The sequence below is a fragment of the Parasteatoda tepidariorum genome, chromosome 8 (genome assembly GCF_043381705.1).
Source record: "Parasteatoda tepidariorum isolate YZ-2023 chromosome 8, CAS_Ptep_4.0, whole genome shotgun sequence".
NCBI classification, from domain to species: Eukaryota; Metazoa; Arthropoda; class Arachnida; order Araneae; family Theridiidae; genus Parasteatoda; species Parasteatoda tepidariorum.
In genome coordinates, this window is record NC_092211.1 from 13,955,405 (window position 1) to 14,007,749 (window position 52,345).

Consider the following 52,345-nt stretch of genomic DNA (forward strand, 5'->3'; position numbering starts at 1 on the left):
GATACTTCCAATTTGTTTACGTTTAAGTGTTTGTATTGAATGCATTGAATTTTTTTATATTTCGCGTTTATTTATGCATTGAATTTTCACGCTTTAAAATGCGGAATATTAGTGATATTTGATAATTTATTTTATTTTGCTAATATGTTTCTTATTTAGCTAATGTTTTGATTTTTTCACCATGTACAATCTAAATAGCTAATATACTTTTTGACAATAAGAACATTGATAGAATTCTTCTACATAAGTACAATACTATGTCTTTGATGATAAAATACTGTGTCTTTGATGATAATATACTATGTCTTTGTGCTAGAGCATTGTGTTCATTGGCGAGCGAGCGCAGCGAGGCATGGTTCACGGCGTGAACTACATAGGATTGTGTAGCAATTCTCGGGGGTTGGCGAGCGTAAGCGAGCAGGGGGCGGAGCCTCCTAGTTAAAAGAATATCGTTATAACAAATTTAGGGAGTTAACATTTGTACTTCGAAATTTTTTCTTACCAAACGGACGGATAATAATATTTAAAATTAAAAGAATATCGTCATAACAAATTTAGTGAGTTAACATTTGTACTTCGAAATTATTTCTTACCAAACGGACGGTAAATAATATTTAAAATTAAAAGAATATCGTTATGACAAATTTAGTGAATTAACATTTGTACTTCGAAATTTTTTCTTACCAAACGGACGGTAAATAATATTTAAAATTAAAAGAATATCGTTATAACAAATTTAGTGAGTTAACATTTGTACTTCGAAATTTTTTCTTACCAAACGGAAGGATGTATTTTAAATATAATTTTTGCACTCATGCATATCTCGTTAACCATAATTCACAATGTAATTTGCACCAAAATATAAGAATTGTAAAACGATTAATAAGATCAGACACCGATTCAAATAACTTATTTTAAAATGAAACGTTGAATTACGTTATTCTAATAATAATAATTTTTAAAAAAATCCTCATAAACTCTTAATTTAGAAATCAAACAAAATCAAAAACGTAATAATAACTGCACAGGTAATTTTAACCTTTAATTTAGGGAAACAAAAATATTTAGGTTTCAACATCATTAGGTTTTTATAAGAAATTTGAAACTTGCGTAAGAAATTAGTAAGAAATTTATAACTTAGTCAGATATACTGTTCCAATACACCAAGTCTCAAAATTATAGGCAAATTGGATTTGGCAAAAGGACGCCTCATCGCAATATCAATATTCCCTATACAACATATCCATAGAAAAAATTTAGAATCATTTAATTCTGTACAACCAGAAGGCGTGGTCTAGTGGTAGAACGCGATGATGTAGTTCGAAAGGTCCGAGTTTTACCTTGATAACACTTTTATTAAATTGTGTCTTCAGCTGTAGAACCCTAAATGATCGTTTGATAGAACACCGACTTTATAAATAAAATTCATTATTTATGATGAATATATTACTCAAAAAAGACACTTGATAATATCGAAATTTTCATGTTTTTATCAATTCTGTTCTAAAATTTTAAGTTTTATGTTAGACAATTTACTTCTCAATGGTTTGGAGCAGCATATTAGTTGAAAATTTGTTTTGGTGCTTGAGTCAATGAATAAAATAATCTGAATTGTAAATTTCCTTTAAATGATTAAAAAAGAAAAAAAAATCTGCTATAAAAGTTTAAAGCGATTGTCAGATAAATATAATTCTTAATTGTTGAATTTTGCTTTCTTTTATTTTAGAGAAATAATAAAAAAATTAACTTTATCAATAATTAAAAAATTAAACATTTATAATTAATAACTCATAACTAATAATATGTTTAAAAAATTATAAATTTATAATTGATAATCAGTAATTAATAATCAGTAATTAATAAATTATTAAATTAAAAACTGTATAAAAATATTAAAAAAATAATTTACAGGATTCAAAAATCGTAATTGGTTAAATGAAGTCTGAATTTTCAAAATTCATGCCATAATTTCACACAACCCATGTGGAACACCTAGTATGCACCACTGTTTTAGAATACCCAAATCAGGTCAGTCTGGAAAGTTTAATGCTTTTAAATCCTCTCTGCATTCTCCAGTAATCAAACAGGTTTAGATATTTAATGTTAAGCCTTCCTCAGTAATGATCTTTTTTATTTTGATGGCGCTTTATGCTTTTCGCGATGAAATTCCCCAATGTGCATTCTTAATGACCTCATTTTTATCAAGTATTCTAAAATATATACTAAGAGCAATCATTACGGAACACTACTATGTCAATCTCATGAGCCTAATCTCATGAACCTACTATCTCATGAATCTAAATTTTGTAACCTGCGATGGTTTAGAGGATAGAGCACATGCCTTCTAATGAGTAGACCAGGTTTAACTCTCGATGACTGGTCGATTCACGCACTTCTCCCGATTTGCATCGACCATAGTAAAAATATTCCCAAATGTACCCATCTAATGGGTTGAAATCTCCTTGTCATCGGTCTAACCGTTGGTGGTTTCAGGGATTTTCATCTAACACAAATGTAGGTCAGCTCTGTTAAAATGTCTCCCATTTTTGTAATGCTAACCTAAGAGTTTCCATGTCTCTCAAGTTCAAAATTAAAGGGCAAGGTAAATGAAATACAAATTCAGCTATTCTGCGCCGGCAATAAATGCAGCAAAGTATATACTTGGTATTTTTCATACTCTTTAAATAAATACAACACAATATAAACCTTCATATATTTATTTTAAGTGCCAAGAACAGTATTTACTGAAGTACATAAATAACTCATATCATGCCAATTTTAATTTTCTTTTTCAATAGTTCAAAAATGTTATGTTATTTCTTTTAGAAATCAGGGTCACCGGGACAGACGGGTCGATCACAGCAATCAGGATATTTTCCTTGTCCTTCTACTCTCCTGCATTTGGATTCAGGAGAATGTTGAAATTCTCCACAGCTAAAAAAAAAAATACTTGATTATTAGATAAATAATATCCGAAATAAATCTTTCCGAAAGCATAAAAATAATATTTATTTAAACCAAAATATTTTCCTCTTATGAAATATTTTTATTGATGTATATAACTTTTTATTATAATTTTTGTACCATGATTTTTGATTCTAATTTTATTTATTATATACAATATTTTACTGTGTATTCATTCATTTTTCTGTCCCCTAAATTGGAATAACTTTTCCAGTGCTTCATAATATGACTTTTTTAACGCTTTGATCGTTTCTGAAATCTGACAATGGATAAGACAATAATGTTTTTAAGAAGAATTTTTGTTTAATTACTTGATTTTAATTTATTTATATCGCTAATTCTAGATTTTTAATAGTTAAGGAATTGAGCTGTCTATGTGAAGGACTGGGATTCGATTCCCTGTCCTACACTTTCAGATTATTGATTACCAACTTATTGAGTCGGAGTGAATACAAAATGCTATTAAGATAAGGTTCTTTTTTTCTATTCCTTTAATTTTCATTTACATAGTTTCATACATTCACACAGAAATGTTATAGCGTCTATCGAAAACAGAATTTCGTCATTAAAAATCATTACATGAATAACAAACTAAATTATTTAAATTATTACTTAATTTTGACAGGTACTGCTTCACAGAAATATAAAGTTCAACTTCCTTTTTTATGTACAAAGAAAAATTTAAAATTTTATTAAGAATTCTTTAAGCATAGTCTTAAAATTACTGCTTTTCAAAACAAGCAGTACTTACCAAAGACCTTTTTTACAGATAAAAAACTAATAAATCATTTATTTAAAAGGAATTTTTAAAACTTAATTCAAAAATTAAAAATTTATAATTAAAAATTAATGTTTACCTAATTATTAAAACGTTCAACTAATAATTAATTATTTCTTGAAATTTATTATTGTAGCAATTCAATAAAATTATAACTAGCAATTCAGTTAAGGAAAATTATATTTAATTATTTAGGGATTAAATAATATAATTAATAATTGAAGAAGTCGGAACGCTTATAATAAGTACTTAGGGCAAATTATAGAAAATTACTAATTAATTTTTACAATGGAAAAAATCAATGAAATAATTTCTGCTGATTATAATTAATGCTTCATTAGTTCGGAAGAATCATATTAAATGGCTACTTATTTTTTTAAAATTATAATTAGTAAATATTTGAAGTTTATTAAAAAAATAATTTTAAACTTACCCAACTGAAATTATTGCATCTTTTCCTACGCAAGTACTAAGTCCACACCCATTCTTTTCTTCCATTGGAAATTTTTCCTGCTTCTTGTAAGTTTTTCCTCCATACTCTCATGTTTCTGAAATTATGTCAAAAAGAAGTTTTTCTTTGAAAAAAAAAATAAAGTATTACTTCAAGTCAACTATTAAAATATTTAGACTTGTAGGCGTTAATTTAACTGTGCAATGTGTTTTTGTTATTTATTAATTTATTTATTTATGCATACATGTTCTTTTTCACTAGCATAGGGCTTCTTTCATAGCTTTCCATCTCATTTAGATATTTTGCCTCTTTCCTTGTCTTTCCTATTGTTTTCAATTGGTTTACAATAGTCCTGTGCCAAGTAGTTAGGCCTTCCTCTTTTTCTATTGCCCTCAGGGCTCCGATCGAAATCTTGCTTTACTTTAAATTTTTCAGGTTTATTAATTTTAAAGAGCAAACGTCGGTGACGGAGACAGTTAAGCTTTCGGGATATATATTTTTTCTTTTTATGATTTTAACTCCGTTAGTCGAAATATAAATTTGAAACAGAAACTATTTACAGATAATCCCATGAATAGAAGATTTAATCATTATTTTTGAAAATTATCTATTGAATATTACAAAATAATAATAACTTTATGTACCAAATTAGCAGGCGTTAATCAAAAACGGTCATTTGAATGAATCAATAATGTATCTAATTTTTTTCAAATAAAGAAATAATAATGAAATTAAATCTTAATTAATTAAAAAGGACTCTTTTAAGATTCTTAAATAAGATCATAAGTTATCAAATACAGTAGAATCAAAAGGTTTTTTTTTCGATTCAGAATGGTTAAATTTGATTTGAAAAATTATTTAAATTTATTTTGGGTACAAACTACTTTTTTAAAAAAAAGAAAAAATGCGGAAGTGTAGATCGAATTACCAAACTTATGAAACAATATTTATCTATTTAAGTTAAAACAGACGTCGAGATTTTTCTTTGAATAAAACTTATTTGGAATGCACATAAGAGTAAGCATTTACACAAATGTAAATTCATAAAAAAATTATTACCTTCTTCTGCAGTTACCAAAACAAGTGCCAATCCAACAAAAACTAAAAGTGTGGTACAACGGAACATTGTTGATCGATTTAAATATTTTAAGATATTTCTGAAATAGATACAAATATGTTTTTTCATACAATTCAATACAATTGCTTTTGAGCTTTGAATTTGAGTAACAATGAGGACTTGATGTTTATTTACTTCATTTGTAGGGGGAAAAAAACAATGTTAAATTTGAATTTAGAATGCTTTTGAAAGGTGGGAAAGAAATTGATAATTTTAAATAAAAAAAAGTTATTAGTATCAAGGTTAATCCAACAAAAACTAAAAGTGTGGTACAACGGAACATTGTTGATCGATTTAATTATTTTAAGATATTTCTGAAATAGATACAAATATGTTTTTTCATACAATTCAATACAATTGCTTTTGAGCATTGAATTTGAGTAACAATGAGGAGTTGATGTTTATTTACTTCATTTGCAGGGAAAAAAAAGAAAAACAACGTTAAATATGAATTTAGAATGTTTTCGGAAGGTGGGAAAGTAAAGTAAATAAATAAGAAAAAAGTTTGTGGTAAGACAATCACCCTATAAAGGTAATTACCGTATTACCATCACCATATAAAGGTAATTCTCCGGATTAAAAAAAGAAAAAAGAATATTTAAAGAAAATTACTATCGAGGAAGAGAAAAATTCTTAAGGTGAATAAAAAAATAATTAAAAAAATGGAAAACTTCAAAGCAAAATGACCAAAAAGAGAAAAGACAAGTGTATGAACAACTTACATAACAAAACAGTTTTATTAACAAAAAAAAATTACATAAATAAATAAACCAAAACCCTTGATTCATTCCAATGGAGATGATAAAAATGCATCAGATGAGGATTGTTTATATTGCAGTGATATATTTTATAACTAAACAAAAAAAAAAGATTGATTCAATACACAAAGTATTTTTTCTAGGGCCCACGGAAGTTTAGTTGAGTGGAGGGCGAAGATAATTTCTTCGTATGTGAATTTCGCACATAATATTCCTAAATTGTCTAATAAAATTAAATAATCTGCTACTTTTTCACTGAAGTTCTAGTCTTTCTAAATAATCGATAAAGTAAACATATGCAACTGGACGGGTGACTCTACTTTTTTCATTTATAAGGAAGTACTACATTAATAAAATTTTGAAGACTAATATATATTTTATTTTATAACTGTTATTGAACAATTTTTTGGGTTTATGACTATTAATATTCAACTTTGTAGCCCTTAAATTTTGAACCTAATCCAAAAGACAAGGAAACACCTAGATCAAGTGTTGGGAGAAATTTGCCTTCTTGGAGGACACTTTTTAAAGGATCCAACTCGCATTTGCGTTATATAGAGAGGAAGACCGTGAGAACCTCCCATGGTTAGCCTGACGACAAAAGGACTCTAACCCATGATCCGTTTACCACTGTGGTCGGTGCAAACCGAATGCGGATCCGTTTCGAGCAGCCATCGCGGGAGATTCGAACCCGGTTCACGTTATTTGAAGGCGAACGCTCTAACCCCTGAGTCATCGTGACTCAAGAAAAATTTGTTGTAAGCAACTAAACAATGAATGTGTTGATTAAATCTAGCAGTTTCTGCGTCGAACAGCTTAGCTCTCACAGGTCTTCACATCTTAGATAGCCGGGCCATCTTAGATAGCCATCTTAGATAGCCCCATTTTACGGAAACAGGAACGAATACCAGAAAAGGGAAATAAACATAATTAAACAAATATTAAAACATCAGTTAAACTTTAAGACCGAATCCACTTTTGTTCATAATTTAAACTTTAGACAAATCTAAAATAGAGTAAAAAGCTGATTTCTATACATGAAATTAAAATAAATCTATTTTAAAAAAAAATAAGAAAAAAGATAAGAAAAAGCATTATAAAACTTACTAAACTTTTCTTCAAAATATCCTTTCAGAAGTACCCAAAAAGAAAAAATACCATATTTCTATAAAAAGCACTCAATTTTTATGTTTAATTTTTATGTTCGCTTCTTGTACCATAAAAACCAATTCAATTTTATTCAAATGAATCGTTAAATATAATGTTAGATGCATGAACAAATACATATCATTAGGAACATACTCATAAAATAGTGTTTCAAATATGGCATTGCTTATAATCTTTGCATCGAACAAAAAAAATTCTTAATTACATCTTAAATAAGTTTTTTAAGCTTTTTATAGCTATTTAATGACTGCCAGTATCAAAATGAAGCAATTTTTGATTCGAATTACCTTATTTTGAGAACCAATGCTAAATGTCAAAAAGTTTCTGGCAAATAGAAAAATTTTTGAACTGTTCTAATAAAATGTGAATAACTATTGTAGATTTCTGTTTAAAATTCCAATGCGTGTCATCGGAGAACTTTTTATTCTAGACCAATAACCCTTAAGCAACAGAGTTATTTAATGGTATAAAAGATTAAAAAATTCTTTACAAGTACGTTACAGCAGTCAAGAAGGGTTTGGTTTTATGAATCTTGAGTAGCACTATACAGGCAGATGAGAGATAACGAAGGTAAAAAAAATTTTAATTTTACATCGAGGAAAAAATATGTCAAAAACTACCGGAATGTGACAAAATTTATCGTGTTTGCTTCTTAATTAACGAAAACTTTTGTTTTTCGCAAAACTCTATTGGATATAAAGCTTCTAAGCCATGACCCCGAGTTTGTATAGGGCGCTCTCTGTTAGATCCCACTGTGCGGCTCTTAATAGTCTATAATTTATCGGCTAGGTTTGGTAGTTGAGTATGTTATATAAACATATCTGATTAAGTTACAAAATAAGTGCTTAATATTAAGAGAACATATAGCCCATTATGTGTATTTTGAATATGAGCTATTACAAAAATAATATTCATATTAAAATTAGTCTATCTTTTACGCAAGCTAATTCGACTGAAATTCTGCTGTTCAGCTTTGTTTTCAAGTATGTTATAACAATAATTGAGGCCAAATTTAAAAATTATAGGTAATTATAAATTCAAAATCAAAATGAGACTTTATAGGCCTATTTAATATATTAAGAATATGTGCTATATTCTTCTATTTGAAGGGGAATATTGATATTGCAATTTCGTAGCTACATAAAATACATTGCGTCTATATTTTTCTTGGATTTCCTGGTGTTTATGGTTCAGAATTACAAGGCTACAGAATTTCAAAAAAAAAAAAGCTGCTTAACACCAACAATAAAATAAAATAAAATATGTACTTAGCCTTTTTAATATTAATTCAATAAATACAACACAAAATAATACATATCAAATTTATGTTATTAATCATGCTTTAATTTTAAGCATATACAGCATATTTATTGAGCTACATAAATGGCTAGCATCAAAGAAATTTACAAATTTTTTCATTAACATATTATTAACGTAACGTTGCATAATTAAAGCAAACCAGACAACTATAGAATTGTAATTTGACTATATTGCGTGTTTGTGCTTGAAAACTAATAGCATTTTAATACGTTTGTGAATTAAACTACATGCATGTTAATGTAAAATTAGAGTTCTATATATTAGAGTTCTGTATTAAAAATTATTTATTTATTTTTTTAGTAATCTGGATCTCCAGGGCAGACTGGTCGCTCACAGCAATCAGGATATTTTCCCTGTCCTTGTACTCTCCTGCATTTAGATTCAGGGAGAAGTTGAAATGTTCCGCACCTGAAAATAAATTTAAAAAAACTTTAATAGCTAAAAATATATCAAAATTAATCTTTTCGAAAAAAATTTTTAAAAAATAGTTCAAGATATAAATTGAGCTATATTAAGATATATTTTTTACGCCCTCACCATTTCATTGAGTCCAAGAACGGATGACACACTTTTCTTTTGAAATAAGATTTTTATTTAATTTTATTATAATTAATTTTATTATAATTTTAATTAACTTTAATTAACTTTAATTGATTATAATAAATTTCATCATAATGTTAATTAAGTTTTACTAATTTTAATAATTTATAATTTTAATGTATTTATATTTATTTGATTTATTTTATTATTTCCTATTTTGCTTATCGATTTTATTTATTTGATTGTTTTATGATATAAACTGAAATGGCTTCCACCTTTTTTTACGTCATAATTTTTTACTCTCTTAATATTTCTTACATAAAACAAAAAGAGAAAATTACCTTTTGCAGTAGGATATTTATTTAATATAATTTTTTATTTGTTTTATTTCTACTTCAAATTTTTAATTTTATTTATATGATTATTTTATCCCTTAAATAGTAGTAACTTTATTTGGTTTTATAATTATGATTTTTAACTCCCTCACTATTTCTCAAGCAAAGCAAAAGGTGAAGAAATTAATTTTTGAAATATGTTTTTATTTATTTATTTTTTATTAAAATTTTATTTCTTACAATTTTATTTAATATTCATTTTTAAAGTATATTTATTTGATTTTCTTTCTCGTTTACCAGTGTAACATTTCCATTTTTTTTTAATATATATCTATATAATTTAAAACGCTCTGATACTTTCTGAAAATTAAAAATTGAAGGAGACAACTATGTTCTGAGACATTTCCTTTATTTATTAATTTGATTTCAATTTATTTATTTTGTTGACACACGATTTTTGTTGACACACGATTTTTGTTGACTCCGAGGTTTAGACACTGAGTTGTCATTGTGAATAACTGGGGAAGAATAAGATGAATAATTATCCCCAGAAAACACTTGAATCACACTAAACTTTAAATCGAAGCGTACGAGCTTGTCGAGGAAGTAAATGTGGCGTGCGCGTAATGCTGACCGCATTGCCTGAAATCATGTCACTGGTCACAAATTTTAGAATCTTAAACTCTATGATCTCCCTGACTCAAAATGGACTGTTGCGAGAATGCTTTAATTTCGTATTTATTTAATTTTTATTAATGTAATTTTATTCATTTACGCTGACTACATTATTATCGGGCCTTTAAAAAACGTTGTTTAGACATTGAAAATCGTAACCTAAATAACAAACTTAAATATTGTAGCTGCTGCATTTTTTTTCTATTTAGCAAATAATGTTTTCTCGGAAATGTAAAGCCCAACTTCCTTTTAATAATTTGAAAATCTGCCTTAAAAATTCCTTAACAAAATATTGTAAAATTACTGATTTTTAACTCTCAACTTACTGAACTCCCATTCAATTACTAAAAACTTATGAGTCATTTGCTTTGAGCAATTTATTAAAAATATTAAAAATTTATAAGTAATTAATTATTAAAAGTTTATAATTAGTAATGATTAGTTATTAAAGTTTATTAAATAATTAATAAAGTTTTAAAATTATGTATAATTTGTAAAAATTGTAAGCTATTTTTAAATAACATTATTTGGTGTAAGCTATGTTTATTAACATTATTACTAATAATTATTTAGTGGGTAAAAATTACAGTAAATAAATGACAAAGCTGAAATTGTTATAATAAATTATTGATTGGTATAAAATATAATAAATAATGACTTAGACTTTACAATGAAAGCGAATAATTAGTTTTTATAATAAATTTATGTTAAAAATTTATTAGTTAAGATGAATTACAAAAAAATTCCTAATTTCTCTATTTTATAATTAATTATTAGTCTAGTTTAACTTATAATGAGTTTTTGAAAATTATAAATTATTTAATATTTTAGGGATATTATAACAAATAATTAGTTAATTATAATCGCATTATATTTAATTAATTTTTTAGAACTTATAATTAGTAATGATTAGTTGCTAATATTCATCAAAGTGTTAAGATTATATATAATATGTGAAAATTGTAAGTCATTGATTTATAACAATAATAATTATTTAGTGAGTAAAAATTACAATAAGTAGCTGATAAAGAAAAGTGCTGTAATAAATTATTAATTTGTATAAAACATAATAAATAAAAACTTAAATTTTACAATGAAGGTTAATAATTAGTTTTAAAAATTTATAATGATTAATGATTAAAAAAAGTCTTAATTACTACATTTTAAAATTAGTTACAATTACTGTTTAATTTATAACTGCATTTTGAAAATTATAATTAATAATTTGTTATTTTTGGCCAATTATAATAAATAATTAGTTGATTATAATGGCATTATAATTTAATGACTTATTGCAGTTATTAAAAATTATTATTTTAAACTTACCCTTTGCCAGCTATTGAACCTTTTCCTAGGCAAGTACTTATTCCACATCCATCTTCTATTTCCATTGGAAATGATTCCCCCTTTTTGTATGTTTTTCCTGCATATTCACACGTCTCTAAAATAATAAAAATAAAAGATGTTTTTTTTTTTTTAACAAAAACGAATATAAATAACAATGCCGTTTAATTCTAACAAACTGTTAAATTGCTTAGACTCTAATTTTACTACAAAATGTGTTTTTTTATGCATATATTTATCCATTTATTTATTTATTTATTACATGAAATATATCTATTTATTAGTTAGATAATAAATATGAATAATCGAGTCTGAACTTGATTGTTATCGCACAGGTCATTGCTCACTGCCAAAATTTACTTCTTAACGCTGGTGATCCCAGGGATGCTACGCTGACCATGGGAAAAATATCTAATCCTTAACGTTAACTAACATGGTAAATTTCAGCATAAAATGCTGTGTTCTGGTACCTCAGGAATGGAAAAATAGGCAAAATTATATTTAAAAAGTTAACTTCGTTTAAATTACATGATAAGTCACGAAAACGTAACAGATATTCAGTTTCTACCGTTTGGTAGAAAAATGTAAATAAAGATTTTTATTAACACTTCGGTGAGTCAAAATAGAGAATTTTAGTACTCTCTAATAATTAGCTGTATCGTTGATTAAGAATTAATAATAAATGGATAATTTCTTAAATAAATTGTAACCATAGAACCATAGTTGTAAGACTTTTCTTATTAAGATGCTAGTTAAGTCATTTTCATTGATATTAACAAAAATAAAGAAAGAAAAAGCAAGCTATTGAACTTTTCAAGACTTTTCAAATTTAGATGCTAATTTAGTCATTCCCATTGATGTTAACAAAAATAAGGAAAAAAAGAGCAAGCTATAGAACTTTTCTAATTTAGATGCTAATTAAGTCATTCCCATTGATATTAACAAAAATAAAGAAAAAAAGAGCAAAGCTATTGAACTTTTCAAGTTGAGATGCTAATTAAGTCATTCCCATTGATATTAACAAAATAAAGAAAAATCAAGACTTCAAATTTAGATGCTAATTAAGTCTTTCCCATTAGAATTAACAAAACTTAGGAGCACAGTGCGCAAGGGGATGGTCTGTTGAATCAAAATCACTCTTCTCACTACCGAGACTGGGGGGCTGTATGGTGCTATGGAAATAAAATATGGGCATTTTCAAGAAGGTAGTTTTAGATATTTCTAGTTTTCATGAAACCCAACCCTTTTCACGAGAAAATTTGAGTTTGTGATTTGAAGAAATGGTATGTCTACCCAACCTAAAGCAATGTGAAACGGTTTGCGAATGGAATCCTCATGCAACTGTTTGAAGTGAATTAATTACAATACTACCATAATATCAAACAACATGTAAGTCTGGTGTCTGGAGTAGTTCTTCTAGTAGTAGATCGGTACTTCGCTCTCTAATCCGAATCAAAATCCGTTCTAAGTGTTTACTCTACACATCTACTTGAAATATAATTACCCTATAATCAAAATTATTGACAGTGCTCCTGAAAGAATGGTGAGAGGAGTTCTGTTGACTTCATAGAAGTTTCAGGCATATTTACTGTCAGCTGACGGATCTAGAAGGGGCTATATGCTAAGTATTGAAATATTTACTGTGAGAGCCGACCACCAGGAAATAAGTCTCCATGTGTGCTGAATATTGGGGCAATTGGAATATATCCTTGGAATAATAAGTTGGAATATATCCTTGTTTTATCAGGAAAAATTTTCAATGTGATGATTTGTTCTTTAAATGGTCAGAACTGTGATCACACAACTCTCATTTCACTACCTACGATATCATATCAGCCGATTATTTTTGACAACAACAGTTCACATGGACGAAGAATGATCACTCGGACGTGATTTCTATTTGAAACGTTTTGTTTCAATTTTTGAGCAATATTATATGGCTGTCCGCTATAACAAATTCGTTATAATTTCGAATAATTGAGGGCTGGTCTTCAGCATGGTTCGCTGGTGCAGAACAGGTTAATCTGATAGGTGAAGATACTATATTCATCAAGTGTAATGCTGGTTTAAAACTTACCATGCTTAAGGCTCTTTGTCCAAGTACTCGCGTATATCATCAAATAATGGCTAAAAAACAGCCTAGCTTTCCAAGGTTCTATCTTCTTAACGATCATGGTAAATTGCGAAATTTTGAACATGACCAGGTGACGTGGCAGAACCTGTGCTGATAGACCTTTGTCCAAACAACTACACCACAATAAAAAAAAAACTCTTAACCATGATATATTTGAGATAATTTTTGTTGAGTATTGTTATCGACTGCGATGTTGGAACTCGTGATCCCAACTCTCCACTATCGGTATAAGGGACACCTTTGCCGCATACGCCACTGAGGATATTTTACATCAGCACTGTGGTCAGTGCTAGCTGGATGCAAAATTCGTATCCCCCAGCCATCGCTGTGATTCGAACCTGCTAACCTTAATGTGAGGTAAGTGCTCTATCCCCTGAGCCACCACATTGCAGCACATAAGATTTGATAAGATTGAGATTCATTGCAGCACATAAGATTTACACTCGCTTAGTGGCGACAAAGTTAGTCCTACCATTCTGAATAGCTTCGATTGTCGATTTGAAACATGAAAATCTAATAGAATATCAAATCTATCACTTGAAAGTCATTTTGGTATTAGATTTGGTTTTCTCACGTCACCAAAAGTTTTCTGGGGGAACTGCATGCTACGAGTTCTGTGTTAATTTTCTCTTATTTATCTCTTTCTATTTGGAATTGAATCGAAATTCTTTAACAGAAGGTGTTGTTGTAGTTATTGTTGCTTATCCTCTCTGTCTGTCGGAGTCAGACAAGATCCCCGAGTTCGTTGACTGAAAGGAAGTCGAAGACTAGGAGAGGATTAAAAGAAAAGAATAACTGTAGACCTTCCGTTAAGGAATTTCTCTGATAAAACATCAAGGATGGTGTCAGTTAGGTTCCCTTGAGGATTTGTTTATTTGGTTTCAAGGCCGTTTGTCATAATCTAAACTAAAAGCTAAAAATTATCAACAAATAATCAAAAATTTTAAAATCGAGGACATAGTCATTACTTCATTCAGGTTAGAGAAATATGTTATCATTAAATGTTGAAAAAATATTATTTGTTCCAAAATAATGATACTCAACAAAATATAGGCAATTGAATATATCACTATATAGTCTAATGCTCTTAATTAAAAAATAATAATGAAATCAAACCCTTAATTAATTGAAATAAAATTAAAAGATTCATTAAAATTTATATAAGTTATCAAATAAACTCAAAATCAAATGTTTTTCATTTCAAAACGATTAAATTTGTTTTGAAAAGTTTATTGAAATTTTATACTTGGTAAAAATTGTTTTCAAAAACAAGTTACTTATTTGCCAAAGTATAAATATAATAGTAACACCAATGAGAAAAACTAATTATCCATATTGTTAACTAGAATATATGACCACAGTTTTCTGCTATTAAAGATTAATTGGAATATAAAATTTAGCAAAAAAAATTTTAAAAAAGTAATTACCTTCTTCTGCGGCTACCAATACAAGCGCCAATCCAACAAAAACTAAAATTGCTGTACAACGGAACATTGTTGAAAGATTTATTTAGAGATTTTTCTGAAATAGATATGAATATGTTATTTCACGCAGTATTTGCATGCATAAAATATGAGAGAAAAAAAGAACTTCGTTTATTTGCTTCAAATAAAAAAAACAATAAATATTAAATACGATTAGCATATCCCCACGCAAATTTAAAAAATTTAAGACAATTCCCAAAAGATTGTAATAAAAATAATAGTTTTAACAAGATATCAAAATTTTCAGACATGAAGATAAATTTGATATATAAAACAAGTATCATCATTACATAGGGAATCATTGTTTCATATATCCTTCATGCAGTGCAAAAACAAATCAGAGTTTAATATATCTTCTCTACATATTAAATCATTGTTTACAATATCGTTTACATAACTCATTAATATTGTTTACATAAGTATTTAAGTTGTTTTATCCTATGCATATAGTGAATAATTTGTACTATTAATCATTGAAACAATGTAATATTTAATTAGCCTGACACAGATGTGCTGTTTAGTTATAATTAAGTTGCTACAAGCCTTTTGATAATGCCGCTGATGACGCCATTATCTGATGTTAAGGCTCATTGCTCATATTTCAAAAATAGTACAAAATGCTGAAAAAACAAAATTAATATTGATGATCCAATTCATTTTAGTTACAACCAAGCATATTTTTACCATATTTTAATTAAAGGTAAAACTAAAAATCTTAAAAAACGTATAATTTTGAGTATTGTGGCAAAAAATCCTGCATCACAAAAGCCTTGAAAAAAATACCATCTTACAAATCGATATGTAACGCAACAGTTGAACTCAAATAACAGAAAAACTTAAATGAAATCATTTCAATAACAAGCAATTATTTTAATAATTTCACTAGTAAGCACCCTTTAAATTAATTGTCTCGTAATACTCCAGGAATTTTACATGTACATTACACTAACAGGAAACCACGAAAGTTAGCGAACGACGGAATTCTCAACAGTGGCGTGATTCAATTTATTACAAAACAGACATGTCTGAAATATTTTTGAGGTTTCCTTAATGAGCTGAATTAATAATAAAAATAATTTATTTAATAATCATTATGATGGTTTTAAAAAGTTTTAAATTTTTTTAAATGTTTTATACTTAAATTTTCAAGATTTCAAATTTTAAATATTTTTATTCCGAGAACCGGATTTCTTTTGCGGACTGTAACTATAAAATTCACCTACTGTTTGGCTATCACGAAATCTCCTCTAGACATCAACCTCAAGTGGAGTTACAGTAGCTACGAATGTAATTCAATTTGAAGATGTGGGGTTAATCGTTTTATAATAAGTTATTTAGGTAGGGAGAGTTACGTCTTTTCTTCAATTATTAATCGATTCCATAGCAACAGACAACCTTACACTTTCAGTCGAAAGGAGTTCTCATAATACTTGGACAGTAACATACAATATATTTAATTTAAAACTTGTTCATGAAGTGTTATTTAAAAAATCTCTTTTATTTTGTATTATATATGTTCAATATTATACAGTAACGATATAATCGTAACTATGTCTGGCAAGTAGGAGAGCAACGAAGTTTTTGACTGCTGATAAAATTGAGATTCGTAAAATTAAACTTAGAACACTACTTAAACGTTTTGAGTTAAAAAAAATCTTTACAGAAAGTTTAAATATATTAATTATACATTAGGTAAAGCATTTTGGGGGAAACCATTTGAAAAAAAATTATCTCAATAAACGAATATAAAAGAAATATCTTTGAAAAAAATGAATAAATAAAATATGTTAGAAGACTTACTACGGTACTTTCCAAGTATGTATTCTACATAAATTGCAAAGAGTATCATCCTTTTATAAATCATCCTAAATTTTATGTTCAGATTTATGTGTTTTTAACATCACAAAATCTATTTAGTTTTATTTAAATTAATCTTAAATGTGATGTTGAAATGCAATCCAATCATGAATTACGTACTCATAAAATAATAAAAGTTTATTGACATTGATCTTCTTGGCAGTTGATTTTAAACAAAAAAAAAATCTAAAGCAATGAATAAACTTTCTTTGCTGACAGATACAATATCCGAATTTTAAGTATATAAATAAACTATAAAATTTAATTTTTCTATGGAATAAACTATGGAAAATCAAAATGATAAGTAAACGCTATTTTCTGTCAGATAAAATTTCTTAATTTAAATTTAAAATTGTATACTTAGGTGTCTTGTCAAATATAGATTCAATTGCAGAAGACAAAATTGGAAGACATATGTCGGTAGGATAAACTTGATTAACAAATTAAAATTGATTACTATTAAAAATGAAAATTTCAAATACCAAAAAATCAAAAAAAATTTCAAGAAAACATTTAGTTAATGAGCATACAATGGGCAGAAATTAAATATAAGTGGTCATCTGAAAACTTGGATGGTCAACTGAAACTGAAGTGGTCAACTGAAACTGAAGTGGTAAACTGAAAACGACTTTTAATTAGATTGAAGGTTTTTCTTTTCGCCAATAACTTTTGTTGCTAAAGGCAATTTTTTTTCTGTTTATGAAACTCAATGATGACTTGTGCTCTATTTTTTACTTTGAAATGATAAATTGCATTTATTTTAGTGTAAATAAACAAATCAATAAAACGTCAGTGATACTTTTTCAGAAATAATAGAATGATGTGGTCATATATAAAACTATATATGAACTATAACTACTGAAACCTTATAATAATAATAGCTGTCCCAGATAGTCTAAGGAGCCGTATCATGTACTTACTGCATGAAGAAACTATGACATTAGTTACAGTAATTCTAATTAGGACCTTAGGAATATTTTTTATTTATTTTCGTCCATTTATTTATGTATTATTATTATTATTTTAGAGCTCTATTTGATTTCATCACCTTGAGTTATCAAATGTCATTTGATAATTCAATAATTGGTTCAATAATGGGTTAATTAACAAATCATATTCTGATTTGTTAATTAAACCATTTAAATTGGTTCATTTAGCAAATCAGAAAACTTTACTAATTATGTCAAATACGTAATGTGCGAACGAAGAAAATATTGTACTTGTATATTAATGGCATGTCTGGTAAAATAAATAATAACGATAATAATAATTTTGACAACAAAACCAAATATACAGTAATTAAACCATTTATTTGGTAACTTTTCTATTCGTATATTAACGACTTATTGAGAAATTTGGTTTTCAAATTTATAGTCCTTATTACCACACATTTAGTAAAAAATATAAAACTGAAAAAGTAAATTTAATCAAATAAATGATTTTTAGCATTCTCTATGTTAAAAATACCAAATTTTAGCATGTTTACCAATTTTCATCACATATTATAAAACTATATTTTATTGTAAATTCCATCAACATTACCAAAGTACTGCGGTAAAAATTAACTAGCTATGTGACGTTCCCATAGAGCCTGAAACAAGGTAAATTTTACTATATTCTGGTAGTTTTGACTCATGTCCAAGAGTTCGTGGGTTCGATCCCCGCCGGCCGAAGACTCCCCGTGTAGTAAATAGTGACTGATGCGCGTTAAATCTGTCGGGTCGCTAAGTCCGTTCATGCTCTCATAACAAATCAATGCCTCTGGGGTAACTGATCCAGGAGTTTCCTTGTCTTCTGGATTGGTTCAAAATTACAAGGCCCCGGAGTTGAACATTAATAGTTGTAAACCCAAAAATTGGGTCGGCTGTTCTACGACGGATATAAAATAAAATATTCAATCAATCACTAGTAGCAACCAACCATTTCATTTCGAAGAAATTTAGTGAAAAAGACGCATAAATCTAATGTAAACAACCATAATATTGCGGCAATTGATTGAATGATAATAGTCAAGTGATATAGTTTAGCCTCTAGCTTGGACATTAATTTTTTCATGAAAAAAAATTTTTTTTAAACAAAACTTTATTCAAAAACTATTCAGGTGTTTAAGTAGAAAAGTTCAGAAGAAAAGTTATTTTTCAGAAAACGAATAAAAATACAATCTATAAAAAAATTATTACAGTTATACTTCTTTTTAAATCGAAACATACATTTTGTGATTAATCTTTTCTAACATCTGAACAAATAATAAGCTGTTCAAATAATTGAAGGTTGAACTTTGATATTAACTTCTGATTCATTCTCTGTTATTAAAATAAAAAGTTTCTCCTATTACTCTAGAACGGGTGGTTCTAGGAATTTTAGGCTGTAGGTACAAGAGGCAATTTTTGCTCCCGATTCTGGTAATAGTTTCAAAATTTCAATTAGATCATAAGAGAACAAAATTTGAAAAATTAATTTTTCTCATAGGTTTAACATGAATGATTATCATGAAGTAAACTCTGAAAGATTCTGTTTTCCATGTATTTAAAAAAATAACATCAGTTCTTAACTCACAACTTTATTTAATCTTAAAAAGATTTTATTTCACGTTCATTTAATTATTTTTTATTTGTTGACTCAGATAAGCGCAAGGATCAACATAGACCTGCCTACGTCACCGAGGTCTTCTAAAGTTATCTCAAGCCACGTGTATATTTTGTTTATAGTTACACTCTTGAATGCAACTTTTAATGAATAAACTTTTCAGTTTCTATAATAGTAAATAATTTAGAGCCGCGATGGCTCAGGGGTTAGAGAGTTCGCCTTCCTATGAGATGAACCAGATTCAAATCCCGGCGATGGCTGGTCGATACGAATTCCGCCTCCGGCTTACACCTTCAACAGTGCTGACGTGAAATATCCTCAGTGGTAGACGGATCATGGGTTAAAGTCCCCTTGAAGTCAGGCTAAGCGTGGGAGGTTCTCGTGGTCTTCCTCTTCATGTAACGCAAATGCGGGTTAGTTCCATCAAAAAGTCTTCCACGAAGACAAATTCCTCCTAATACTTGATCCAGGAGTTTCGTTGTCTTCTGGAGTGGGTTCAAAATTACAAGGCGACAGAGTTGAACATTAGTAGTTATAAGCTTAAAAATTGGGTCTTCTGTTCAACGACGGCTATAAAATAAAAATAAAAATAGTAAATAATTTAAAATGGGATATCTGTAGGTGACGTAGTGTCTGTATCTTGATCCAGATTGGTTGTTGAAACGTGGCATTTGTTTACGTTAGCAACTGTTCTTTCTATTATATTTAGAGTGAGCCAAGCCCGTTAAGCATCAGTTCTCTTAAATGATACATTCCATATTCGCATACAAATATTCTATATTCGTATAAAGTATTTTAATTCTTCCACTATATATTTCTTACTTAACACAAAGGCAGGCATGAAGCCAGGTAAATTATAAGCTAGATAATTAAGCATCGAAGTTGCCAGGTACACAAAACAAAAAAATATCACGGCCACAATAAAATACATAAAAAGAAAATAAATACAAGTTAAATAAAAGACGAAGAAGAGGAAGAATTACACTTCAATAAATTCGATGTGCCATACGGCAGTGTATCTAACTAACTTCACTTTAATTAACATTCTAACTTATGTGGAGATACTTAGCTCTACTTTAAAACGCCATTTTTCTTATAAACGATCAGCTGGCACTGACCTCATCGGTCACATGTGTGGGTATAAATGGTCTTCCTTTTCTTGAAGTGCAAGTACCCAATGAACGATAGTTAAAATAAAAGGAAGATTTCTACACCAAAGAGCAAACCGTGTACAACTTCAAGGAACCGTTAAAATGTACAATTTTTGACACTAGTGATGCTTATTTAATTTCGGAAATAGGTTCTACTGATATCGTGGTATTAGGTATCAATTATATTAATAGAGGTACTGTAGTAAGGGGTTTCTTACTGCTCCCGGTATGTAATGTGTACCGAAGGAAATTGCTTGATTGTGCTGTACTTGGATTATTATGAGTTTTCCACGAGCAACAGCATCTTGCTACACTTTAACTTAATTTTGATAAGATGAACTTCTAAAGATTCATTTTGCATAAACCTCGTATTATGCATGAGGAATCATTAAGGGACTCAAAAGGAAAATATTGGTGCATATTTAAATTTAAAAAACAATTATAGAGTTTTAGTATTTTTCTGGTTGAGTTTCCGATCATTTTTTAATATTTCCGATGTTGTTGATTACTTTAAGAAGAAGTAGTATTTTAAAGAAAAATAGATTTTAATGTGGGGTCACTAAATGACCCCACCCACTCATTAATGCTTTAAAATAATAATTTTAAAGAATTATTGATTTTAAAATAATAATTTTAGAGAATTATTAATGAAGATTAGTTTCATTATCGTGGGAAAACAATAAACACGACTGAGGCGACTAACCAAGAGACAGCCAAAATATAAAAAAAATATTAAATCTTTAATGGTTCAAGGACCTAAACTGCAATATGCTAATTAGTTATTAGATGACATTTTAAGTTACAGAATCAAACACAAAAACTTACTTTCACTAAATAAACATTCCTTTCTTTCATAAAATTTGGATTTCTGATCCCTAAAATATAGAAGTGTAGCAGCAATCTAGAAAATGTGGTCACAATAATTTGGTCAGGAGGGTCATGAAAAGTTTGGACCTCCTAATCTTAATTTGTTTTTTAATTAGATATCTTGAGAAATTTTTAAGCGAATCAAAAGCATTTCGCACACAAATATAAAACTCATTCATCTAAAGATAATTCCAAGAAAAAATAAATTTAATTATTCACTATTTCTCATTATTTTATTTAATAATAGTCGAAAAATTTTAAATTATAAGATGTGCAAATTTTTACAGCAATTGAAAGAATGTAATTTAAAATAGCAAAACACAAATTTGAGCACAATCTGTTGAATAGTTTCTAAGCTATCAAATTTGAAAAAAGCCGCATATTTGAAATTTGATATCGCAATTCAACCGATTTCTATCAAATGCATTAATATGAGCCAATCTGGCTCAGGGGATAGATTTGATAGAAATCGGTTGAATTGCGATATCAAATTTCAAATATACGGCTTTTTACATGCCGTATATTAATTGCGATATCAAATTTCAAATATACGGCTTTTTACATGCCGTATATTTGAAATTTGATATCGCAATTCAACAGATTTCTATCAAATGTATTAATATGAGCCAGGCTGGCTCAGGGGATAGATTTGAGAGAAATCGGTTTAATTGCGATATCAAATTTCAAATATACGGCTTTTTACATGCCGTATATTTGAAATTTGATATCGCAATTCAACCGATTTCTATCAAATGTATTCATATGAGCCAGGCTGGCTCAGGGGATAGATTTGAGAGAAATCGGTTTAATTGCGATATCAAATTTCAAATATACGGCTTTTTACATGCCGTATATTTGAAATTTGATATCGCAATTCAACCGATTTCTATCAAATGTATTCATATGAGCCAGGCTAACTCAGGGGATAGAGCGTTCACCTTCCAATGAGGTGAACCGGGTTCGAATCCCAGCTATGGCTGGTCGATACAAATTCCGCATCCGGCTTGCATGCGGAATGCAGTAGGTACCGGCTTCAGCACCTACCACAGTGCTGACGTGAAATATCCTCAGTGGTAGACGGATTATAGGTTAGAGTCCCCTTGAAGTCAGGCTAACCATGAGAGGTTCTCGTGGTCTTCCTCTCCTTGTAACGAATCATCAAAATTCTTGTTTCATCAAAAGAATTGTTTCATCAAAAGTCCTCCACGAAAGTAAATTTGTCTCAATATTTGATCCAGGGGTTCCCTTGTCTTCTGGATTGGGTTCAAAATTACAAGACTACGGAGTTGAACATTAGTAGTCGCGAACCCAAAACAGAATTGGGTCGGCTGTTCAACAACGGTAATAAAATATTACTGTGCGCTGTGCTGTATGTAAGCTTTATTAACAAGTAAATTTATTTTAAGAAATATTGCATACATGTATTTTAAATTAATGATTCTTTCTTTGTATTGTATCTTAAAAATAACATTATATATATTATATATATCACACACTGATAAATGTATCATATCTTACGGTAGTTATAAATTTGGGTGTTAATAACAAAAATGGTGGCGACTACATTCTTGGTTTAGTGAAACACGTAGATATAAAAGTTATCTTGCTTTGTTTCACTACACCACTTGCGTGTATTGTAATTGCCTTCATTTTTTGTGTTGAGTTACACTAATTTTTTTCTCTTTTTTTTACAGTTCATGAATATTTTTGAAATTTTAATTTTTTCTTTATTTAGCTATTAATTTGAAATAGCTAATTTTATAATTGCATTATTATAATTAATTTAGAAACCTATCTAAGCAAGCTCTAAAAAATGCACATCATTTCAAATATTGGAAAATAATTTTTCAAAGCCATTGATAGTAAACATAAGTTTTTATTATTTGTAAAGTAAATTTTAATATCTGTAGCATAATATCTAAAGAATTGCTGAAAAATATCTTTAATTTTCAATACCTGGAGGAAAGATATTTCATTCAAATGCATACGTAATTTTTAATTCATTTTTAAAAAGTTTCGATTGTTTCAAAATAATTTCCTTTTCTTTGCTTTACTTACATGCCACCACCTGCACTGCATTCAACATATTTCTATCTCATATCGATTCGAGGTTTATTTTAGCTGAACTTCCTCGCATTTAGTGACAAAATATCGCATGCATAATTCATCTCGTCAATGGAGTCGATTCAGGAAAAACTCAAAAAAACCAATAACTCGCGACCGACAATAAACTGCAACACACTCCGAATAAATTCAGTTACTATAACGCTACCGAAGCGAATCATTCGCAGATGCACTCATCTTTAAAAAAAAATGAAGCCCAAGATCAAAAAGGGATGAATCCGGTGCGAAGACAAAGATAAGCATCTCTCGAGATGCTCAAGAGCGAAGGATGAGAAGAGTCTTATCAGCCGTCGGCGACTTGCTCTGCAGAAGTTTCTGGGGAGGTGGGGAGGAACTTTTCGTGCATCATTCTCTAATAACTCCGCAGCAGCAATAATTCATCAAGAGAACTGCCAATATTTCTCTTCCCTCCCTTCCAGAGATTATTCAAGAAAAGGAACTGAAACTAAGAATTTTTTTTTTTTAAACACACCTTTTTCGAAACAGGCTAATGAAATCCGATATTTTATTCAATAAAGGTGCATACATGCACGGGAATTTAAAAGAAAATAATAATAAAAAGTATAAAAAAAAGTTTTATTGCTATTTTTTTTTTATTGTCAAGGAGTATATGTAATGAAATGTAATGAAATTTCGCGACAAAACATATAAAACTATAAAAATAAATGGATAAAATGAAAATGTTATTGCTGACATAAACATTTTTATAAAATTAAAACAAACAAAAAAGAGATCATAAAAATTAAGGTCGAGCACCTAACTGTCGAACAGTTTAACGAGGAGAGATATCGCACACCGCACACCCTCGGTCTCTACAGAGGCTGATAAAATTTGTCTTCCTCTGCTTACTGACACAGCCAGTTATACTTGAGTTCGATGGTCAACCAGGAACCGCATCTTTACGATCAATCCAGAACAGGACGGTTTAAAATTTATATTCACTTAAAACAGAAAGAAAATGAAAGTGCTTAATTTAGTAAGGAGTGAAATAAAAAAGGCAGAAAAAGAACAATATCACATTAAGTAACTAAGCATGTATGACTATCAAAAAACAAAATTAAAATTTTATAGAAACCGTAAACATTTTTGTAAGAAAATAGTAAGGAAAATTAAGAACATATTAAAAAATGTTTTAAAAAAAGTTTAAAACACTGAAAAAATGTTAAGATAAATAAAAAAATAAATCAATAAAATAAATAAAATAAGTGAAAAAATAAAATAAATGAAAAAATTTTTTAAAAAATTAAAAGGGAGAGAGAGGGGGGGAATAAGGTACACTGTAACTAAATTGTAGTGAATTTCAATACAAAAAGCTGTGGCAACTACTTTCCCCCAAAGTGGTGTACAGTAAAGTTATTTTTACGATATACTATAAAGTAAGGATCATTAATTTAGGAGGCATGCAAGCACTAATTTTTGAATACCCTTTGTATACGCTATTTTTGTTTTGTATTTTGTATATACTATCATAATATACACTAAAATTAAAAACATACACACCGAGCAGAGAAAATATAAAGATTGAATTCGAACAGAAGAAAATAGAAACTAGATTTAATAATATTATTTAATACAATGGAAAGAGCTTTTAGTAAATATTGTTAAGAGAACATAATTATCTTTATTACGCAACTAAAAATATAACGCGCCTCTTGTAACAGATATTTTCTGTTTCACTGACATTGTTTGGGTTCCCAAAATATGCATAAAGTTTGGTAGAAAAATCATGCCTAATTCGCAACTTATCTAAGAAAAAATATTAGCAATTTTTTAGGCATTTAAAATATTTGTTCGTTTTGAAATGAAGATCTTTTTTTTCTACAAAAGTATATCAATGGGTTATATTTAAAAAGTATTCAAATCCCTCAGATTTAAAAGAAAAAAAGAAAAAAAATCTAGCCTCTTTCAGCTTTACTTCTTTATTTCTGTTTTTAAAAATAAAAAAAAATAAAGTGAATTAAACTGATTAAAACTGATTAAAGAAATTAAAATAAATATTTAAATTCTTAAACCCTCTCAATTATTTTATTACGCTCTTTTTTTCTGCTATCAAAGATGAGGATGATGTTTATTTACTTCATTTAAAGGAGAAAAAAGAAAGGAAAAATGTTAAATTTGAATTCAGAATGTTTTCGGAAGGTGAGAAAAAAATTTATATTTTTAAGTAAAAAAAGTTATTATTATCAAGTTTAATTAGTTGCAGATGGAAAAGTATCAGTAATATTTTTAATATAAAGTAATATTTTTTATTATTTATAAATATTACACTCCACAAAATAATTTCTAAAAATTCAGAAAAAATTTGTCAAAATAGGTCCGAAACAAATGGATGTAGTCGAGTTTTATGCATGTGTTAGCTCTCAGATGTTCTTTTGTTTTTAAACAGTACTTATTTATTGGTCATTACAGTTATTAAAAAATATTTTTAACCCAGATTAATATTATAACTTACAAGGGATTCAAATTCTAGCAAGCAAAAAAGGATTTTGACAAGAATTAGCATTGTTCTGTTTCATTTCGAAAACCCTCGCTTTTGTGGCAAGACAATCACCCTATAAAGGTGATTAACGCATTACCATCACCCCATAAAGGCGATTCTCAGGATTAAAAAAAGAAAATAGAATATTTTAAAAAATTACAATCGAGGAAGAGTAAGTTTTTTATAGTAAATAAAAAAAATAATTGAAAAAATGGAAAACTTCAAAAAAAAATGACCAAAAAGAGAAAAGACAAGTGTATGAACAACTTACATAACAAAGCAGTTTTATCTATAAAAAAATTGTAAATGAATAAATAAACCTAAACCCTTGATTCATTCCAATGGAGATGATAAAAATGCATCAGATGAGGATTGTTTATATTGCAGTGATGTATTTTCTAACTAAACAAAAAGAGAGAAAGATTGATTCAATATACGAAGTATTTTTTCTACAGCCCACAGAAGTTAAGTTGAGCTGAGGGCGAAGATAATTTTTCGTATGTGAATTTCGCCCACAATATTCTTAAATTATCTAACAAAATTAAATAATCTGCTACTTTTTCACAGAAATTCCAGTTTTTCTTAATATTCCATAAACTAAACATCTGCATCTGAACGGGTGACTCTTCTTTTTTCTGGAAAAAAAAGCATTTATAAGAAAGTACTGCATTAATTAAATTTTGAAGAGTAATATATTTTATTTTATAACCATCGCTGAAAAATTGTTTGGGTTTACGACTATTAATATTCAACTTTGTAGCCCTGTAATTTTGAACCTAATCCAGAGGACAAGGAAACACCTAGAGCCGACCAGTCTGTGTAGGGGGCAGGGAACTGTCCTTGCATCAGAAAGGTTCTGGGTTCGAATCAGATAAAGGAATTTTATAATTGTATGCGAATATTTTTCAACTCGCCTTAAAAGTTCTCAAGTCATGGCGAAATATTTTAAAAGTAAAATTTACATTTAAGGGGTTCAAATTTTGATCGTTCTCTTGAACAACTGTGTCGATCATATTTCCTAGATTGTAGCTACCCCCTATGTTTTGGGAGTTAGAAATCCTAANAAAAAAAAAAAAAAGAAAAAAGAAACACCTAGATCAAGTGTTGGGAGAAATTTGCCTTCGTGGAGGACTTTTTGAAGGATCTAACTCGCATTTGCGTTATATAGAGAGGAAGACCACGAGAACCTCCCACAGTTACCCTGACGGCAAAAGGACTCTAACCCATGATCCGTCTACTACTGTGGTATGTGCAAACCGGATGCGGATTCGTTTCGAGCAGCCATCGCTGGGGATTCGAACCCGGTTCACGTTATTTGAAGGCGAATGCTCTATCCCTTGAGTCATCGCAACTCAAAAAAGATGCATTGTAAGCAATTAAACAATGAAAATGCTGATTAAATCTAGCAGTTTCTGCGTCGGACAGCTTAACTCCCACGGATCTTACAAAACTAAAATAGAGTAAAAAGCTGATTTCTATACATGCATTTAAAATAAACCTATTTTAAAAAGTAAGTAAAAAAAAGATAAGAAAAAGCATGTAAAACTTACTAAACTTTTCTTCAAATTATCCTTTTAGAAATACCCAAAAAGAAAAAATACCATGTTTTTATAAAAAGCCCTCAATTTTTATGTTTAGTTTTTATGTTCGTTTTTTGTAACAAAAAAACCTGTTCAATTTTATTCAAACGAATCGTTAAATATAATGTTAGATGTATGAACAAATACATATCATTGAGAACATACTCTTAAAATAGTGTTTTAAATATACAATATCTATTTTTACTCACACATACTACATTAGTATACCCAGGGTAACAAACAGGATCTCTTGGCATTAGGAAATTGGTGGCTTCTAACAATATCACGAGACCATGGTTATCTGGTTGTTTAGCCGGTATATCACGCTAATAAGCCGGTATCGCACTCTATAATGTACCGTCGTGTGGTCCCTAATTCGTCTATAATTTTGCGTTATTGTGTTGTTGTTTAATATAATATATCTGAAAAAGTTTAAGAATTATAAGTAAGTATTGGAAAAAGCTATAAGCAATTTAATATACTAGGAATATGTGATATAATTTTCTATTTGAAACGGAATATTGATATTGCAGTTTGGTAGCTTTATAAAATACATTGCATCTATATTTATCTCAATTCTTGTTCCTGGAGTTATGGTTTAGAATTTCAAGAAGGAAAAAAAAGGAAAAAGTTGCTTAATGAATACAACACAAAATAATGCATATCAAATTTATTTTATTAATCTCGCTTTAATTTTAAGCATATACAGCATATTTATTATGCTACATAAATGGCTAGTATCAAAGAAATTTCCAATTTTTTCATTTACATATCATTAACGTAACGTTAATTGTTTAAAGCAAACGAGACAAGTATAGAATTGTAATTTGATTGTACTGCGTGCTTATTCTTGAAAATTCATAACATTTTAATACGTTTGCGAATTAAACAATATACATGTTAATGTAGAGTTTTTAGTAATCTGGATCTCCAGGGCAGACGGCTCGGTCACAGCAATCAGGATATTTTCCGTTTCCTCGTACTTTCCTGCATTTAGATTCAGGGCGAAGTTGAAATGTTCCACACCTGAAAATAAATGAAAAAAAAAATCTTTAATAACTGAGAAAATATCAAAATTAATCTTTTCGAAAAGCATTTAAGAAAAATTGTTTAAGACATAAATTGAACAACGCCAGATTACTTTCTCTAATATTTGCTTACTCTAGAAACTTTCTATGGAATCTTTCTCATTACTTTCTCTAGAATCTTTCTCATTACTTTCTCTAGAAACTTTTTTAAATATATTTGTTTCGCGCGCACACCATTTCACGAATCCAAGAATGGATTATTTTAATTTTAATTAATTATAATTTTTATTTAGTTATTTTTATTTGCTTTATTTTATTATTTCTTATCTTGCTTTTCAATTTTATTTATTTGATTATTTTATAATATTAACTGAAATGGCATCCACCTTTTTTTATACTCTAATTTTTAACGCCCTTACTATTCTTACAAGAACAAAAAGAGAAAAATTATCTTTTTCAGTAGAGTATTTATTTATTTATTATAATTCATTATTAGTTTTATTTCTACTTTAAATTTTTAATTCAATTTATGTTATTACTTTATGTCTTAAACAGTAGTCTCTTTGTCTGACANGTTTTATAATTATGATTTTTTACACCCTCACTATTTCTCAAACAAAACAAAAGGTGAGAAAATAAACTTTTGAAATATGATTTTTATTTTTTTTATTTTTTATTAAAATTTTATTTCTTATAATTTTATATATTATTCATTTTCAAATTATATTTATTTTATTTTTTTTCTCGTAAACCAGGGTAACGTTTTCATTTTCTTAAACATGATTTAAATTGCTCTGATACTTTCTGAAAATCAAAACCTGAAGGAGACGACTAAGTTCTGAGACAATTTTTATTGACTCCTAGGTTAAGGCACTGAGTTGTCATTTTGAATAACTGGGGAAGAATAATATGAATAACTATCCTCAGAAGTGACTTGAATCCCACACTGCTTTAAATCGAAGGGTGTTAGCTTGTGTGAGAAGTAAATGCGGCATGCGCGCAATACTGACGGCATTGCCTGAAATCATGTCACTGGTCACAAGTTTTAGATTCTTAAGCTCTGTGATCTCCTTTTTCAAAATGGGCTGTTGCGAGAATACTTTTATGTCGTATTTATTTAATTTTTATTAATGTAATTTTATCCATTTACGCTGACTACATTACTATTGTGCCTTTAAGAAACGCTGTTTAGACAATAGAAATCGTAACCTGAATTACAAACTTAAATAATATTGCAGCTGATGCATTTTTTTTTCTTTTTAGCAAATAATATTTTCGCTGAAATGTAAAACTCAACTTCCTTTCAATAATTTGAAAATCTGCTCTAAAAACTCTTTAACAAAATGTTATAAAATTACTGATTTTTACTTACTACTTACTGATCTCCCACCCATTTACTGAAAACTTATGAATTATTTCCTTTGAACTATCTATTTTAATTTATTTAAAATTTTTAATTAATTAATTGTTGAAAACTTATGATTAGCACTGATTAGCTATTAAAATTTATTAATTAATTATTAAAGTAATTAAATTATATATAATTTGCAAAAATTGTAAGATATCAATAATAATTATTTAAATGAGCAAAAATCATAATAGACAAATAAAGCAGAAATAAATTATTAACTGGTATAAAACATAATAAATAATGACTTAGATTTTGCAATGAAAGCTAATAATTAGATTTTACTATGAAATTGGTTTAAAAAAAATTTAATAAACATTTACTAGTTAAAATCAATTAAAAAATTATTCATAATTCCTTCGTTTTATAATTAATTATTAGTATAGTTTAACTTATAACTATCTTTTGAAAATTATAAATAAAAAATTAGTATTTTAGGGGAATTATAATAAATAATTTGTTAATTGTAATCGCATTATTTTTAGTTAATTTCTGATACTTAATAATTAGTAATAACTAGTTACTAAAATTTATTAAAATTTTTAAAGCATACATAATTTGTAAAATTTGTAAGTTATTAATTTATAACAATAATAATTATTTAGAGAGTAAAAGTTATGATAAATAACTGACAAAGCAAAAAGTGCTATAATTAATTGGTATAAAACATAATAAGTAATAACTTAAATTTTACAATTAAAGCTAATAATTAGTTTTAAAAATTTGTAAAAATAATTTATTACTCAACAGGAATGATAAAAACAATTCTTATTTACTTTATTTTACAGTTAGTTATTAGTACAGTTTGACTTATAAGTAATTTTTGAAAATTATGATTAATAATTTATTAATTTAAGTGAATTATAATAAATAATGAATTAATTATAATCGCATTACATTTAATGAATTATTTCAGTTATGAAAAATTATTATTTTAATCTTACCCTTTGCCAGCGGTTGCACCGTTTCCTACGCAAGTATTTATTCCACATCCATCCTCTATTTCCATTGGAAATGATTCCCCCTTTTTGTATGTTTTTCCTGCATACTCACAAGTCTCTAAAATAATAATAATAAAACAGGTTTTTTTTTAAACAAAAACGAATATAAATAACAATGCCGTTTAATTCTAACAAACTATTAAATTGCTTATACTCTAATTTTACTGCAAAATGTCCTTGTATTTTTATGCATATATTTATCTATTTTTTTATTACAAGAAATATATCTACTTATTAGTTAGATAATAAATGTGAATAAGCGAGTCTGAACTTGATTTGTACCGTACAGGCTTGCTGATTACCAAGATTTAATCTAATTGAACTTCTTAACTCTGGCGATCCAGAGGGTGCTATACTGACCATAGAAAAACTATCTAATCATTAACGTCTATTAGCATATTAAATTTCAGCATTAAAAGTCGTGTTCTGGTTACTTCGGCAGTGGAAAAATAAGTAAAATTATTTATAGGACTTTAACTTTGTTTAAATTACATAATAAGTAATGGAAAAGTAACATATTCAGTTTTTATCGTCTGTGTGGTAGAAACATTAAAATAAAGATTTTTATTAATACTTAGGAGAATTTTTAAAAAAAATAAAAAATTTTATTACTAATAGCAAGCTGTATCACTGATTAATAATAAAAGGAAAATTTCTTAAATAAATTGTAACCATAGGACCATAGTTGTAAGATTTTTCAAATTAAGACGCTAATTAAGTCATTTCCATTGATATTAACAAAAAAAAGAGAAAAAAGAGCATGCTATTGAACTATTCAAGACTTTTCAAATTTAGATGCTAATTAAGTCATTCCCATTGATATTAACAAAAAAAAAGAAAAAAAGAGCATACTATTGAACTTTTCAAATTTAGATGCTAATTAAGTCATTCCCATTGATATTAACTAAAATAAGAACCGAAGTGCGCAAGGGGATGATCTGTTGAATCAAATTACTCCTCTCACTACCGAGTCTGGGGGGGGGAGGTGCATGGCACTAAGGAAACAAAAGAAGGGCATTTTCAAGAGGGTAGGTTTGAATACTTCTAGTTTTCATGAAAACTAACCATTTTCTCGAGAAAATTTGAGTTTGTCAATTGGATAAATTGTATATCTACAAAACGTAAGGATATCCGAAACGGTTTGCGAACGGAAACCTCATGCTACAATTTAAAGTGAATTTCCCAGAGTACAACCATAATATCAACCGACATGTAAGTCTGGTGTCTCGGGTAGTTCTCCTAGTAGCCGATCGGTACTTTGCTCTTCAATCTGAATCAAAATCTGATCTAAGTGTTTACTCAAGACACCTATTTGAAATATAGTAACCCCATAATCATAGTTATTGACAATGCTCCAGAAGAAAGTAGAGAGGAATTCTATTGACTTCATGGGAAACTCGGACATATTTACCGTCAGCTGACGTACCGTAGAGCCATTACATTATGACCACCCTCCATCTATAACAATGGGCTCGCCCAGTTTTTCATGGTTTCTCGCCCAGGAACAATGTTTTCATGGGGCACATTAGAACCCATAGTCCTCATAGAACAATCCCTGACGTCTGTAAGCTACTTGAACATAGTTGCAGACCAGGTTCTCCCATTCATGACAACAGTTTTCCCTGCGGGGGATGGTGTTTATCAACAGGATAATGCACCACGTCATAAGGGTCGAAACGTCATGGATTGGTTCGAGGAACATTCCAGTGACTTTCAAGTCATGTCTTGGCCCCATATTCACCGGATCTTAATCCATTAGAGCATTTGTGGTCCTACTTGGAAAACCAAATTCGTGCTGCTACGTTACCCCCTCGCAATGTGAGGGAATTGCAAGAACAGTTGGCGAGCGCTTGGTACCAGATACCTCAGACTACCTATCAGAGCCTTGTGGCATCAATGCCACGGCGGGTGCTAGCAGTTTTGAGTCCCAAAGGTGGCCGTACATGTTATTAGCAGGGTGGTCATAATGTAATGGCTCTTCGGTGTGCACTAAGTATTGAAATATTTGCTGTGAAAGTCGACCACCAGAAAATGAGTCTTGATGTATGCTGAATATTAACGATCATGGTAAGAATGCCACGAAATGTTGAGCACGATCAGGTGACGTGGACAGACCCTGTGGTGGTTGACTTCTTTCCAAACATTACAACACAAAAACAAACCATGATATATTTGATACGCTCTTTGTTAGGTATTGTTCTCGAGTACCATGTTGAAGTTCGCGACACCCATCTGTCCACTATCAGTATGAGGGACAAATTTGCCTCCTACACCACTGAGGATATCTTACGTGCAAGCTGGGTGCAGAATTCGTATCGACCAGCCATTGCTGTGATTCGAACCTGGGTAACCTCAATGTGAAGTAAGTGCTTTATCCCTTGAGCAACCACGACTCAGTAGGTAAACATCACGGCACTCAGGATTTGCAAACTCTTGTACAAGTATTCTTTGCAGCACATAGGGTTTACCTTTACTTAGTGGAGAAAAAGTTAGTTTTTTCCATTCAGAATGGCTTCGATTGTCTTTTGTTGATTTCGATTGTCGATTTAAAAAACATAAAAATCTATTAGAATATCAAATCTATCGCTTAAAAGTCATTTTGGTATAAGATTTGCTTTTCTCTAGTCACCAAAAGTTTTCTGGGTGGACTGGATGCTACGAGTTCTGTTTTAATTTGGCTGAATTATCTCTGTCAATTTGGAATTAAATTGGAATTCGTTTATAGGAGATGTAAAAGAAAAGAATGCCTAGGCACCTTCCATTTGGGAATTTTTCTGATAAAGCGTCAAAGAAGATGTCATTTAGGTTTCCATGAAAAGTTATTTCTATGGTTTCAAGGCCGTTAGTGATAATCTAAACTGAAAACTAAACATTACCAACAAATAATCAAAATTTTAAAAATTGAAGACATAGTCATTACTTTATTCGGGTTAGAGAAATATATAACCATCAAATATTGAAAAATATCATTCGTTCCAAAATAATGACCCTAAACCAAATATAGGCATTTAAATAAATCGCTATATACTCTAATGATCTTAATTAAAAATAATAATGAAATCTAACTTCTAATTAATTAAAATAAAATTGAAAGATTCATAGAAGTTTATAGAAGTTTATAGAAGCGGGAAACAAATAAACTCAAAATCAAAATTTTTTCACTTTAAAATGAGTAAATTTATTTTGAAAAGTTTATCGATATTTATACTAGGGAAAGATCGTATTCAAAAACAAGTATTTTATTTGCCAAAGTATAGATACAATTACAACACCATATGAAGAAAACTGATTATCCATATTATTAACTAAATATGTGTCCACAATTTTGTGCTATTAAAGTTTAATCAAAATTTAAAATTTGGTAAAAAAAGTTGATAAAAATGTCATTACCTTCTTCTGCGGCTACCAATACAAGCGCCAATCCAACGAAAATTAAAAGTGCTGTACAACGGAACATTGTTGAAAGATTTTTTTAGCGATTTTTCTGAAATAGATATAAATATGTTATTTCCTGCTGTATTAGCATGCATAAAATATGAGAGTAAAAAGGACTTCGTTTATTCGTTTCAGTTTTAAAAAAATAATAAATATTAAATACGGTTAACATATTCCTACGCAAAGTTGTAAATTTAAAACAATTTCCAAAAGATTGTAATAAAAATAATAGTTTTAATGATAGCAAAATTTCCAGATATGAAGTTAAATTTGATATGTAAGACATGTACCCTCATCACGTTGTGAATCATTGTTTCATATATCCTTCATTCAGCGGGAAACAAAGAGTTTGATAAATCTTCCCTACATATTAAATCATTGTTTGCAATATCATCTACATTAAGTATTTCATTTTTTATCTTATGTTTATAGTGAATAATTTGTACTACAAGTCATTGAAACAATATAATATTTAATTAGCCTGACGCAGATGTGCTGTTTAGTTATAATTAAGTTGCTACAAGCCTTTTGATAATGCCGCTGAGAGCATCATCGAATGATAATGTTCATAGCTTATATTTAAAAAATAGTATAAGATACTAACCAAAAACATAATCGAAATTGATGAGCTAATTCATTTTAGTTATAACCAAATATATTTTTACCTTGTTTTGATTAAAAGCAAAGAAAAAGTTGATAAAAATTTTGAGTATTACGGCCAAAAATGCTGCATCACAAGAGCCTTGAATGAAATTACAGTCTTACAAATCGATATGTAAAGTTACAGTCGAACCCAAATAACAGAACTTAAATGGAATCATTTCAATAATGTACTATTATATTAATATTATCACTAGTTCGCCCCCCTTTTATTGTCTCACATATTCCTGGAATTTTACCTGCACATTACACTAATAGGAAATCACGAAAGTCAGTAACAGTTAAACAGTGACGTGATTCAATTTATTATAAAACAGACTTGTCTGAATTATTATTGAGATTTTCCTCAAAATGCTAAATTAATAAAAAAAAATTTATTTTATAATCATTAAAATGGTTTTTAAAAAATTTTAAATTTTTTAAATGTTTTCTACTTATATTTTCAAGGTTTCAAATTTTAAATATTTTTATTTTGAGAACCGGAATCCTATTGCACATTTAAACTTTAAAGTTCATCTACTGTCTGGCTATCACGAAAACTCCTCTAGAAATCAGACTCAAGTGCGGTTACCGTAGTTACGAATGTAAGTCAGTTTGAAGATGTGAAGCTTAGCGTTTTATAATAAGTTATTTAGATTGTTATATATTTATATATCGTTTCTTCAATTATTAATCGCTTCCATAGCAACAGACAACCTAATACTTTCAGTCGAAATGAGTTCTCATAATAGTTAGACAGTACCTTACATTATATTTAATTTAAAACTTGTTCATAATTTTTTTAAAACACTATTTTATCATGTATAATATTTGTTAAATATTATGTCTGTCAAGTAGGAGAGCAGCGAATCACGGGGGAAGCCAGAGGAAAAAAAATATCTCAGTAAAGGATAAATAAAAAATAAAGGTAAAAAATATTTTTTAAAATATGAATTAACAAAATATATTTGAAGACTTACCACAATACTTTCCAAGTAAGTATTCATCACAAATTGCAAAGAGTATCATCCTTTTATAAATCATCCCCAATTTTATGTTCCGATTTATGCGTTTTTAATATCACAAAATCTATTTAATTTTTTTTAAAAATTAATCTTAAATGTGATGTTAAAATGCAAGTCAATCATGAATTACTTACTCATAAAATAATATTATGCATATATAAAAGTTTTTTTAACATTGACCTTCTCGATAGTTGCTTTTAAATAAGAAAAAATCAGGACATTAAGTAAACTTTGCTTGCTGAGAGATAAAATTTCTGAATTTTAAGTATAGAAATAAACTGCAGTATGTAATATTTCTGTAGAATATGCTGTAAAAAATTAAAACTATAAGTAAACGTTATTTTCTATCTGATAAACTTTCCTAATTTAAATTTTATACTTGTGTGTTTTATCAGATATAGATTCAGTTGCAGAAAACAAAATTGGAAGACATATGTCAGTAGGATAAACTTGATAAACAAATTAAAACTGATTACTATTAAAAATGAAAATTTCATATGCCAAAAAACCAACTAGATTTCAAGAATACATTTAGTTAATGAACATTCAATGGGCAAAAAATTAAATTTCCGTAGTCAACTGAAACCGACTTTCAATTTGATTGAAGGTTAATTAATGATTCATGATTTATGATTGGTTTCTTAACTTTGATTGGTTAATAACTTTGATTGGTTAATAACTTTGGTTGCTAGTTACAATTATTTTCTGTTTATGAAACTTAATGATGACTTGTGTTTGATTTTTTACTTTGATGTGATAAATTGCATTTATTTTAGTGTAAATTAACAAATCAATAAAGCGACAATGATATTTTTTCAGAAACAACAGATTGATGTATTCATATATAAAACTGTTCAAACCGTTTAATATTAGCTGTCTCAGATAGTCTGAGCAGCCGTATCGTGTACTCACTGAGTAAAAAAACTATGACATTAGTTATAGTAATTTCTAATATGTTTTTAAGATGATTTCAGGTGACATTGAAGCACCTTAGGCATGTTTTTCATTTATTTTCATCGATTTTTTTTTGTGCTATGCTTATTTGAGAGATCTATTTGATTTCATCACCCTGAGTTATCAAATGTCTTATTATGTGAAATTATCAGAAAACTTTACTGTTTGCGTAAAATAATATGCGCACGAAGAAAAAAATTGTACTTGTATGGTAATGGCATGTCTGGTAAAAGAAATAATAATGATGATAATAATAGTTTTGACAATAAAACCAAACATTTAAAAAATACATCTATACTTATAGTAACGACTTATTAGGATATCTGGTTTTCAATTTTATAGTTCTTATTGCCACACACACATCTAGTAAGAAGTACAAAACTGAAAAAGTAAATTTAATCAAATAATTGATTCTTATAACATTCTCTATGTTAAAAATACCAAATTTTACCATATTTACCTCTTTTCATCACATATTATAAAACACTATTTTATTGTAATTTCAATCAACATTAGAAAGTAAGGTAAAACAACGTTTAAGATCACAAAAAAATATTTAAAATGCGGACAGCTGTTTTGGATGCTCAAAGGGCAACCTTCATCAGTGCAACAGAAAGAAATAAGAGAAAAAAACAGGGTAAACATGAATAGAATCTATCTATCAACATTACCAAAGCACTTCATTAAAAATTACCGAACTATGTAGTGTTCTCATAGAGCCTGAAAGTAAATTTTACTATATTCTGATAGTTTTGACCATACTTTTTCGCTAAGTACAACAGTGTTGAATAATCCATTTTTTTATCTTTTTGACCTAGTAGTTTGCCCCGAATTGTAAAATTTTGATGATCGTCGGATATATGGAAATACTAAGAAACTTTTTATTTCAATATTTATCAATTTTCTAATTAATTAGGGGATAACAAACCTAATTGATAGTAATGATAAATAATGTGTTTCTTACCAAGATAGAAAATAAATGCGTTTCAATCTTTTATTATCATAAGTAATTCTGATTGAATAAAACGCTTTCTCAAGTTAACATATTGTGTTCTGGAATAATAATGCGATAATATATAACAATTTTGACGAGTTCTTTAAATAAATAAATAGAACTTACATAAATTATATTTATTAAACAATCCATATTCTTAGTTTACGCACACAGATACATACACAATAACAAAAATGAAAATTTTCAGGCAAATTCATAGAATGTAAGCTCATTATTTTCATGCAGCTTTCCAAAAAAATAATCTTGTGAATTTTGACATAATTTATCCAATTTCCTAATGGATTTTCGATTAAGAATTATCACAGCTTTTTTTTAAAATCCTTCCTCTCCGGGGCAGATGAGATGTTCACAACAATCGGGGAATTTCACTTCTCTTTTTTTTAAACTCACATTTAGAATTAAGATCCCACTGAGCGTATGAACATCTGAAATTAAACAAAAAAATTGTTAAAAAGTTTCTGGGTAAAAACGTAATACACATAATGCAAAAAATGTGAAGTTAATGCTTTTAACTCTATAATGGTACATCGAACAATGATGTAATATCTCTCTGAATTTGCTGTTGAAAAAACACGAAACTATGTAAATAAACATTTTTATTTCAAGTTAATACAAAATCGAGTATTCTTCTACACTTTAAAGAGTGTAATTAAATTTTAAAACGAATAATGAAAAATGCATAGACCAAGCTCATTCGTATTCACTACTTTTTTTTTTGCGTTTTACTTTTTTCCGGCTGCAATACAGTTCCTTCCATTAAACAATCAGCAGTTTTTAAAAGTCAGTTTTGAATTATAAATTTGCTTACTTTTATTTAATATTTTTTTTTATTTTTGCTTTAATTAAGTCAAGAGATAATGTATCGATCAAAATAGCAATAAAAATTTACTTTAAAAAGACACAAAAACAGGGGATTGTATTACATTTAACAATCATTCGAAAATTTATAACCACTTAATTTTATTTCTTTACATCCTTGTGAAAATTCTGTGGAAGCTTTTAAAATTATAAAGCCACTCCTTTATTTTCCATCATTTTTTAAATGCATTGCACAATATAATCGACATCAAAAGTTTGTTAAGACAACTTTCATCTAGCGAAAGAACACAACTGTCGAAGTGATGAGGACAAGGAGTAAAAATTTTAATCTTTTTCATTTGATTTTTACAAATTAACTGATGATGTACATTTACACTATTAAGCAGCATTATTCAATACATGTAAAATTCAAGGTCATAATCCAGTTTCAGTTTGAGATAGAAGAAGTGCAATATTCTCTATTGACTTTTTTCGAATACCAATACGATTCTACGTTCAACAGTTTTTAAAGATAGTTTAGTATTATACCTTTGCTTTTTTTAAAAATGTTTGATAAATATATTTTTTGTGTAGCTTGCATTTAGACAATTTTTAGCATCATTTAAGACGTTTTTTTATTAATTTATGCTGCAAATAAAAAATTCAAACATTGTCCAATGAGTAGTTTTAAATTGCTTACTTGTTACCGCAAATCAAGTAATGTTATTAATTTAAATTTTTAAGGAAAAAAATCTTTATAAATTTTTAAAATTATGATGCATAATTTCTCTTAATCAAATAAACCAATTACACAAGGCTGCAATGAAAAAAATACAAGAGGTCTGATAGCTGAACTTAATGTATTTTTTGGTGCTGATATGGAAAATAATAATGAAAAATGTCCATCACGTCACGTTTCTTAGAAAATTCAATTTTACAGGAATTGTTTTGAAAATTTTCCATAAAAAATTTTTCATTTTTGAATTTCTTTCCTTCTTCACTGACCGGCATTCTACTTTGGTTAAATCTACAAAAATACCCCTCTATCACTACTTCCTGTCACCGTCCCTCTCTCTGTCACAATCTCTCTCTTTTAATAGCGTCACGAGAATCTTTATCTGGGTTCGCTGACCTCTCAGAAACACTAGAAACCGTAATAGGGAGTCATTTTAAAGTCTGCTTTCTTCTGTGCGTTTCGTGAAACATGGCTTCGAGTTCGAGACATTGTGAAGACTTCTAAGATGACGTTTGTTAGATATGCGGCGAATATAGTGCTGTTAAAAATCGCATGAGGAGCATTACAAACTATGTGAGACAACTTTATCTCGCATATTTTCGCATGAAACTCGGAGATCAGGACAAATCTTGGGTACCTCATAAAGCTTGTGAGCAGTGTCTCAATGATCTTCGCTTATGGCATCAAGGAAAGAAGACTGCTTTACGATTTGGAATTCCTATGACGCGGAGGGAGCCCCAAAAACCACTTTGATGATTGTTATTTTTGTTCCTGCCATGTTCGTGGATATTACCGGAAAAAATCAAAGACTAATATCTTATCCTGATAGCATTCCATCGGTGATATGCCCTTTTCCTCATGGACCTGCTGTGCCTGTGCCTTCAACTGAATTGCCAATCATCTCTTCTGAGTCTTAAGATTCAAAGCATACAAAAGTTCAAGGCTCCGATATCGAATACAAACCATCTCTATCCGGTTTACCTCAGCACTTCTCTCAGGTTGTACTGAATGATCTCACTAGAGATCTTGGCCTTTCGAAAGTGGCAGCTGAATTGTTAGGCTTCAGACTGAAAGAAAAAAAAACTTTTTGGCCAAAGGAACATCTTTTTATTGGTACAGGAATCGTGAAAAGGAATTTATTAAGCACTTTGATGAAGAGGAGAACTTGGTCTATTGTTCTGATGGTCCTGGATTGATGAGCAAATTTAATGTCATCTACGATAAAGATGAGCTGAGGCTGTTTATAGATTCATCTAAAAGAAGCCTCAAAACTGTTCTTCTTCATTATAGGAACCAGTATGAATCAGTACCAGTTGAACACTCAGTATATTTAAAAGAATGCTACGAAAACCTGGCCCACGTTCTGAACAAAATAAAATATATCAACCACAGTTGGACCATTTGCTGTGATTTCAAAGTTAATTATTATGCTCCTTGGTCAACAAGGGGGATTTACGAAGTTCCCATGTTTCATTTGTGAGTGGGACAGCCGTGATGAGACTCAACATTGGGTCAAAAAAGAATGGCTGAAAAGACAAAATCTTGACCCAGGTACCAAGAACGTTATTCGAAACAGCTTAGTTGATCCGAAAAAAGTAATGTAACCTCCGCTACATATAAAATTAGGTGCAATGAAGCAGTTTGTCAAGGCTGTTTCAAAAGATGACAATTGTTTCAAATACTTGTGCAAAAAATTTCCAGGTTTATCCCAAGCTAAGTTGAAAGAAGGAATATTTGTTGGTCCAGATATCCGCAAACTTATGAAGGATAAAGAATTTGAGACTAACATGACAGAAACGGAAAAGGAAATTTGGGTTGCTTTCAAAGATGTCGTCAGTAAATTTCTGGGTAATTACAAGGATCCTGATTATAAGGAAATTGTAATGAAAATGCTGGACAAATTTAAAACGATGGGTTGCTTCATGAGTGTAAAATTGCCTTTCCTTCACTCACATGTGGACTTTTTCCTTGAAAATTTATGAGCAGTCAGCGAAGAACAAGGGAAAAGGTTCCATCAAGAAAGCAGAGATATGGAGCGTAAATATCAAGGAAGATGGGACAAGAACATGCTCGCTGACTACTGTTGGATGATAGCTCAGGATAAACCTGAGATTAAGCATAAGAGATCATCAAAAATAAGTTTCAGAGGACAACGAGTATGTACTTAAATAGAAACTTTTCTTATTGGTTTTTTGTTTGTTTCGTTTTTTGTTTCAAACTTTCATATACACATACACAATATTTGTTATTCTCGGTTTATCCTCAATTTTACGTAAGTTATCTCAATAAAAACAATTTAAAATGGTATGTTGGTGATTTTCCTTTAGAAACTGACGTAAAAAGTTTGAACACAAGGAACTTATTGTTTTTCACTTGACCAGAGGTGACTTGTGCGGTCTGGTAAGAGTATTTTTTATTCATTTTAACCTATAAAAAATTAGCTGACAGCTCAAAAATCAATTTTCTTTCACAAGATTAAATTTTACATAGATTAAAATGAATGAAGAGAACAGTTATCGGATAGAATTTTTGGATAGAATTGTTTGAGAGAATTCCTTTCCAAATAGGATTTTATTAGAAACATTAATATCGATTTTATAAAAAATCCTGATGTGATTGGGAAAAATGAAGGTCATTTTCGAAATCATCACATCAAATAACATATAAATCAACAATAACTTATCTTGTATTTTTCAAAAAGTTCAATTTCGCAGGCTTGTGTCATTAGTATGTAAGTTCAAAATGTGTAAATAAAAATAATAAAATTTGCTGAATAACTGTATTTTATTATTATTGAAGTATTCCAAATGTAATTGGCAGTGATTTGTTTCTGATAAAAATTTAAATATGTAAAGTGGTACGATATGGGCAACTTTCATGTGTTACACTTGATAAATTAACTTTCTCTAAACATAATCAGAACTAAAGACAAAGTATAGCTAACAGCTTCAGCCATTATTTTCATAGAGGGCACTAGAAGCACCATTGTTTTGGGGGACAGTCCATTTGAATATAATAAGATATTTAAGTTACTGTTCTAGGTAAACCTTGAATATATCATCAATAATTTCATCAGTTATCGATTTTATTAATTATTTCTTATGTGTTTATACTTATCTAGTATAATAACACAATCAATTAAAATATTAACAGTAATTAATATAGTGTGCAACATATATTGTTTGAGCTAAAAATTCTTATTGTATTACATAGAATATTTTCGAAAGTGCAATACCTATTGTACAACATCAACATTCAGTTTGTGATTTCGAGGTGGTTGATCATATTTATAGTGATAAATATTTACTGCATTATCCAGACTGTAAACTTTTTATCATAAAAGGACGTCCTAAAAATATAGTAAAAAGGCCGCTTTTTACAACAAAATACAAAATAAGTTTTAAAAAAACCTTAGCTGCCAAAGCAACTAAAACATGCTACTTTAATGTCGAAATTTATTTCTTTTAGGTTAGTTAGAACATGGCTTAGTTGAATCAGTAACTTAACTGTTACATTTAAGGCTGCATATTGAAATGAAAAGTCGCGAAAGCAATGCTTTTCATAGGCGGAAATCACCCTCTGTGCAAACAATGGTTGAATTTGTTGTTTGCTATACTTAGTCAATGCTTCTAATTATATCTGGACTAAGCTAATTTATGAAATGGAGCTGTGGTAACGCAAGGGATAGAATATTCGCCTCCCAATGAGAAGATCCAAGTTCGAAACCCAGAGATGGTTGACAGGAACGGAATCCGCGGTAGATAGATCATGGATCAGAATCCTCCTGCCATCGGGCTAACCATGGGTGGGTTTGCTAGTTTTCCTCTCCGTGTATCGCAAATGTGAATTGGTTCCATCAAAACGTTCTCCACGAAGACTAGTTTATCACAATTCTTGATCCAGAAGTTCCTTTGACTTCTGAATCGGTTTCAAAATTAAAACATAATAGTCAAAAAATTAGGATTGCGCTGGCTGTACAACCCCAGTTATAAAAAAAAATAAAATTTATGAAATAAGAATTTTGCTTAAAATATAAAGCAAGATTAAAAATGTTTAAAATTTATTGGTGTCTTTCAATTTAGTTTCAGCAAAATCCCAGGAGAAAATTTCTAATCTATTAGTCTGAATACTAAATCTTTGTGCGGTCCAGAAAATCGTATGTACAAAAAAAGATGTTTAAAACATACAATAAAAACAGCGCTCTTCCCGACATTAAAGTATTAAATAAGTTAAATTCCCAAATATGATTGTTTTCATTCTTTTGTTACCAAGGCAACTAGAACAGGCAATTAGTAATCTTGATAGTGTGCCCTAGATCAGTAGAGTTGAGATGTAACAACGGATTAAAGTTAGGTAAGGAGATATCCTGTGTACAGACGGTTGCAATAAAGTTCAGCCTTGGTTTAACTGAAACTCTATGTATATTACTCATTTTAAACTACATCCTGTTTTAAGGTTTTATTTAAAAATAATTCTGCATGGTTTCAAATTTGTAATTAATAAAATAAAAAAATTAGTTATCTTCTGCTGTTATGCAAAATCAATACCAAAAGTATAGAAAAAATAGTATCTACTTCTTATTATCACATGTACCCATCATTTGAAACTTCGTTTACATATACCTGCTATTTAATACCTCATTTACCAATGCTTTTTATGTGGCACCTCACTTACATGAGCCTTTTATTTAGCACCACGCCCCGTGCCTATTGTTGGCTATATAATTTACATCACGTTACATGACATTTGCGTTATTTGACAACTCCTATTTTCAAGTTTTGAATTTTACATATTCTAAAAAAAAATTTAGGCTCCCCCACTACATAATGCTTTTAATTTCATGAACAATTAAGATATCTTTGCTGTCGTCACTTCATTTACCATTCTAAAATGTGTCAATGATCAATCAATCACTATTAGCAACCAACTATTTCCTTTCGAAGAAATCTTGTTTAAATAACCACAAATCTAGTGTAAACAACCGTAATATTACGACAATTGATTGAATGATAATAGTCAAGAGATATAGTTCAGCCTCTAGGCTTGACATTTTAATTTTATCATGCAAGCAAAATTATTTTTAAAAAAATATTTCATTAGAAAATTTTCTGCTGTTTAAATAGAAAAGATGTCATTATTTTTCAGAAAACGAATAAAGGTACTATCGATAAAAAAAAATTATTACCGTTATACTTCTTTTTAAATCGAAACATACACTTCGTGATTAATCTTTTCTAACAACTGAACAAATAATATGCTGTTCAAATAATTGAAGGTTGAACTTTGATATTACCTTCTAATACATTCCCTGTTATTAAAATAAAAAGTTTCTCCGATTACTCTAGAAAGGTTGGTTCTAGGAAGTTAAGACAGTAGGTACAAGTAGGAATTTTAGCCACCGATTCTGGTAATAGTTTCAAAATTTCAATTAGATAAGAGAACAAATTTTGAAAGCTAATTTTTCTCATAGGTTTAACATAAATGATTGTTATGAAGTAAATTCTGAAAGATTCTGTTTTTTATATATTTAAAAAAATAACTTCAATTCATAGCTCACAACTTTACTTAATCTTAAAAAGATTTTATTTCACGTTCTTCAATATTTAATTATTTTTCATATCTACAGACATATGCGGGCTGCATCACCGAGGTCTTCTAAAGTTATTTGAAACCTCGTATTTATTTTGTTTATAGTTAAACTTTTGAAACGTTTTTCTATATTAGTAAATAATTTAAAATGGGATACAGGTAAGGGACGCAGTGTGGGTATCTTGATCCTGATTGGTTGTTGAAACGTGGCATTTGTTTACATTAGCAACTGTTTTTTTCTATTATATTTCGAGTAAGCCAAGCCCGTTAAGTATGATTTCTCTTAAATGATACATTTTATATTCATATACAGATATTCCATATTCGTATCAAATATTTCTGTTCTTTCACTATATGTTTCTTAATTAACACAAACACAAGCACGAAGCGACATAAACTAACTAATTATGCATCAAAGTTGCCAGATACACAAAACAAAAATATATCACGACTACAATAAAATACATAAACAGAAAATAAATGTAAGTTAAATAAAAGATGTAGAAGAGAAAGAATTTTATTTTAATAAATTCGATATGTGGTACGGTACCTAATTACCGCACGGTATCTAATTAACGTCGCCTTAATTAACATTTTAACCTATATGGAGAAACTTAGTTCAACTCTGACACGTCATTTTTCCTATAAACGATCAGCTGGGGGCCTGGATAGCCTGGTTGGTGGGGCACTGGGCCCATGTCCAAGAGGTTATCGGTTCAAACCCCGCCGGCCGAAGACTCCCTGTGTAGAAAATGGTGACTGATACGCGTCAAATCTGTCGAGTCTCAAAGTCCTCCATGTTCCCATAGCAAATCATACATTCCGGGGGTACTGATTCAGGATTTTCCTAGTCTTCTGGATTGGTTCAAAATTACAAGGCTGCGTAGTTGAATATTAGTAGTCACAAACCAGAAATTGGGTCGGATGTTCAGCGATGGATATAAAACGATCAGCTGCTAACATCATAGGTCACATGTGTGGGTATACATGATCTTCCTTTTCTTGAAGAGCAAGTACCCAATGAACGATAGTTAAAAGACAATCTGAGCACTAAAGGTCAAACCGTGAAAAATTTCACGGAACAGTTAAACTGTACAATTTTTGACGCCATGATGCTTATTTAATTTCGGAAATAGGTTATACTGATATCATGGTAATAGGTATCAAATATACTATAATACTGGTTCTGTAGTAAAAGGTTCCTTACCTCTCCGTACCGAAGAAAATTGCTTAATTATGGTATACTTGGACTGTCGTGAGTTTGCCTCGAGCAACAGCATCTTGCTACACTTTAACTTAATTTTAATTGGATGAACTTCTAAAAATGTATTTCGCTTAACCTTCGAATGACCATATGGGATCATTAAGTTACTCAAGTGAAAAATATTGGTGTATATTTAAATTTAAAAAAATTTATAGAGTTCTAAAATTGTTCTAGTTGAGTTTCCGAGTATTTTATTAATATTTCCGATGTTGTAGATTACTTCAAGAAAATTTTTAAAAAAAATTAGATTTTGATGTGAGGTCGCTAAATGACCCTACCTCCTCATCAATGCTTTAAAATAACAATTTTAGAAAATTATTAATGACGGTTTCCTTATCGTGGGAAAACAATAAAGATGGCTAAAGCGACTAACTGAGAAACCGAAATAATATAAAAAGAATATTAAATCTTAATGGCCCAGGTACCTATCCTGAAATATGTTAATTAATTATTAGACGATATTTCAAGTTACAAAATCAAACATAAAAACATATTTTCAGTTAAATAAACATGCTTTGTTTCCCAAAATTTGGATTTCTGACCCTTAAAATATGGAAGTGTAACCGCAATCTAGAGAATATGGTCACAATAATTTGGTCAGGAGAGCCACCAAAAGTTTGAACCACCTAATCTTAATTTACTTTTCAATTAGATATCTTAAAAAATTTTTAAACGAATCAAACATCATCTCGCACACTATTACAAAAATCATGCCGGCCAGGTGGCGAGTGGTTAGCGTATTTGACTGCAAAGCCAATGGCTGCGGGTTCGAATCACGCTCTGGGCATGGATGTTTCTCTCTCTCTCTCTCTCTCTCTCTCTCTCTCTGCTGTCTTCTGATGATTGAATGTATGAATGTGGCCCACCCTATGACCGGGTATTTGTGGCAGTGTGGCGCGGGTAATGTTGCTCGCCTCCGTGACTTTGGTTCACAGGTTCCCACCAGGGCTAAAGAGAATAGAAGAGCTAGTTGACTCTGCTCTTAGAGCTGAAGCTACGATTTCCCTCCTCATGACGTCACTGTGTCCACAGATCTGGGAAATNTGCCCACTGGGTAACGATAAATGAGCAACACTTCCGGCATCTTCTAAGGCGAAGAAGTCTGAACTATCTAAAGAATTCAGTGCCCGCAGTTATTTTAAAAAAAATTATAAAATTCATTCGCCCAAAGATAATTAAAAATAAATTTAAAAATTATTTTTTATTATTTTATTAAATAATATTTAAAAAAATGATTTATAAGGTAAACAAATTTTCTACAGCATTTAAAAAATGTAATTTAAAATAGCAAAATGCAATTTTGAGTACTGAATAGTTTCTAAGCTACCAAATTTGAAAAAAGTCATCTATTTAAAATTTGATATCTCAATTCAACAGATTTCTTTCAAATATATTCATACTGTAAACTGTTAAGTTCGTTATATATTCATATCAAATGGATTTACTTCAAATATATGCGTGTTAATATAACTTTAAAAACTGTGGTGTAATACCAATTTAAATTTGATGTTGAAAACCTCCAAAAATTGTGTGAATAATTGTGTAACTTCATTTAAAGTTAATACGTCCATACACACTTTATTAGGTGTAGTTTAATCTCAACACCAATAATTGATAAAGCTTATGCCAAAATCAGATGTATTTACGATGGAGTTTCGATTATTTGAGTTCCCCATAAATCCGAGGTAGTGAAAAAAAAACTAGTAGTTCCGCTCCTAAACAATGACTAACACACACACAACACGTGGAATGATTACTTCGATTGGTTTCACAACGATTACTACTACTGAATAGCGAAGAACAAATTGATGTATAAAACAATGAAACATATAACCAGTGTGTTTAAATAAAAATGAAAAGTTAGACTATTATTTTAAAGTACGAAGTACCTTAAGCAGTAATATAATGAATATTGTAAGTTATTGTAATGCAGTAAATATACCCAGATGATCTAATTTAAGTAAAATACATTTTTCTATCAAATACTGAAATTTAAAAACTACTTTTTTTTCATTTATTTGAATATTTCTTAACTTAATTAAATAGTAATAATATTTAACTAATAAGTATCTAGCACAATTAAATATTAAAATATATGTAAACTTACATGTAAAAAGGCATCCTAGATGTAAAAAGGCATGCATGTTTTTAATCATCTCTTTAATCATCTCGTTGAACAGCCGACCCAATCCATTGGGCTTACGACAACAAATGTTTCCGTAGCATTGTAATTTTGAACCCAATCCAGAAGACAAGGGAACTCCTGGATCAAGTATTGGGAGAAATTTCCCTTCCTGTAGGACTTTTTGGTGGAACCAACCCACATTTGCGTTACAAGGAGAGGAAAACCACGAACCTCATATAGTTAGCCTGACGGCAAGGGGACTCTAACCCATGCTTTTTGTGTTGAGTTACTTTATTTATTTATTCATTTATTTATTTTTTTTATTTTTTTGCAGTTTAGGATATTTTTGAAACTTTACGTTTTTTTTTCTGCTACTAATTACTAATATTTAATAATATTTTTTAGCTACTAATTTTAGCTAGAGCTAATTTTAGAACAGCATTATTTTTATTAAGTTAGAAACGTGTCTAAGCATGCTCTAAGAACGCATTTCAAATAATCAGAAATAATTTTTGAGCGCCATTGATAATAAATATTAGTTTTCGGTGATGTAATAATTTATGCGTTTTCATTTTTTTTGGGGTGAATTTTTATATCTGTAACATAATATCTAAAGAATTACAGAAAAATATCTTCAATTTTTTATACCTGGAGGAAATATATTACACTCAAATTCATGCTTAATTTTTAATTCATTTTTAAAAAGTTTTGATTGTTTCAAAATTATTTCCTTTTCTTTGCTTTACTTACATCCCACTACCTGCACTACATTCAACATATTTCTATCTCATATCAATTCGAGGTTCATTTTTAGCTAAACTTCCTCGCATTTAGTGACAAAATATCGCATGCATAATTCATCTCGTCAATGGAGTCGATTCAGGAAAAACTCAAAAAAAACCAATAACTCGCGACCGACAATAAACTGCAACACACTCCGAATAAATTCAGTTACTATAACGCTACCGAAGCGAATCATTCGCAGATGCACTCATCTTTAAAAAAATGAAGCCCAAGATCAAAAAGGGATGAATCCGGTGCGAAGACAAAGATAAGCATCTCTCGAGATGCTCAAGAGCGAAGGATGAGAAGAGTCTTATCAGCCGTCGGCGACTTGCTCTGCAGAAGTTTCTGGGGAGGTGGGGAGGAACTTTTCGTGCATCATTCTCTAATAACTCCGCAGCAGCAATAATTCATCAAGAGAACTGCCAATATTTCTCTTCCCTCCCTTCCAGAGATTATTCAAGAAAAGGAACTGCAACTAAGATTTATTATTTTTTTTTAAACACACCTTTTTCGAAACAGGCTAATGAAATCCGATATTTTATTCAATAAAGGTGCATACATGCATGGGAATTTAAAAGAAAATAATAATAAAAGTATAAAAAAAAGTTTTATTACCATTTTTTTTTATTGTCAAGGAGTATATGTAATGAAATGTAATGAAATTTCGCGACAAAACCTATAAAACTATAAAAATAAATAGATAAAATGAAAATGTTATTGCGGACATAAACATTTTGATAAAATCAAAACAAACAAAAAAGAGATCACCAAAATTAAGGTCGAGAACCTAACTGTCGAGCAGTTTAACGAGGAGAGATGTCGCACACCGCACACCCTCGGTCCCTTCGGAGGTTGATAAAATTTGTCTTCCGCCGCTTACTGACAGCAGCCAGTTATACTTGAGTTCGATGGTCAACCAGGAACCGTATCTTTACGATCAGTCCATTACAGAACGGTTTGAAATGTATATTCACTTAAAAAAGAAAGAAAATGAAAGTGCTTAATTTACTAAGGAGTGAAATAAAAGAGGTAAAGAAAGAACAATATCACATTAAGTAACTAATCGTGCATGACCATCAAAAAAATCAAATAAAAATTTTATGGAAACCGTAAACATTTTTGTAAGAAAACAGTAATGAAAATTAAGAGCATGTTAAGAAATGTTTAAAAAAAATTGAAAACACTGAAAAAAATGCTACGATAAATAAAAAAAAAATGAATAAATGAAAAAAATGAAATAAACGAAAAAATTAAAAAGGAGAGAGAGGGGGGGAATAAGGTACACTGTAACTAAATTGTAGTGATTTTAAATACAAAAAGCTGTGGCAACTACTTTCCCCCAAAGTGGTGTACAGTAAAGTTATTTTTACGATATACTATAAAGTAAGGATCATTGATTTAGGAGGCACTAATTTTTGCACTAATTTTTGCATACCCTTTATATACGCTATTTTTGTTTTGTATTTTGTATACGCTATCAAAATAAACACTAAAATTAAAAACATACACACAGAACAGAGAAAATATAAAGAAGAATTCGAACAGAAAAAAATAAAAACTAGATTTAATAATATTATTTAATACAATAGAAAGAGTTACTTGTAAATATTGTTAAGAGAACATAATTATCTTTATTACACAACTAAAAACATAACGTGCCTCTGGTAAGAGATATTTTCTGTTTCACTGACATTGTTTGGGTTCCTAATAAATTATACATAAATTTTGGTAGAAAAATCCTGCCTAATTTGCAACTACTCTAAAAAAAATTATTAGCAATTTTTTAAGCATTTAAAATACTTGTTCGTTTTGAAATTAAGTTCGTATTTTTCTACAGAAGTATACAAATGGGTTATATTTAAAAAGTATTCAAATCCCTCAGATTTAAAAGAAAAAAAATCCAGCTTCTTACAGCTTTACTTCTTTATTTCTGTTTTTAAAAATAAAAAATTAACGTTACGAAATTATAGCTTTGCTAATTAAAGAAATTGTAATAAATATTTAAATTCTAAAACCCTCTCGATTATTTTATTATGCTCTTTTTTTTCTGCTATCAAAGAATCTTCAATTATAATTTTAATAATTTTTGTAACATAAAATATTAATGAAATTATTTTGTTTCCCATCGGCTGAGGTTGCAATCCTCTCAAAATTTCAAAAATAAACGAATAAAATACACATCGCATCTTTCTCATTCCTTTCTTCCTAAATGCATCTGAACAAATCGATTTTCTTCTCAAATCCGACAAGAAGCAATAAATTCAAAAACTGGTATTTAACCGCCATCTATCGCCGTCATGAGTAACTATGTATATAAAATCTAGTTACATTAACCTCTCATAGATGGCAGTACGAGAATCGCATTAATCACTGTCGACAGTGACAGTCTAGGAATTTTAAAACCCCTAATAGAGACAAGCTACCTTTCCATCTGATTACACTCTGGGGAATTTGATACGAAATTCAAATTGGTTGCTGCAAATTGTGGAGTTTGAGATGAGGGGATATAGTAATAATGCCCGGGTACGGTCCAACTGTAATTGCATCAGATGTGTCAACAGCAGACATGACTAAATTGTACTCGGGCACGCTATGCAAATTAATATATTAATACAATCAGCTTTAAGAGCATCACTGTTAATTACGTTTCACCTTTGAGACAACGATAAGCTAAATTAAATTAATGTTTTTTTTTTTCCTGTTCATTTGTTGTTGAAATTATTTTAATAAAAAAGGTGTTAATGTTTTATGCAACATGAGTAACATTTAGACATTTTGTGGCTGAAAAAAATTCTCAGGGTTAAAATTATATATATATATATATATATATA

The 52,345-nt window shown here is 29.2% G+C and overlaps 2 protein-coding genes and 2 long non-coding RNA genes across 5 annotated transcripts in view; 1 reads left to right on the plus strand and 3 right to left on the minus strand.

Annotated features, from left to right (window-relative positions):
- Positions 1–2,701: 2,701 nt before the first annotated feature.
- Positions 2,702–7,169, minus strand: LOC139426329 (uncharacterized). Its single transcript, XR_011637571.1, has 3 exons — positions 5,253–7,169; positions 4,176–4,290; positions 2,702–2,934 (listed from the first exon to the last, which is right to left on the minus strand). It is a non-coding gene; the product is annotated as an uncharacterized lncRNA (long non-coding RNA).
- A 1,388-nt stretch (positions 7,170–8,557) lies between these two features.
- LOC107450676 (venom peptide MmKTx1-like) lies at positions 8,558–17,001 on the minus strand. Its single transcript, XM_016066528.3, has 4 exons — positions 16,868–17,001; positions 15,011–15,104; positions 11,432–11,546; positions 8,558–8,963 (listed from the first exon to the last, which is right to left on the minus strand). Exons 2-4 carry the CDS (start codon positions 15,075–15,077, stop codon positions 8,852–8,854), a joined length of 294 nt encoding a protein of 97 aa, XP_015922014.1. The 5' UTR covers positions 15,078–15,104; positions 16,868–17,001; the 3' UTR covers positions 8,558–8,851.
- An 11,365-nt stretch (positions 17,002–28,366) lies between these two features.
- LOC122268251 (venom peptide MmKTx1) lies at positions 28,367–36,260 on the minus strand. The gene is made up of 4 exons (XM_043046536.2): positions 36,203–36,260; positions 34,539–34,632; positions 31,092–31,206; positions 28,367–28,737 (listed from the first exon to the last, which is right to left on the minus strand). Exons 2-4 carry the CDS (start codon positions 34,603–34,605, stop codon positions 28,626–28,628), a joined length of 294 nt encoding a protein of 97 aa, XP_042902470.1. The 5' UTR covers positions 34,606–34,632; positions 36,203–36,260; the 3' UTR covers positions 28,367–28,625.
- Positions 36,261–45,071: 8,811 nt separating this feature from the next.
- The window catches only part of LOC139426330 (uncharacterized), a 27,685-nt gene continuing 20,411 nt past the window's right edge, over positions 45,072–52,345 (plus strand). For both annotated transcript variants that reach the window (XR_011637573.1, XR_011637572.1), the window contains exon 1: positions 45,072–45,157. This is a non-coding gene — a long non-coding RNA (uncharacterized lncRNA). The remainder of the gene's footprint in view (positions 45,158–52,345) is intronic.

Coding starts and splice junctions, on each gene's coding strand:
- LOC107450676 (XM_016066528.3), bottom strand. CDS start 15,077: ATGTTCCGTTGTACAGCAATTTTAGTTTTTGTTGGATTGGCGCTTGTA. Junction 11,547..15,010: donor ATTGGTAGCCGCAGAAGAAG/GTAATTACTTTT, acceptor TTATTATTTTAG/AGACGTGTGAATATGCAGGA. Junction 8,964..11,431: donor GGTTCAATAGCTGGCAAAGG/GTAAGTTTAAAA, acceptor ATTTATTTTCAG/GTGCGGAACATTTCAACTTC.
- LOC122268251 (XM_043046536.2), bottom strand. CDS start 34,605: ATGTTCCGTTGTACAGCACTTTTAATTTTCGTTGGATTGGCGCTTGTA. Junction 31,207..34,538: donor ATTGGTAGCCGCAGAAGAAG/GTAATGACATTT, acceptor TTATTATTTTAG/AGACTTGTGAGTATGCAGGA. Junction 28,738..31,091: donor GGTGCAACCGCTGGCAAAGG/GTAAGATTAAAA, acceptor ATTTATTTTCAG/GTGTGGAACATTTCAACTTC.